Genomic DNA, 72,089 nt, shown 5'->3' with positions numbered 1-72,089 from the left:
ATCCGTATAGGTGTTCGAGTGTTCGAACTGTAATGCGCAAGAAATGGCATGTAAACCCCGTATTTACATATCTGCCACTGTGCAGGAGAATCCGTATAGGTGTTCGAGTGTTCGAACCGTAATGCGCAAGAAATGGTATGTAAACCCCGTATTTACATATCTGCCACTGTGCAGGAGAATCCGTATAGATGTTCGAGTGTTCGAACCGTAGTGCGCAAGAAATGGTATGTAAACCCCGTTTTACATATCTGCCACTGTGCAGGAGAATCCGTATAGGTGTTCGAGTGTTCGATCCGTAATGCGCAAGAAATGGTTTGTAAACCCCGTATTTACATATCTGCCACTGTGCAGGAGAATCCGTATAGGTGTTCGAGTGTTCGAACCGTAATGCGCAAGAAATGGCATGTAAACCCTGTATTTACATATCTGCCACTGTGCAGGAGAATCCGTATAGGTGTTCGAGTGTTCGATCCGTAATGCGCAAGAAATGGTATGTAAACCCCGTATTTACAAATCTGCCACTGTGCAGGAGAATCCGTATAGGTGTTCGAGTGTTCGAACCGTAATGCGCAAGAAATGGTATGTAAACCACGTATATACATATCTGCCACTGTGTAGGAAAATCCGTATAGCTGTTCGTGTGTTCAAACCGTAATGCGCAAGAAATGGTATGTAAACCCCGTATTTACATATCTGCCACTGTGCTGGAGAATCCGTATAGGTGTTCGAGTGTTCGAACCGTAATGAGCAAGAAATGGTATGTAAACCCCGTATATACATATCTGCCACTGTGTAGGAGAATCCGTGTAGGTGTTCAAGTGTTCGAACCGTAATGCGCAAGAAATGGTAAGTAAACCCCGTATTTACATATCTGCCACTGTGCGGGAGAATCCGTATAGGTTTTCGAGTGTTCGAACCGTAATGCGCAAGAAATGGTTTGTAAACCCCATATTTACATATCTGCCCCTGTGCGGGAGAATCCGTATAGGTGTTCGAGTGTTCGAACCGTAATGCGCAAGAAATGGTATGTAAACCCCGTATTTACATATCTGCCACTGTGCAGAAGAATCCGTATAGGTGTTCGAGTGTTCGAACCCTAATGCGTGAGAAATGGTAAGTAAATGCCGTATTTACATATCTGCCACTGAGCTGGAGAATCCGTATAGGTGTTCGAGTGTTCGAACCTTAATGCGCAAGAAATCGTATGTAAACCCCGTATTTACATATCTGCCACTGTGCAGGAGAATCCGTATAGGTGTTCGAGTGTTCGAACCGTAATGCGCAAGAAATGGTATATAAACCCCGTATTTAAATATCTGCCACTGTGCAGGAGAATCCGTATAGGTGTTCGTGTGTTCGAACCGTAATGCGCAAGAAATGGCATGTAAACCCCGTATTTACATATCTGCCACTGTGCAGGAGAATCCGTATAGGTGTTCGATTGTTCGAACCGTAATGCGCAAGAAATGGCATGTAAACCCCGTATTTACATATCTGCCACTGTGCAGGAGAATCCGTATAGGTGTTCGAGTGTTCGAACCGTAATGCGCAAGAAATGGTATGTAAACCCCGTATTTACATATCTGCCACTGTGCAGGAGAATCCGTATAGGTGTTCGAGTGTTCGATCCGTAATGCGCAAGAAATGGTTTGTAAACCCCGTATTTACATATCTGCCACTGTGCAGGAGAATCCGTATAGGTGTTCGTGTGTTCGTACCGTAATGCGCAAGAAATGGTATGTGAACCCCGTATTTACATATCTGCCACTGTGTAGGAGAATCCGTATAGGTGTTCGAGTGTTCGATCCGTAATGCGCAAGAAATGGTATGTAAACCCCGAATTTACATATCTGCCACTGTGCAGGAGAATCCGTATAGGTGTTCGAGTGTTCGAACCGTAATGCGCAAGAAATGGTATGTAAACCCCGTATTTACATATCTACCACTGAGCTGGAGAATGCGTATAGGTGTTCGAGTGTTCGAACCGTAATGCGCAAGAAATGGTACGTAAACCCCGTATTTACATATCTGCCACTGTGCAGGAGAATCCGTATAGGTGTTCGAGTGTTCGAACCGTAATGCGCAAGAAATGGTATGTAAACCCCGTATTTACATATCTGCCACTGTGCAGGAGAATCCGTATAGGTGTTCGAGTGTTCGAACCGTAATGCGCAAGAAATGGTATGTAAACCCCGTATTTACATATCTGCCACTGTGCAGGAGAATCCGTATAGGTGTTCGATTGTTCGAACCGTAATGCGCAAGAAATGGCATGTAAACCCCGTATTTACATATCTGCCACTGTGCAGGAGAATCCGTATAGGTGTTCGAGTGTTCGAACCGTAATGCGCAAGAAATGGTATGTAAACCCCGTATTTACATATCTGCCACTGTGCAGGAGAATCCGTATAGGTGTTCGAGTGTTCGATCCGTAATGCGCAAGAAATGGTTTGTAAACCCCGTATTTACATATCTGCCACTGTGCAGGAGAATCCGTATAGGTGTTCGTGTGTTCGTACCGTAATGCGCAAGAAATGGTATGTAAACCCCGTATTTACATATCTGCCACTGTGTAGGAGAATCCGTATAGGTGTTCGAGTGTTCGATCCGTAATGCGTAAGAAATGGTATGTAAACCCCGAATTTACATATCTGTCACTGTGCAGGAGAATCCGTATAGGTGTTCGAGTGTTCGAACCGTAATGCGCAAGAAATGGTATGTAAACCCCGTATTTACATATCTGCCACTGTGCAGGAGAATCCGTATAGGTGTTCGTGTGTTCAAACCGTAATGCGCAAGAAATGGTATGTAAACCCCGTATTTACATATCTGCCACTGTGCAGGAGAATCCGTATAGGTGTTCGAGTGTTCGAACCGTAATGCGCAAGAAATGGTATGTAAACCCCGTATTTACATAGCTGCCACTGTGCAGGAGAATCCTGGTAGGTGTTCAAGTGTTCGAACCGTAATGCGCAAGAAATGGTAAGTAAACCCCGTATTTACATATCTGCCACTGTGCGGGAGAATCCGTATAGGTGTTCGAGTGTTCGAACCGTAATGCGCAAGAAATGGTTTGTAAACCCCATATTTACATATCTGCCCCTGTGCGGGAGAATCCGTATAGGTGTTCGAGTGTTCGAACCGTAATGCGCAAGAAATGGTATGTAAACCCCGTATTTACATATCTGCCACTGTGCAGAAGAATCCGTATAGGTGTTCGAGTGTTCGAACCCTAATGCGTGAGAAATGGTAAGTAAACGCCGTATTTACATATCTGCCACTGAGCTGGAGAATCCGTATAGGTGTTCGAGTGTTCGAACCGTAATGCGCAAGAAATCGTATGTAAACCCCGTATTTACATATCTGCCACTGTGCAGGAGAATCCGTATAGGTGTTCGAGTGTTCGAACCGTAATGCGCAAGAAATGGTATGCAAACCCCGTATTAACATATCTGCCACTGTGCAGAAGAATCCGTATAGGTGTTCGAGTGTTCGAACCCTAATGCGTGCGAAATGGTAAGTAAACGCCGTATTTACATATCTGCCACTGAGCTGGAGAATCCGTATAGGTGTTCGAGTGTTCGAACTGTAATGCGCAAGAAATGGCATGTAAACCCCGTATTTACATATCTGCCACTGTGCAGGAGAATCCGTATAGGTGTTCGAGTGTTCGAATCGTAATGCGCAAGAAATGGTATGTAAACCCCGTATTTACATATCTGCCACTGTGCAGGAGAATCCGTATAGATGTTCGAGTGTTCGAACCGTAGTGCGCAAGAAATGGTATGTAAACCCCGTTTTACATATCTGCCACTGTGCAGGAGAATCCGTATAGGTGTTCGAGTGTTCGATCCGTAATGCGCAAGAAATGGTTTGTAAACCCCGTATTTACATATCTGCCACTGTGCAGGAGAATCCGTATAGGTGTTCGAGTGTTCGAACCGTAATGCGCAAGAAATGGCATGTAAACCCTGTATTTACATATCTGCCACTGTGCAGGAGAATCCGTATAGGTGTTCGAGTGTTCGATCCGTAATGCGCAAGAAATGGTATGTAAACCCCGTATTTACAAATCTGCCACTGTGCAGGAGAATCCGTATAGGTGTTCGAGTGTTCGAACCGTAATGCGCAAGAAATGGTATGTAAACCACGTATATACATATCTGCCACTGTGTAGGAAAATCCGTATAGCTGTTCGTGTGTTCAAACCGTAATGCGCAAGAAATGGTATGTAAACCCCGTATTTACATATCTGCCACTGTGCTGGAGAATCCGTATAGGTGTTCGAGTGTTCGAACCGTAATGAGCAAGAAATGGTATGTAAACCCCGTATATACATATCTGCCACTGTGTAGGAGAATCCGTGTAGGTGTTCAAGTGTTCGAACCGTAATGCGCAAGAAATGGTAAGTAAACCCCGTATTTACATATCTGCCACTGTGCGGGAGAATCCGTATAGGTTTTCGAGTGTTCGAACCGTAATGCGCAAGAAATGGTTTGTAAACCCCATATTTACATATCTGCCCCTGTGCGGGAGAATCCGTATAGGTGTTCGAGTGTTCGAACCGTAATGCGCAAGAAATGGTATGTAAACCCCGTATTTACATATCTGCCACTGTGCAGAAGAATCCGTATAGGTGTTCGAGTGTTCGAACCCTAATGCGTGAGAAATGGTAAGTAAATGCCGTATTTACATATCTGCCACTGAGCTGGAGAATCCGTATAGGTGTTCGAGTGTTCGAACCTTAATGCGCAAGAAATCGTATGTAAACCCCGTATTTACATATCTGCCACTGTGCAGGAGAATCCGTATAGGTGTTCGAGTGTTCGAACCGTAATGCGCAAGAAATGGTATATAAACCCCGTATTTAAATATCTGCCACTGTGCAGGAGAATCCGTATAGGTGTTCGTGTGTTCGAACCGTAATGCGCAAGAAATGGCATGTAAACCCCGTATTTACATATCTGCCACTGTGCAGGAGAATCCGTATAGGTGTTCGATTGTTCGAACCGTAATGCGCAAGAAATGGCATGTAAACCCCGTATTTACATATCTGCCACTGTGCAGGAGAATCCGTATAGGTGTTCGAGTGTTCGAACCGTAATGCGCAAGAAATGGTATGTAAACCCCGTATTTACATATCTGCCACTGTGCAGGAGAATCCGTATAGGTGTTCGAGTGTTCGATCCGTAATGCGCAAGAAATGGTTTGTAAACCCCGTATTTACATATCTGCCACTGTGCAGGAGAATCCGTATAGGTGTTCGTGTGTTCGTACCGTAATGCGCAAGAAATGGTATGTGAACCCCGTATTTACATATCTGCCACTGTGTAGGAGAATCCGTATAGGTGTTCGAGTGTTCGATCCGTAATGCGCAAGAAATGGTATGTAAACCCCGAATTTACATATCTGCCACTGTGCAGGAGAATCCGTATAGGTGTTCGAGTGTTCGAACCGTAATGCGCAAGAAATGGTATGTAAACCCCGTATTTACATATCTACCACTGAGCTGGAGAATGCGTATAGGTGTTCGAGTGTTCGAACCGTAATGCGCAAGAAATGGTACGTAAACCCCGTATTTACATATCTGCCACTGTGCAGGAGAATCCGTATAGGTGTTCGAGTGTTCGAACCGTAATGCGCAAGAAATGGTATGTAAACCCCGTATTTACATATCTGCCACTGTGCAGGAGAATCCGTATAGGTGTTCGAGTGTTCGAACCGTAATGCGCAAGAAATGGTATGTAAACCCCGTTTTACATATCTGCCACTGTGCAGGAGAATCCGTATAGGTGTTCGAGTGTTCGATCCGTAATGCGCAAGAAATGGTATGTAAACCCCGTATTTACATATCTGCCACTGTGCAGGAGAATCCGTATAGGTGTTCGAGTGTTCGAACCGTAATGCGCAAGAAATGGTATGTAAACCCCGTATTTACATATCTGCCACTGTGCAGGAGAATCCGTATAGCTGTTCGTGTGTTCAAACCGTAATGCGCAAGAAATGGTATGTAAACCCCGTATTTACATATCTGCCACTGTGCTGGAGAATCCGTATAGGTGTTCGAGTGTTCGAACCGTAATGAGCAAGAAATGGTATGTAAACCCCGTATTTACATATCTGCCACTGTGCAGGAGAATCCGTGTAGGTGTTCAAGTGTTCGAACCGTAATGCGCAAGAAATGGTAAGTAAACCCCGTATTTACATATCTGCCACTGTGCGGGAGAATCCGTATTGGTGTTCGAGTGTTCGAACCGTAATGCGCAAGAAATGGTTTGTAAACCCCATATTTACATATCTGCCCCTGTGCGGGAGAATCCGTATAGGTGTTCGAGTGTTCGAACCGTAATGCGCAAGAAATGGTACGTAAACCCCGTATTTACATATCAGCCACTGTGCAGAAGAATCCGTATAGGTGTTCGAGTGTTCGAACCCTAATGCGTGAGAAATGGTAAGTAAATGCCGTATTTACATATCTGCCACTGAGCTGGAGAATCCGTATAGGTGTTCGAGTGTTCGAACCGTATTGCGCAAGAAATCGTATGTAAACCCCGTATTTACATATCTGCCACTGTGCAGGAGAATCCGTATTGGTGTTCGAGTGTTCGAACCGTAATGCGCAAGAAATGGTATATAAACCCCGTATTTAAATATCTGCCACTGTGCAGGAGAATCCGTATAGGTGTTCGAGTGTTCGAACCGTAATGCGCAAGAAATGGCATGTAAACCCCGTATTTACATATCTGCCACTGTGCAGGAGAATCCGTATAGGTGTTCGATTGTTCGAACCGTAATGCGCAAGAAATGGCATGTAAACCCCGTATTTACATATCTGCCACTGTGCAGGAGAATCCGTATAGGTGTTCGAGTGTTCGAACCGTAATGCGCAAGAAATGGTATGTAAACCCCGTATTTACATATCTGCCACTGTGCAGGAGAATCCGTATAGGTGTTCGAGTGTTCGATCCGTAATGCGCAAGAAATGGTTTGTAAACCCCGTATTTACATATCTGCCACTGTGCAGGAGAATCCGTATAGGTGTTCGTGTGTTCGTACCGTAATGCGCAAGAAATGGTATGTAAACCCCGTATTTACATATCTGCCACTGTGTAGGAGAATCCGTATAGGTGTTCGAGTGTTCGATCCGTAATGCGTAAGAAATGGTATGTAAACCCCGAATTTACATATCTGCCACTGTGCAGGAGAATCCGTATAGGTGTTCGAGTGTTCGAACCGTAATGCGCAAGAAAGGGTATGTAAACCCCGTATTTACATATCTGCCACTGTGCAGGAGAATCCGTATAGGTGTTCGTGTGTTCAAACCGTAATGCGCAAGAAATGGTATGTAAACCCCGTATTTACATATCTGCCACTGTGCAGGAGAATCCGTATAGGTGTTCGAGTGTTCGAACCGTAATGCGCAAGAAATGGTATGTAAACCCCGTATTTACATAGCTGCCACTGTGCAGGAGAATCCTGGTAGGTGTTCAAGTGTTCGAACCGTAATGCGCAAGAAATGGTAAGTAAACCCCGTATTTACATATCTGCCACTGTGCGGGAGAATCCGTATAGGTGTTCGAGTGTTCGAACCGTAATGCGCAAGAAATGGTTTGTAAACCCCATATTTACATATCTGCCCCTGTGCGGGAGAATCCGTATAGGTGTTCGAGTGTTCGAACCGTAATGCGCAAGAAATGGTATGTAAACCCCGTATTTACATATCTGCCACTGTGCAGAAGAATCCGTATAGGTGTTCGAGTGTTCGAACCCTAATGCGTGAGAAATGGTAAGTAAACGCCGTATTTACATATCTGCCACTGAGCCGGAGAATCCGTATAGGTGTTCGAGTGTTCGAACCGTAATGTGCAAGAAATGGTATGTAAACCCCGTATTTACATATCTGCCACTGTGCAGGAGAATCCGTATAGGTGTTCGAGTGTTCGAACCGTAATGCGCAAGAAATGGTATGCAAACCCCGTATTTACATATCTGCCACTGTGCAGAAGAATCCGTATAGGTGTTCGAGTGTTCGAACCCTAATGCGTGCGAAATGGTAAGTAAACGCCGTATTTACATATCTGCCACTGAGCTGAAGAATCCGTATAGGTGTTCGAGTGTTCGAACCGTAATGCGCAAGAAATGGTATGTAAACCCCGTATTTACATATCTGCCACTGTGCAGGAGAATCCGTATAGGTGTTCGAGTGTTCGAACCGTAATGCGCAAGAAATGGTATGTAAACCCCGTATTTACATATCTGCCACTGTGCAGGAGAATCCGTATAGGTGTCCGAGTGTTCGAACCGTAATGCGCAAGAAATGGTATGTAAACCCCGTTTTACATATCTGCCACTGTGCAGGAGAATCCGTATAGGTGTTCGAGTGTTCGATCCGTAATGCGCAAGAAATGGTTTGTAAACCCCGTATTTACATATCTGCCACTGTGCAGGAGAATCCGTATAGGTGTTCGAGTGTTCGAACCGTAATGCGCAAGAAATGGTATGTAAACCCTGTATTTACATATCTGCCACTGTGCAGGAGAATCCGTATAGGTGTTCGAGTGTTCGATCCGTAATGCGCAAGAAATGGTATGTAAACCCCGTATTTACATATCTGCCACTGTGTAGGAGAATCCGTATAGGTGTTCGAGTGTTCGAACCGTAATGCGCAAGAAATGGTATGTAAACCCCGTATTTACATATCTGCCACTGTGCAGGAGAATCCGTATAGCTGTTCGTGTGTTCAAACCGTAATGCGCAAGAAATGGTATGTAAACCCCGTATTTACATATCTGCCACTGTGCTGGAGAATCCGTATAGGTGTTCGAGTGTTCGAACTGTAATGAGCAAGAAATGGTATGTAAACCCCGTATTTACATATCTGCCACTGTGCAGGAGAATCCGTGTAGGTGTTCAAGTGTTCGAACCGTAATGCGCAAGAAATGGTAAGTAAACCCCGTATTTACATATCTGCCACTGTGCGGGAGAATCCGTATAGGTGTTCGAGTGTTCGAACCGTAATGCGCAAGAAATGGTTTGTAAACCCCATATTTACATATCTGCCCGTGTGCGGGAGAATCCGTATAGGTGTTCGAGTGTTCGAACCGTAATGCGCAAGAAATGGTATGTAAACCCCGTATTTACATATCTGCCACTGTGCAGAAGAATCCGTATAGGTGTTCGAGTGTTCGAAACCTAATGCGTGAGAAATGGTAAGTAAATGCCGTATTTACATATCTGCCACTGAGCTGGAGAATCCGTATAGGTGTTCGAGTGTTCGAACCGTAATGCGCAAGAAATCGTATGTAAACCCCGTATTTACATATCTGCCACTGTGCAGGAGAATCCGTATAGGTGTTCGAGTGTTCGAACCGTAATGCGCAAGAAATGGTATATAAACCCCGTATTTAAATATCTGCCACTGTGCAGGAGAATCCGTATAGGTGTTCGAGTGTTCGAACCGTAATGCGCAAGAAATGGCATGTAAACCCCGTATTTACATATCTGCCACTGTGCAGGAGAATCCGTATAGGTGTTCGATTGTTCGAACCGTAATGCGCAAGAAATGGCATGTAAACCCCGTATTTACATATCTGCCACTGTGCCGGAGAATCCGTATAGGTGTTCGAGTGTTCGAACCGTAATGCGCAAGAAATGGTATGTAAACCCCGTATTTACATATCTGCCACTGTGCAGGAGAATCCGTATAGGTGTTCGATTGTTCGAACCGTAATGCGCAAGAAATGGCATGTAAACCCCGTATTTACATATCTGCCACTGTGCAGGAGAATCCGTATAGGTGTTCGAGTGTTCGAACCGTAATGCGCAAGAAATGGTATGTAAACCCCGTATTTACATATCTGCCACTGTGCAGGAGAATCCGTATAGGTGTTCGAGTGTTCGATCCGTAATGCGCAAGAAATGGTTTGTAAACCCCGTATTTACATATCTGCCACTGTGCAGGAGAATCCGTATAGGTGTTCGTGTGTTCGTACCGTAATGCGCAAGAAATGGTATGTAAACCCCGTATTTACATATCTGCCACTGTGTAGGAGAATCCGTATAGGTGTTCGAGTGTTCGATCCGTAATGCGTAAGAAATGGTATGTAAACCCCGAATTTACATATCTGTCACTGTGCAGGAGAATCCGTATAGGTGTTCGAGTGTTCGAACCGTAATGCGCAAGAAATGGTATGTAAACCCCGTATTTACATATCTGCCACTGTGCAGAAGAATCCGTATAGGTGTTCGAGTGTTCGAACCCTAATGCGTGAGAAATGGTAAGTAAACGCCGTATTTACATATCTGCCACTGAGCCGGAGAATCCGTATAGGTGTTCGAGTGTTCGAACCGTAATGTGCAAGAAATGGTATGTAAACCCCGTATTTACATATCTGCCACTGTGCAGGAGAATCCGTATAGGTGTTCGAGTGTTCGAACCGTAATGCGCAAGAAATGGTATGCAAACCCCGTATTTACATATCTGCCACTGTGCAGAAGAATCCGTATAGGTGTTCGAGTGTTCGAACCCTAATGCGTGCGAAATGGTAAGTAAACGCCGTATTTACATATCTGCCACTGAGCTGAAGAATCCGTATAGGTGTTCGAGTGTTCGAACCGTAATGCGCAAGAAATGGTATGTAAACCCCGTATTTACATATCTGCCACTGTGCAGGAGAATCCGTATAGGTGTTCGAGTGTTCGAACCGTAATGCGCAAGAAATGGTATGTAAACCCCGTATTTACATATCTGCCACTGTGCAGGAGAATCCGTATAGGTGTTCGAGTGTTCGAACCGTAATGCGCAAGAAATGGTATGTAAACCCCGTTTTACATATCTGCCACTGTGCAGGAGAATCCGTATAGGTGTTCGAGTGTTCGATCCGTAATGCGCAAGAAATGGTTTGTAAACCCCGTATTTACATATCTGCCACTGTGCAGGAGAATCCGTATAGGTGTTCGAGTGTTCGAACCGTAATGCGCAAGAAATGGTATGTAAACCCTGTATTTACATATCTGCCACTGTGCAGGAGAATCCGTATAGGTGTTCGAGTGTTCGATCCGTAATGCGCAAGAAATGGTATGTAAACCCCGTATTTACATATCTGCCACTGTGTAGGAGAATCCGTATAGGTGTTCGAGTGTTCGAACCGTAATGCGCAAGAAATGGTATGTAAACCCCGTATTTACATATCTGCCACTGTGCAGGAGAATCCGTATAGCTGTTCGTGTGTTCAAACCGTAATGCGCAAGAAATGGTATGTAAACCCCGTATTTACATATCTGCCACTGTGCTGGAGAATCCGTATAGGTGTTCGAGTGTTCGAACTGTAATGAGCAAGAAATGGTATGTAAACCCCGTATTTACATATCTGCCACTGTGCAGGAGAATCCGTGTAGGTGTTCAAGTGTTCGAACCGTAATGCGCAAGAAATGGTATGTAAACCCCGTATTTACATATCTGCCACTGTGCGGGAGAATCCGTATAGGTGTTCGAGTGTTCGAACCGTAATGCGCAAGAAATGGTTTGTAAACCCCATATTTACATATCTGCCCGTGTGCGGGAGAATCCGTATAGGTGTTCGAGTGTTCGAACCGTAATGCGCAAGAAATGGTATGTAAACCCCGTATTTACATATCTGCCACTGTGCAGAAGAATCCGTATAGGTGTTCGAGTGTTCGAACCCTAATGCGTGAGAAATGGTAAGTAAATGCCGTATTTACATATCTGCCACTGAGCTGGAGAATCCGTATAGGTGTTCGAGTGTTCGAACCGTAATGCGCAAGAAATCGTATGTAAACCCCGTATTTACATATCTGCCACTGTGCAGGAGAATCCGTATAGGTGTTCGAGTGTTCGAACCGTAATGCGCAAGAAATGGTATATAAACCCCGTATTTAAATATCTGCCACTGTGCAGGAGAATCCGTATAGGTGTTCGAGTGTTCGAACCGTAATGCGCAAGAAATGGCATGTAAACCCCGTATTTACATATCTGCCACTGTGCAGGAGAATCCGTATAGGTGTTCGATTGTTCGAACCGTAATGCGCAAGAAATGGCATGTAAACCCCGTATTTACATATCTGCCACTGTGCCGGAGAATCCGTATAGGTGTTCGAGTGTTCGAACCGTAATGCGCAAGAAATGGTATGTAAACCCCGTATTTACATATCTGCCACTGTGCAGGAGAATCCGTATAGGTGTTCGATTGTTCGAACCGTAATGCGCAAGAAATGGCATGTAAACCCCGTATTTACATATCTGCCACTGTGCAGGAGAATCCGTATAGGTGTTCGAGTGTTCGAACCGTAATGCGCAAGAAATGGTATGTAAACCCCGTATTTACATATCTGCCACTGTGCAGGAGAATCCGTATAGGTGTTCGAGTGTTCGATCCGTAATGCGCAAGAAATGGTATGTAAACCCCGTATTTACATATCTGCCACTGTGTAGGAGAATCCGTATAGGTGTTCGAGTGTTCGAACCGTAATGCGCAAGAAATGGTAAGTAAACCCCGTATTTACATATCTGCCACTGTGCGGGAGAATCCGTATAGGTGTTCGAGTGTTCGAACCGTAATGCGCAAGAAATGGTTTGTAAACCCCATATTTACATATCTGCCCCCGTGCGGGAGAATCCGTATAGGTGTTCGAGTGTTCGAACCGTAATGCTCAAGAAATGGTATGTAAACCCCGTATTTACATATCTGCCACTGTGCAGAAGAATCCGTATAGGTGTTCGAGTGTTCGAACCCTAATGCGTGAGAAATGGTAAGTAAAGGCCGTATTTACATATCTGCCACTGAGCTGGAGAATCCGTATAGGTATTCGAGTGTTCGAACCGTAATGCGCAAGAAATCGTATGTAAACCCCGTATTTACATATCTGCCACTGTGCAGGAGAATCCGTATAGGTGTTCGAGTGTTCGAACCGTAATGCGCAAGAAATGGTATATAAACCCCGTATTTAAATATCTGCCACTGTGCAGGAGAATCCGTATAGGTGTTCGAGTGTTCGAACCGTACTGCGCAAGAAATGGCATGTAAACCCCGTATTTACATATCTGCCACTGTGCAGGAGAATCCGTATAGGTGTTCGATTGTTCGAACCATAATGCGCAAGAAATGGCATGTAAACCCCGTATTTACATATCTGCCACTGTGCCGGAGAATCCGTATAGGTGTTCGAGTGTTCGAACCGTAATGCGCAAGAAATGGTATGTAAACCCCGTATTTACATATCTGCCACTGTGCAGGAGAATCCGTATAGGTGTTCGAGTGTTCGATCCGTAATGCGCAAGAAATGGTTTGTAAACCCCGTATTTACATATCTGCCACTGTGTAGGAGAATCCGTATAGGTGTTCGAGTGTTCGATCCGTAATGCGCAAGAAATGGTATGTAAACCCCGAATTTACATATCTGCCACTGTGCAGGAGAATCCGTATAGGTGTTCGAGTGTTCGAACCGTAATGCGCAAGAAATGGTATGCAAACCCCGTATTTACATATCTGCCACTGTGCAAAAGAATCCGTATAGGTGTTCGAGTGTTCGAACCCTAATGCGTGCGAAATGGTAAGTAAACGCCGTATTTACATATCTGCCACTGAGCTGGAGAATCCGTATAGGTGTTCGAGTGTTCGAACCGTAATGCGCAAGAAATGGTATGTAAACCCCGGATTTACATATCTGCCACTGTGCAAGAGAATCCGTATAGGTGTTCGAGTGTTCGAACCGTAATGCGCAAGAAATGGTATGTAAACCCCGTATTTACATATCTGCCACTGTGCAGGAGAATCCGTATAGGTGTTCGAGTGTTCGAACCGTAATGCGCAAGAAATGGTATGTAAAGCCCGTATTTACATATCTGCCACTGTGCAGGAGAATCCGTATAGGTGTTCGAGTGTTCGAACCGTAATGCGCAAGAAATGGTATGTAAACCCCGTATTTACATATCTGCCACTGTGCAGGAGAATCCGTATAGGTGTTCAAGTGTTCGAACCGTAATGCGTAAGAAATGGAAAGTAAACCCCGTATTTACATATCAGCCACTGTGCGGGAGAATCCGTATAGGTGTTCGAGTGTTCGAACCGTAATGCGTAAGAAATGGTATGTAAACCCCGTATTTACATATCTGCCACTGTGCAGAAGAATCCGTATAGGTGTTCGAGTGTTCAAACCCTAATGCGTGAGAAATGGTAAGTAAACCCCGTATTTACATATCTGCCACTGTGCGGGAGAATCCGTATAGGTGTTCGAGTGTTTGAACCGTAATGCGTAAGAAATGGTTTGTAAACCCCGTATTTACATATCTGCCACTGTGCGGGGGAATCCGTATAGGTGTTCGAGTGTTCGAACCGTAATGCGCAAGAAATGGTATGTAAACCCCGTATTTACATATCTGCCACTGTGCAGGAGAATCCGTATAGGTGTTCGAGTGTTCGAACCGTAATGCGCAAGAAATGGTATGTAAAGCCCGTATTTACATATCTGCCACTGTGCAGGAGAATCCGTATAGGTGTTCAAGTGTTCGAACCGTAATGCGCTAGAAATGGTAAGTAAATCCCGTATTTACATATCTGCCACTGTGCGGGAGAATCCGTATAGGTGTTCGAGTGGTCGAACCGTAATGCGCAAGAAATGGTTTGTAAACCCCGTATTTATATATCTGCCACTGTACTGGAGAATCCGTATAGGTGTTCGAGTGTTCGAACCGTAATGCGCAAGAAATGGTATGTAAACCCCGTATTTACATATCTGCAACTGTGCTGAAGAATCCGTATAGGTGTTCGAGTGTTCAAACCCTAATGCGTGAGAAATGGTAAGTAAACGCCGTATTTACATATCTGCCACTGAGTTGGAGAATCCGTATAGGTGTTCGAGTGTTCGAACCGTAATGCGCAAGAAATGGTATGTAAAGCCCGTATTTACATATCTGCCACTGTGCAGGAGAATCCGTATAGGTGTTCAAGTGTTCGAACCGTAATGCGCAAGAAATGGTAAGTAAACCCCGTATTTACATATCTGCCACTGTGCGGGAGAATCCGTATAGGTGTTCGAGAGTTCGAACCGTAATGCGCAAGAAATGGTTTGTAAACCCCGTATTTACATATCTGCCACTGTGCTGGAGAATCCGTATAGGTGTTCGAGTGTTCGAACCGTAATGCGCAAGAAATGGTATGTAAACCCCGTATTTACATATCTGCCACTGTGCAGAAGAATCCGTATAGGTGTTCGAGTGTTCAAACCCTAATGCGTGAGAAATGGTAAGTAAACGCCGTATTTACATATCTGCCACTGAGGTGGAGAATCCGTATAGGTGTTCGAGTGTTCGAACTGTAATGCGCAAGAAATGGTATGTAAACCCCGTATTTACATATCTGCCACTATGCAGGAGAATCCGTATAGGTGTTCGAGTGTTCGAACCGTAATGCGCAAGAAATGGTATGTAAACCCCGTATTTACATATCTGCCACTGTGCAGGAGAATCCGTATAGGTGTTCAAGTGTTCGAACCGTAATGCGTAAGAAATGGTAAGTAAACCCCGTATTAACATATCAGCCACTGTGCGGGAGAATCCGTATAGGTGTTCGAGTGTTCGAACAGTAATGCGTAAGAAATGGTATGTAAACCCCGTATTTACATATCTGCCACTGTGCAGAAGAATCCGTATAGGTGTTCGAGTGTTCAAACCCTAATGCGTGAGAAATGGTAAGTAAACCCCGTATTTACATATCTGCCACTGTGCGGGAGAATCCGTATAGGTGTTCGAGTGTTTGAACCGTAATGCGCAAGAAATGGTTTGTAAACCCCGTATTTACATATCTGCCACTGTGCGGGGGAATCCGTATAGGTGTTCGAGTGTTCGAACCGTAATGCGCAAGAAATGGTATGTAAACCCCGTATTTACATATCTGCCACTGTGCAGGAGAATCCGTAGAGGTGTTCGAGTGTTCGAACCGTAATGCGCAAGAAATGGTATGTAAAGCCCGTATTTACATATCTGCCACTGTGCAGGAGAATCCGTATAGGTGTTCGAGTGTTCGAACCGTAATGCGCAAGAAATGGTATGTAAACCCCGTATTTACATATCTGCCACTGTGCAGGAGAATCCGTATAGGTGTTCGAGTGCTCGATCCGTAATGCGCAAGAAATGGTTTGTAAACCCCGTATTTACATATCTGCCACTGTGTAGGAGAATCCGTATAGGTGTTCGAGTGTTCGATCCGTAATGCGCAAGAAAAGGTATGTAAACCCCGAATTTACATACCTGCCACTGTGCAGGAGAATCCGTATAGGTGTTCGAGTGTTCGAACCGTAATGCGCAAGAAATAGTATGCAAACCCCGTATTTACATATCTGCCACTGTGCAGAAGAATCCGTATAGGTGTTCGAGTGTTCGAACCCTAATGCGTGCGAAATGGTAAGTAAACGCCGTATTTACGTATCTGCCACTGAGCTGGAGAATCCGTATAGGTGTTCGAGTGTTCGAACCGTAATGCGCAAGAAATGGTATGTAAACCCCGTATTTACATATCTGCCACTGTGCAGGAGAATCCGTATAGGTGTTCGAGTGTTCGAACCGTAATGCGCAAGAAATGGTATGTAAACCCCGTATTTACATATCTGCCACTGTGCAGGAGAATCCGTATAGGTGTTCGAGTGTTCGAACCGTAATGCGCAAGAAATGGTATGTAAACCCCGTTTTACATATCTGCCACTGTGCAGGAGAATCCGTATAGGTGTTCGAGTGTTCGATCCGTAATGCGCAAGAAATGGTTTGTAAACCCCGTATTTACATATCTGCCACTGTAGAGGAGAATCCGTATAGGTGTTCGAGTGTTCGAACCGTAATGCGCAAGAAATGGTATGTAAACCCTGTATTTACATATCTGCCACTGTGCAGGAGAATCCGTATAGGTGTTCGAGTGTTCGATCCGTAATGCGCAAGAAATGGTATGTAAACCCCGTATTTACATATCTGCCACTGTGCAGGAGAATCCGTATAGGTGTTCGAGTGTTCGAACAGTAATGCGTAAGAAATGGTATGTAAACCCCGTATTTACATATCTGCCACTGTGCAGAAGAATCCGTATAGGTGTTCGAGTGTTCAAACCCTAATGCGTGAGAAATGGTAAGTAAACCCCGTATTTACATATCTGCCACTGTGCGGGAGAATCCGTATAGGTGTTCGAGTGTTTGAACCGTAATGCGCAAGAAATGGTTTGTAAACCCCGTATTTACATATCTGCCACTGTGCGGGGGAATCCGTATAGGTGTTCGAGTGTTCGAACCGTAATGCGCAAGAAATGGTATGTAAACCCCGTATTTACATATCTGCCACTGTGCAGGAGAATCCGTATAGGTGTTCGAGTGTTCGAACCGTAATGCGCAAGAAATGGTATGTAAAGCCCGTATTTACATATCTGCCACTGTGCAGGAGAATCCGTATAGGTGTTCGAGTGTTCGAACCGTAATGCGCAAGAAATGGTATGTAAACCCCGTATTTATATATCTGCCACTGTGCAGGAGAATCCGTATAGGTGTTCGAGTGTTCGATCCGTAATGCGCAAGAAATGGTTTGTAAACCCCGTATTTACATATCTGCCACTGTGTAGGAGAATCCGTATAGGTGTTCGAGTGTTCGATCCGTAATGCGCAAGAAAAGGTATGTAAACCCCGAATTTACATATCTGCCACTGTGCAGGAGAATCCGTATAGGTGTTCGAGTGTTCGAACCGTAATGCGCAAGAAATGGTATGCAAACCCCGTATTTACATATCTGCCACTGTGCAGAAGAATCCGTATAGGTGTTCGAGTGTTCGAACCCTAATGCGTGCGAAATGGTAAGTAAACGCCGTATTTACATATCTGCCACTGAGCTGGAGAATCCGTATAGGTGTTCGAGTGTTCGAACCGTAATGCGCAAGAAATGGTATGTAAACCCCGTATTTACATATCTGCCACTGTGCAGGAGAATCCGTATAGGTGTTCGAGTGTTCGAACCGTAATGCGCAAGAAATGGTATGTAAACCCCGTATTTACATATCTGCCACTGTGCAGGAGAATCCGTATAGGTGTTCGAGTGTTCGAACCGTAATGCGCAAGAAATGGTATGTAAACCCCGTTTTACATATCTGCCACTGTGCAGGAGAATCCGTATAGGTGTTCGAGTGTTCGATCCGTAATGCGCAAGAAATGGTTTGTAAACCCCGTATTTACATATCTGCCACTGTGCAGGAGAATCCGTATAGGTGTTCGAGTGTTCGAACCGTAATGCGCAAGAAATGGTATGTAAACCCTGTATTTACATATCTGCCACTGTGCAGGAGAATCCGTATAGGTGTTCGAGTGTTCGATCCGTAATGCGCAAGAAATGGTATGTAAACCCCGTATTTACATATCTGCCACTGTGCAGGAGAATCCGTATAGGTGTTCGAGTGTTCGAACCGTAATGCGCAAGAAATGGTATGTAAACCCCGTATTTACATATCTGCCACTGTGCAGGAGAATCCGTATAGCTGTTCGTGTGTTCAAACCGTAATGCGCAAGAAATGGTATGTAAACCCCGTATTTACATATCTGCCACTGTGCTGGAGAATCCGTATAGGTGTTCGAGTGTTCGAACCGTAATGAGCAAGAAATGGTATGTAAACCCCGTATTTACATATCTGCCACTGTGCAGGAGAATCCGTGTAGGTGTTCAAGTGTTCGAACCGTAATGCGCAAGAAATGGTAAGTAAACCCCGTATTTACATATCTGCCACTGTGCGGGAGAATCCGTATAGGTGTTCGAGTGTTCGAACCGTAATGCGCAAGAAATGGTTTGTAAACCCCATATTTACATATCTGCCCCTGTGCGGGAGAATCCGTATAGGTGTTCGAGTGTTCGAACCATAATGCGCAAGAAATGGTATGTAAACCCCGTATTTACATATCTGTCACTGTGCAGAAGAATCCGTATAGGTGTTCGAGTGTTCGAACCCTAATGCGTGAGAAATGGTAAGTAAATGCCGTATTTACATATCTGCCACTGAGCTGGAGAATCCGTATAGGTGTTCGAGTGTTCGAACCATAATGCGCAAGAAATCGTATGTAAACCCCGTATTTACATATCTGCCACTGTGCAGGAGAATCCGTATAGGTGTTCGAGTGTTCGAACCGTAATGCGCAAGAAATGGTATATAAACCCCGTATTTAAATATCTGCCACTGTGCAGGAGAATCCGTATAGGTGTTCGAGTGTTCGAACCGTAATGCGCAAGAAATGGCATGTAAACCCCGTATTTACATATCTGCCACTGTGCAGGAGAATCCGTATACGTGTTCGATTGTTCGAACCGTAATGCGCAAGAAATGGCATGTAAACCCCGTATTTACATATCTGCCACTGTGCCGGAGAATCCGTATAGGTGTTCGAGTGTTCGAACCGTAATGCGCAAGAAATGGTATGTAAACCCCGTATTTACATATCTACCACTGTGCAGGAGAATCCGTATAGGTGTTCGAGTGTTCGATCCGTAATGCGCAAGAAATGGTTTGTAAACCCCGTATTTACATATCTGCCACTGTGTAGGAGAATCCGTATAGGTGTTCGAGTGTTCGATCCGTAATGCGCAAGAAATGGTATGTAAACCCCGAATTTACATATCTGCCACTGTGCAGGAGAATCCGTATAGGTGTTCGAGTGTTCGAACCGTAATGCGCAAGAAATGGTATGTAAACCCCGTATTTACATATCTGCCACTGTGCAGGAGAATCCGTATAGGTGTTCGAGTGTTCGAACCGTAATGCGCAAGAAATGGTATGCAAACCCCGTATTTACATATCTGCCACTGTGCAGAAGAATCCGTATAGGTGTTCGAGTGTTCGAACCCTAATGCGTGCGAAATGGTAAGTAAGCGCCGTATTTACATATCTGCCACTGAGCTGGAGAATTCGTATAGGTGTTCGAGTGTTCGAACCGTAATGCGCAAGAAATGGTATGTAAACCCCGTATTTACATATCTTCCACTGTGCAGGAGAATCCGTATAGGTGTTCGTGTGTTCGTACCGTAATGCGCAAGAAATGGTATGTAAACCCCGTATTTACATATCTGCCACTGTGTAGGAGAATCCGTATAGGTGTTCGAGTGTTCGATCCGTAATGCGCAAGAAATGGTATGTAAACCCCGAATTTACATATCTGCCACTGTGCAGGAGAATCCGTATAGGTGTTCGAGTGTTCGAACCGTAATGCGCAAGAAATGGTATGTAAACCCCGTATTTAGATATCTGCCACTGTGCAGGAGAATCCGTATAGGTGTTCGTGTGTTCAAACCGTAATGCGCAAGAAATGGTATGTAAACCCCGTATTTACATATCTGCCACTGTGCAGGAGAATCCGTATAGGTGTTCGAGTGTTCGAACCGTAATGCGCAAGAAATGGTATGTAAACCCCGTATTTACATATCTGCCACTGTGCAGGAGAATCCGTGTAGGTGTTCAAGTGTTCGAACCGTAATGCGCATGAAATGGTAAGTAAACCCCGTATTTACATATCTGCCACTGTGCGGGAGAATCCGTATAGGTGTTCGAGTGTTCGAACCGTAATGCGCAAGAAATTGTTTGTAAATCCCATATTTACATATCTGCCCCTGTGCGGGAGAATCCGTATAGGTGTTCGAGTGTTCAAACCGTTATGCGCAAGAAATGGTATGTAAACCCCGTATTTACATATCTGCCACTGTGCAGAAGAATCCGTATAGGTGTTCGAGTGTTCGAACCCTAATGCGTGAGAAATGGTAAGTAAACGCCGTATTTACATATCTGCCACTGTGCGGGAGAATCCGTATAGGTGTTCGAGTGTTTGAACCGTAATGCGTAAGAAATGGTTTGTAAACCCCGTATTTACATATCTGCCACTGTGCGGGGGAATCCGTATAGGTGTTCAAGTGTTCGAACCGTAATGCGCAAGAAATGGTATGTAAAGCCCGTATTTACATATCTGCCACAGTGCAGGAGAATCCGTATAGGTGTTCAAGTGTTCGAACCGTAATGCGGTAGAAATGGTAAGTAAATCCCGTATTTACATATCTGCCACTGTGCGGGAGAATCCGTATAGGTGTTCGAGTGGTCGAACCGTAATGCGCAAGAAATGGTTTGTAAACCCCGTATTTATATATCTGCCACTGTGCTGGAGAATCCGTATAGGTGTTCGAGTGTTCGAACCGTAATGCGCAAGAAATGGTATGTAAACCCCGTATTTACATATCTGCAACTGTGCTGAAGAATCCGTATAGGTGTTCGAGTGTTCAAACCCTAATGCGTGAGAAATGGTAAGTAAACGCCGTATTTACATATCTGCCACTGAGTTGGAGAATCCGTATAGGTGTTCGAGTGTTCGAACCGTAATGCGCAAGAAATGGTATGTAAAGCCCGTATTTACATATCTGCCACTGTGCAGGAGAATCCGTATAGGTGTTCAAGTGTTCGAACCGTAATGCGCAAGAAATGGTAAGTAAACCCCGTATTTACATATCTGCCACTGTGCGGGAGAATCCGTATAGGTGTTCGAGTGTTCGAACCGTAATGCGCAAGAAATGGTATGTAAACCCCGTATTTACATATCTGCCACTGTGCAGAAGAATCCGTATAGGTGTTCGGGTGTTCAAACCCTAATGCGTGAGAAATGGTAAGTAAACGCCGTATTTACATATCTGCCACTGAGGTGGAGAATCCGTATAGGTGTTCGAGTGTTCGAACTGTAATGCGCAAGAAATGGTATGTAAACCCCGTATTTACATATCTGCCACTATGCAGGAGAATCCGTATAGGTGTTCGAGTGTTCGAACCGTAATGCGCAAGAAATGGTATGTAAACCCCGTATTTACATATCTGCCACTGTGCAGGAGAATCCGTATAGGTGTTCAAGTGTTCGAACCGTAATGCGTAACAAATGGTAAGTAAACCCCGTATTTACATATCAGCCACTGTGCGGGAGAATCCGTATAGGTGTTCGAGTGTTCGAACAGTAATGCGTAAGAAATGGTATGTAAACCCCGTATTTACATATCTGCCACTGTGCAGAAGAATCCGTATAGGTGTTCGAGTGTTCAAACCCTAATGCGTGAGAAATGGTAAGTAAACCCCGTATTTACATATCTGCCACTGTGCGGGAGAATCCGTATAGGTGTTCGAGTGTTTGAACCGTAATGCGCAAGAAATGGTTTGTAAACCCCGTATTTACATATCTGCCACTGTGCGGGGGAATCCGTATAGGTGTTCGAGTGTTCGAACCGTAATGCGCAAGAAATGGTATGTAAACCCCGTATTTACATATCTGCCACTGTGCAGGAGAATCCGTATAGGTGTTCGAGTGTTCGAACCGTAATGCGCATGAAATGGTATGTAAAGCCCGTATTTACATATCTGCCACTGTGCAGGAGAATCCGTATAGGTGTTCGAGTGTTCGAACCGTAATGCGCAAGAAATGGTATGTAAACCCCGTATTTACATATCTGCCACTGTGCAGGAGAATCCGTATAGGTGTTCGAGTGTTCGATCCGTAATGCGCAAGAAATGGTTTGTAAACCCCGTATTTACATATCTGCCACTGTGTAGGAGAATCCGTATAGGTGTTCGAGTGTTCGATCCGTAATGCGCAAGAAATGGTATGTAAACCCCGAATTTACATATCTGCCACTGTGCAGGAGAATCCGTATAGGTGTTCGAGTGTTCGAACCGTAATGCGCAAGAAATGGTATGCAAACCCCGTATTTACATATCTGCCACTGTGCAGAAGAATCCGTATAGGTGTTCGAGTGTTCGAACCCAAATGCGTGCGAAATGGTAAGTAAACGCCGTATTTACATATCTGCCACTGAGCTGGAGAATCCGTATAGGTGTTCGAGTGTTCGAACCGTAATGCGCAAGAAATGGTATGTAAACCCCGTATTTACATATCTGCCACTGTGCAGGAGAATCCGTATAGGTGTTCGAGTGTTCGAACCGTAATGCGCAAGAAATGGTATGTAAACCCCGTATTTACATATCTGCCACTGTGCAGGAGAATCCGTATAGGTGTTCGAGTGTTCGAACCGTAATGCGCAAGAAATGGTATGTAAACCCCGTTTTACATATCTGCCACTGTGCAGGAGAATCCGTATAGGTGTTCGAGTGTTCGATCCGTAATGCGCAAGAAATGGTTTGTAAACCCCGTATTTACATATCTGCCACTGTGCAGTAGAATCCGTATAGGTGTTCGAGTGTTCGAACCGTAATGCGCAAGAAATGGTATGTAAACCCTGTATTTACATATCTGCCACTGTGCAGGAGAATCCGTATAGGTGTTCGAGTGTTCGATCCGTAATGCGCAAGAAATGGTATGTAAACCCCGTATTTACATATCTGCCACTGTGCAGGAGAATCCGTATAGGTGTTCGAGTGTTCGAACCGTAATGCGCAAGAAATGGTATGTAAACCCCGTATTTACATATCTGCCACTGTGCAGGAGAATCTGTATAGCAGTTCGTGTGTTCAAACCGTAATGCGCAAGAAATGGTATGTAAACCCCGTATTTACATATCTGCCACTGTGTTGGAGAATCCGTATAGGTGTTCGAGTGTTCGAACCGTAATGAGCAAGAAATGGTATGTAAACCCCGTATTTACATATCTGCCACTGTGCAGGAGAATCCGTGTAGGTGTTCAAGTGTTCGAACCGTAATGCGCAAGAAATGGTAAGTAAACCCCGTATTTACATATCTGCCACTGTGCGGGAGAATCCGTATAGGTGTTCGAGTGTTCGAACCGTAATGCGCAAGAAATGGTTTGTAAACCCCATATTTACATATCTGCCCGTGTGCGGGAGAATCCGTATAGGTGTTCGTGTGTTCGAACCGTAATGCGCAAGAAATGGTATGTAAACCCCGTATTTACATATCTGCCACTGTGCAGAAGAATCCGTACAGGTGTTCGAGTGTTCGAACCCTAATGCGTGAGAAATGGTAAGTAAATGCCGTATTTACATATCTGCCACTGAGCTGGAGAATCCGTATAGGTGTTCGAGTGTTCGAACCATAATGCGCAAGAAATCGTATGTAAACCCCGTATTTACATATCTGCCACTGTGCAGGAGAATCCGTATAGGTGTTCGAGTGTTCGAACCGTAATGCGCAAGAAATGGTATATAAACCCCGTATTTAAATATCTGCCACTGTGCAGGAGAATCCGTATAGGTGTTCGAGTGTTCGAACCGTAATGCGCAAGAAATGGCATGTAAACCCCGTATTTACATATCTGCCACTGTGCAGGAGAATCCGTATAGGTGTTCGATTGTTCGAACCGTAATGCGCAAGAAATGGCATGCAAACCCCGTATTTACATATCTGCCACTGTGCTGGAGAATCCGTATAGGTGTTCGAGTGTTCGAACCGTAATGCGCAAGAAAAGGTATGTAAACCCCGTATTTACATATCTGCCACTGTGCAGGAGAATCCGTATAGGTGTTCGAGTGTTCGATCCGTAATGCGCAAGAAATGGTTTGTAAACCCCGTATTTACATATCTGCCACTGTGTAGGAGAATCCGAATAGGTGTTCGAGTGTTCGATCCGTAATGCGCAAGAAATGGTATGTAAACCCCGAATTTACATATCTGCCACTGTGCAGGAGAATCCGTATAGGTGTTCGAGTGTTCGAACCGTAATGCGCAAGAAATGGTATGTAAACCCCGTATTTACATATCTGCCACTGTGCAGGAGAATCCGTATAGGTGTTCGAGTGTTCGAACCGTAATGCGCAAGAAATGGTATGCAAACCCCGTATTTACATATCTGCCACTGTGCAGAAGAATCCGTATAGGTGTTCGAGTGTTCGAACCCTAATGCGTGCGAAATGGTAAGTAAACGCCGTATTTACATATCTGCCACCGAGCTGGAGAATCCGTATAGGTGTTCGAGTGTTCGAACCGTAATGCGCAAGAAATGGTATGTAAACCCCGTATTTACATATCTGCCACTGTGCAGGAGAATCCGTATAGGTGTTCGTGTGTTCGTACCGTAATGCGCAAGAAATGGTATGTAAACCCCGTATTTACATATCTGCCACTGTGTAGGAGAATCCGTATAGGTGTTCGAGTGTTCGATCCGTAATGCGCAAGAAATGGTATGTAAACCCCGAATTTACATATCTGCCACTGTGCAGGAGAATCCGTATAGGTGTTCGAGTGTTCGAACCGTAATGCGCAAGAAATGGTATGTAAACCCCGTATTTAGATATCTGCCACTGTGCAGGAGAATCCGTATAGGTGTTCGTGTGTTCAAACCGTAATGCGCAAGAAATGGTATGTAAACCCCGTATTTACATATCTGCCACTGTGCAGGAGAATCCGTATAGGTGTTCGAGTGTTCGAACCGTAATGCGCAAGAAATGGTATGTAAACCCCGTATTTACATATCTGCCACTGTGCAGGAGAATCCGTGTAGGTGTTCAAGTGTTCGAACCGTAATGCGCATGAAATGGTAAGTAAACCCCGTATTTACATATCTGCCACTGTGCGGGGGAATCCGTATAGGTGTTCGAGTGTTCGAACCGTAATGCGCAAGAAATTGTTTGTAAATCCCATATTTACATATCTGCCCCTGTGCGGGAGAATCCGTATAGGTGTTCGAGTGTTCAAACCGTAATGCGCAAGAAATGGTATGTAAACCCCGTATTTACATATCTGCCACTGTGCAGAAGAATCCGTATAGGTGTTCGAGTGTTCGAACCCTAATGCGTGAGAAATGGTAAGTAAACGCCGTATTTACATATCTGCCACTGAGCTGGAGAATCCGTATAGGTGTTCGAGTGTTCGAACCGTAATGCGCAAGAAATGGTATGTAAACCCCGTATTTACATATCTGCCACTGTGCGGGAGAATTCGTACAGGTGTTCGAGTGTTCGAACCGTAATGCGCAAGAAATGGTATGTAAACCCCGTATTTACATATCTGCCACTGTGCAGAAGAATCCGTATAGGTGTTCGAGTGTTCGAACCCTAATGCGTGAGAAATGGTAAGTAAACGCCGTATTTACATATCTGCCACTGAGCTGGAGAATCCGTATAGGTGTTCGAGTGTTCGAACCGTAATGCGCAAGAAATGGTATGTAAACCCCGTATTTACATATCTGCCACTGTGCAGGAGAATCCGTATAGGTGTTCGAGTGTTCGATCCGTAATGCGCAAGAAATGGTATGTAAACCCCGTATTTACATATCTGCCACTGTGCAGGAGAATCCGTATAGGTGTTCGAGTGTTCGAACCGTAATGCGCAAGAAATGGTATGTAAACCCCGTATTTACATATCTGCCACTATGCAGGTGAATCCGTATAGCTGTTCGTGTGTTCAAACCGTAATGCGCAAGAAATGGTATGTAAACCCCGTATTTACATATCTGCCACTGTGCTGGAGAATCCGTATAGGTGTTCGAGTGTTCGAACCGTAATGAGCAAGAAATGGTATGTAAACCCCGTATTTACATATCTGCCACTGTGCAGGAGAATCCGTGTAGGTGTTCAAGTGTTCGAACCGTAATGCGCAAGAAATGGTAAGTAAACCCCGTATTTACATATCTGCCACTGTGCGGGAGAATCCGTATAGGTGTTCGAGTGTTCGAACCGTAATGCGCAAGAAATGGTTTGTAAACCCCATATTTACATATCTGCCCGTGTGCGGGAGAATCCGTATAGGTGTTCGAGTGTTCGAACCGTAATGCGCAAGAAATGGTATGTAAACCCCGTATTTACATATCTGCCACTGTGCAGAAGAATCCGTATAGGTGTTCGAGTGTTCGAACCCTAATGCGTGAGAAATGGTAAGTAAATGCCGTATTTACATATCTGCCACTGAGCTGGAGAATCCGTATAGGTGTTCGAGTGTTCGAACCATAATGCGCAAGAAATCGTATGTAAACCCCGTATTTACATATCTGCCACTGTGCAGGAGAATCCGTATAGGTGTTCGAGTGTTCGAACCGTAATGCGCAAGAAATGGTATATAAACCCCGTATTTAAATATCTGCCACTGTGCAGGAGAATCCGTATAGGTGTTCGAGTGTTCGAACCGTAATGCGCAAGAAATGGCATGTAAACCCCGTATTTACATATCTGCCACTGTGCAGGAGAATCCGTATAGGTGTTCGATTGTTCGAACCGTAATGCGCAAGAAATGGCATGTAAACCCCGTATTTACATATCTGCCACTGTGCTGGAGAATCCGTATAGGTGTTCGAGTGTTCGAACCGTAATGCGCAAGAAATGGTATGTAAACCCCGTATTTACATATCTGCCACAGTGCAGGAGAATCCGTATAGGTGTTCGAGTGTTCGATCCGTAATGCGCAAGAAATGGTTTGTAAACCCCGTATTTACATATCTGCCACTGTGTAGGAGAATCCGAATAGGTGTTCGAGTGTTCGATCCGTAATGCGCAAGAAATGGTATGTAAACCCCGAATTTACATATCTGCCACTGTGCAGGAGAATCCGTATAGGTGTTCGAGTGTTCGAACCGTAATGCGCAAGAAATGGTATGTAAACCCCGTATTTACATATCTGCCACTGTGCAGGAGAATCCGTATAGGTGTTCGAGTGTTCGAACCGTAATGCGCAAGAAATGGTATGCAAACCCCGTATTTACATATCTGCCACTGTGCAGAAGAATCCGTATAGGTGTTCGAGTGTTCGAACCCTAATGCGTGCGAAATGGTAAGTAAACGCCGTATTTACATATCTGCCACTGAGCTGGAGAATCCGTATAGGTGTTCGAGTGTTCGAACCGTAATGCGCAAGAAATGGTATGTAAACCCCGTATTTACATATCTGCCACTGTGCAGGAGAATCCGTATAGATGTTCGTGTGTTCGTACCGTAATGCGCAAGAAATGGTATGTAAACCCCGTATTTACATATCTGCCACTGTGTAGGAGAATCCGTATAGGTGTTCGAGTGTTCGATCCGTAATGCGCAAGAAATGGTATGTAAACCCCGAATTTACATATCTGCCACTGTGCAGGAGAATCCGTATAGGTGTTCGAGTGTTCGAACCGTAATGCGCAAGAAATGGTATGTAAACCCCGTATTTAGATATCTGCCACTGTGCAGGAGAATCCGTATAGGTGTTCGTGTGTTCAAACCGTAATGCGCAAGAAATGGTATGTAAACCCCGTATTTACATATCTGCCACTGTGCAGGAGAATCTGTATAGGTGTTCGAGTGTTCGAACCGTAATGCGCAAGAAATGGTATGTAAACCCCGTATTTACATATCTGCCACTGTGCAGGAGAATCCGTGTAGGTGTTCAAGTGTTCGAACCGTAATGCGCATGAAATGGTAAGTAAACCCCGTATTTACATATCTGCCACTGTGCGGGGGAATCCGTATAGGTGTTCGAGTGTTCGAACCGTAATGCGCAAGAAATTGTTTGTAAATCCCATATTTACATATCTGCCCCTGTGCGGGAGAATCCGTATAGGTGTTCGAGTGTTCGAACCCTAATGCGTGAGAAATGGTAAGTAAACGCCGTATTTACATATCTGCCACTGAGCTGGAGAATCCGTATAGGTGTTCGAGTGTTCGAACCGTAATGCGCAAGAAATGGTATGTAAACCCCGTATTTACATATCTGCCACTGTGCGGGAGAATTCGTACAGGTGTTCGAGTGTTCGAACCGTAATGCGCAAGAAATGGTATGTAAACCCCGTATTTACATATCTGCCACTGTGCAGAAGAATCCGTATAGGTGTTCGAGTGTTCGAACCCTAATGCGTGAGAAATTGTAAGTAAACGCCGTATTTACATATCTGCCACTGAGCTGGAGAATCCGTATAGGTGTTCGAGTGTTCGAACCGTAATGCGCAAAAAATGGTATGTAAACCCCGTATTTACATATCTGCCACTGTGCAGGAGAATCCGTATAGGTGTTCGAGTGTTCGAACCGTAATGCGCAAGAAATGGTATGTAAACCCCGTATTTACATATCTGCCACTGTGCAGGAGAATCTGTATAGGTGTTCGAGTGTTCGAACCGTAATGCGCAAGAAATCGTATGTAAACCCCGTTTTACATATCTGCCACTGTGCAGGAGAATCCGTATAGGTGTTCGAGTGTTCGATCCGTAATGCGCAAGAAATGGTTTGTAAACCCCGTATTTACATATCTGCCACTGTGCAGGAGAATCCGTATAGGTGTTCGAGTGTTCAAACCGTAATGCGCAAGAAATGGTATGTAAACCCCGTATTTACATATCTGCCACTGTGCAGGAGAATCCGTATAGGTGTTCGAGTGTTCGAACCGTAATGCGCAAGAAATGGTATGTAAACCCCGTATTTACATATCTGCCACTGTGCAGGAGAATCCGTATAGGTGTTCGAGTGTTCGATCCGTAATGCGCAAGAAATGGTATGTAAACCCCGTATTTACATATCTGCCACTGTGCAGGAGAATCCGTATAGGTCTTCGTGTGTTCAAACCGTAATGCGCAAGAAATGGTATGTAAACCCCGTATTTACATATCTGCCACAGTGCTGGAGAATCCGTATAGGTGTTCGAGTGTTCAAACCGTAATGCGCAAGAAATGGTATGTAAACCCCGTATTTACATATCTGCCACTGTGCAGGAGAATCCGTGTAGGTGTTCAAGTGTTCGAACCGTAATGCGCAAGAAATGGTAAGTAAACCCCGTATTTACAAATCTGCCACTGTGCGGGAGAATCCGTATAGGTGTTCGAGTGTTCGAACCGTAATGCGCAAGAAATGGTTTGTAAACCCCATATTTACATATCTGCCCCTGTGCGGGAGAATCCGTATAGGTGTTCGAGTGTTCGAACCGTAATGCGCAAGAAATGGTATGTAAATCCCGTATTTACATATCTGCCACTGTGCAGAAGAATCCGTATAGGTGTTTGAGTGTTCGAACCCTAATGCGTGAGAAATGGTAAGTAAATGCTGTATTTACATATCTGCCACTGAGCTGGAGAATCCGTATAGGTGTTCGAGTGTTCGAACCGTAATGCGCAAGAAATGGTATGTAAACCCCGTATTTACATATCTGCCACTGTGCAGGAGAATCCGTATAGGTGTTCGAGTGTTCGAACCGTAATGCGCAAGAAATGGTATGTAAACCCCGTATTTACATATCTGCCACTGTGCAGGAGAATCCGTATAGGTGTTCGAGTGTTCGAACCGTAATGCGCAAGAAATGGCATGTAAACCCCGTATTTACATATCTGCCACTGTGCAGGAGAATCCGTATAGGTGTTCGAGTGTTCGAACCGTAATGCGCAAGAAATGGCATGTAAACCCCGTATTTACATATCTGCCACTGTGCTGGAGAATCCGTATAGGTGTTCGAGTGTTCGAACCGTAATGCGCAAGAAATGGTATGTAAACCCCGTATTTACATATCTGCCACTGTGCAGGAGAATCCGTATAGGTGTTCGAGTGTTCGAACCGTAATGCGCAAGAAATGGTATGTAAAGCCCGTATTTACATATCTGCCACTGTGCAGGAGAATCCGTATAGGTGTTCAAGTGTTCGAACCGTAATGCGCAAGAAATAGTAAGTAAACCCCGTATTTACATATCTGCCACTGTGCGGGAGAATCCGTATAGGTGTTCGAGAGTTCGAACCGTAATGCGCAAGAAATGGTTTGTAAACCCCGTATTTACATATCTGCCACTGTGCTGGAGAATCCGTATAGGTGTTCGAGTGTTCGAACCGTAATGCGCAAGAAATGGTATGTAAACCCCGTATTTACATATCTGCCACTGTGCAGAAGAATCCGTATAGGTGTTCGAGTGTTCAAACCCTAATGCGTGAGAAATGGTAAGTAAACGCCGTATTTACATATCTGCCACTGAGGTGGAGAATCCGTATAGGTGTTCGAGTGTTCGAACCGTAATGCGCAAGAAATGGTATGTAAACCCCGTATTTACATATCTGCCACTGTGCAGGAGAATCCGTATAGGTGTTCGAGTGTTCGAACCGTAATGCGCAAGAAATGGTATGTAAACCCCGTATTTACATATCTGCCACTGTGCAGGAGAATCCGTATAGGTGTTCAAGTGTTCGAACCGTAATGCGCCGAAAATGGTAAGTGAACCCCGTATTTACATATCTGCCACTGTGCGGGAGAATCCGTATAGGTGTTCGAGTGTTCGAACCGTAATGCGCAAGAAATGGTTTGTAAACCCCGTATTTACATATCTGCCACTGTGCGGGAGAATCCGTATAGGTGTTCGAGTGTTTGAACCGTAATGCGCAAGAAATGGTATGTAAACCCCGTATTTACATATCTGCCACTGTGCAGAAGAATCCGTATAGGTGTTCGAGTGTTCGAACCCTAATGCGTGAGAAATGGTAAGTAAACGCCGTATTTACATATCTGCCACTGTGCTAGAGAATCTGTATAGGTGTTCGATTGTTCGAACCATAATGCGCAAGAAATGGTATGTAAACCCCGTATTTACATATCTGCCACTGTGCAGGAGAATCCGCATTGGTGTTCGTGTGTTCGAACCATAATGCGCAAAAAATGGTATGTAAACCCCGTATTTACATATCTGCCACTGTGCTGGAGAATCCGTATAGGTGTTCGAGTGTTCGAACCGTAATGCGCAAGAAATGGTATGTAAACCCCGTATTTACATATCTGCCACTGTGCAGGAGAATCCGTATAGGTGTTCGAGTGTTCGATCCGTAATGCGCAAGAAATGGTATGTAAACCCCGTATTTACATATCTGCCACTGTGCAAGAGAATCCGTATAGGTGTTCTAGTGTTCGAACCGTAATGCGCAAGAAATGGTATGTAAACCCCGTATTTACATATCTGCCACTATGCAGGAGAATCCGTATAGGTGTTCGAGTGTTCGAACCGTAATGCGCAAGAAATGGTATGTAAACCCCGTATTTATATATCTGCCACTGTGCCGGAGAATCCGTATAGGTGTTCGAGTGTTCGATCCGTAATGCGCAAGAAATGGTATGTAAACCCCGTATTTACATATCTGCCACTGTGCAGGAGAATCCGTATAGGTGTTCGAGTGTTCGAACCGTAATGCGCAAGAAATGGTATGTAAACCCCGTATTTACATATCTGCCACTGTGCAGGAGAATCCGTATAGCTGTTCGTGTGTTCAAACCGTAATGCGCAAGAAATGGTATGTAAACCCCGTATTTACATATCTGCCACTGTGCTGGAGAATCCGTATAGGTGTTCGAGTGTTCGAACCGTAATGAGCAAGAAATGGTATGTAAACCCCGTATTTACATATCTGCCACTGTGCAGGAGAATCCGTGTAGGTGTTCAAGTGTTCGAACCGTAATGCGCAAGAAATGGTAAGTAAACCCCGTATTTACATATCTGCCACTGTGCGGGAGAATCCGTATAGGTGTTCGAGTGTTCGAACCGTAATGCGCAAGAAATGGTTTGTAAACCCCATATTTACATATCTGCCCGTGTGCGGGAGAATCCGTATAGGTGTTCGAGTGTTCGAACCGTAATGCGCAAGAAATGGTATGTAAACCCCGTATTTACATATCTGCCACTGTGCAGAAGAATCCGTATAGGTGTTCGAGTGTTCGAACCCTAATGCGTGAGAAATGGTAAGTAAATGCCGTATTTACATATCTGCCACTGAGCTGAAGAATCCGTATAGGTGTTCGAGTGTTCGAACCATAATGCGCAAGAAATCGTATGTAAACCCCGTATTTACATATCTGCCACTGTGCAGGAGAATCCGTATAGGTGTTCGAGTGTTCGAACCGTAATGCGCAAGAAATGGTATATAAACCCCGTATTTAAATATCTGCCACTGTGCAGGAGAATCCGTATAGGTGTTCGAGTGTTCGAACCGTAATGCGCAAGAAATGGCATGTAAACCCCGTATTTACATATCTGCCACTGTGCAGGAGAATCCGTATAGGTGTTCGATTGTTCGAACCGTAATGCGCAAGAAATGGCATGTAAACCCCGTATTTACATATCTGCCACTGTGCTGGAGAATCCGTATAGGTGTTCGAGTGTTCGAACCGTAATGCGCAAGAAATGGTATGTAAACCCCGTATTTACATATCTGCCACAGTGCAGGAGAATCCGTATAGGTGTTCGAGTGTTCGATCCGTAATGCGCAAGAAATGGTTTGTAAACCCCGTATTTACATATCTGCCACTGTGTAGGAGAATCCGAATAGGTGTTCGAGTGTTCGATCCGTAATGCGCAAGAAATGGTATGTAAACCCCGAATTTACATATCTGCCACTGTGCAGGAGAATCCGTATAGGTGTTCGAGTGTTCGAACCGTAATGCGCAAGAAATGGTATGTAAACCCCGTATTTACATATCTGCCACTGTGCAGGAGAATCCGTATAGGTGTTCGAGTGTTCGAACCGTAATGCGCAAGAAATGGTATGCAAACCCCGTATTTACATATCTGCCACTGTGCAGAAGAATCCGTATAGGTGTTCGAGTGTTCGAACCCTAATGCGTGCGAAATGGTAAGTAAACGCCGTATTTACATATCTGCCACTGAGCTGGAGAATCCGTATAGGTGTTCGAGTGTTCGAACCGTAATGCGCAAGAAATGGTATGTAAACCCCGTATTTACATATCTGCCACTGTGCAGGAGAATCCGTATAGGTGTTCGTGTGTTCGTACCGTAATGCGCAAGAAATGGTATGTAAACCCCGTATTTACATATCTGCCACTGTGTAGGAGAATCCGTATAGGTGTTCGAGTGTTCGATCCGTAATGCGCAAGAAATGGTATGTAAACCCCGAATTTACATATCTGCCACTGTGCAGGAGAATCCGTATAGGTGTTCGAGTGTTCGAACCGTAATGCGCAAGAAATGGTATGTAAACCCCGTATTTAGATATCTGCCACTGTGCAGGAGAATCCGTATAGGTGTTCGTGTGTTCAAACCGTAATGCGCAAGAAATGGTATGTAAACCCCGTATTTACATATCTGCCACTGTGCAGGAGAATCCGTATAGGTGTTCGAGTGTTCGAACCGTAATGCGCAAGAAATGGTATGTAAACCCCGTATTTACATATCTGCCACTGTGCAGGAGAATCCGTGTAGGTGTTCAAGTGTTCGAACCGTAATGCGCATGAAATGGTAAGTAAACCCCGTATTTACATATCTGCCACTGTGCGGGGGAATCCGTATAGGTGTTCGAGTGTTCGAACCGTAATGCGCAAGAAATTGTTTGTAAATCCCATATTTACATATCTGCCCCTGTGCGGGAGAATCCGTATAGGTGTTCGAGTGTTCAAACCGTAATGCGCAAGAAATGGTATGTAAACCCCGTATTTACATATCTGCCACTGTGCAGAAGAATCCGTATAGGTGTTCGAGTGTTCGAACCCTAATGCGTGAGAAATGGTAAGTAAACGCCGTATTTACATATCTGCCACTGAGCTGGAGAATCCGTATAGGTGTTCGAGTGTTCGAACCGTAATGCGCAAGAAATGGTATGTAAACCCCGTATTTACATATCTGCCACTGTGCGGGAGAATTCGTACAGGTGTTCGAGTGTTCGAACCGTAATGCGCAAGAAATGGTATGTAAACCCCGTATTTACATATCTGCCACTGTACAGAAGAATCCGTATAGGTGTTCGAGTGTTCGAACCCTAATGCGTGAGAAATGGTAAGTAAACGCCGTATTTACATATCTGCCACTGAGCTGGAGAATCCGTATAGGTGTTCGAGTGTTCGAACCGTAATGCGCAAGAAATGGTATGTAAACCCCGTATTTACATATCTGCCACTGTGCAGGAGAATCCGTATAGGTGTTCGAGTGTTCGAACCGTAATGCGCAAGAAATGGTATGTAAACCCCGTATTTACATATCTGCCACTGTGCAGGAGAATCTGTATAGGTGTTCGAGTGTTCGAACCGTAATGCGCAAGAAATCGTATGTAAACCCCGTTTTACATATCTGCCACTGTGCAGGAGAATCCGTATAGGTGTTCGAGTGTTCGATCCGTAATGCGCAAGAAATTGTTTGTAAACCCCGTATTTACATATCTGCCACTGTGCAGGAGAATCCGTATAGGTGTTCGAGTGTTCAAACCGTAATGCGCAAGAAATGGTATGTAAACCCCGTATTTACATATCTGCCACTGTGCAGGAGAATCCGTATAGGTGTTCGAGTGTTCGAACCGTAATGCGCAAGAAATGGTATGTAAACCCCGTATTTACATATCTGCCACTGTGCAGGAGAATCCGTATAGGTGTTCGAGTGTTCGATCCGTAATGCGCAAGAAATGGTATGTAAACCCCGTATTTACATATCTGCCACTGTGCAGGAGAATCCGTATAGGTCTTCGTGTGTTCAAACCGTAATGCGCAAGAAATGGTATGTAAACCCCGTATTTACATATCTGCCACAGTGCTGGAGAATCCGTATAGGTGTTCGAGTGTTCAAACCGTAATGCGCAAGAAATGGTATGTAAACCCCGTATTTACATATCTGCCACTGTGCAGGAGAATCCGTGTAGGTGTTCAAGTGTTCGAACCGTAATGCGCAAGAAATGGTAAGTAAACCCCGTATTTACAAATCTGCCACTGTGCGGGAGAATCCGTATAGGTGTTCGAGTGTTCGAACCGTAATGCGCAAGAAATGGTTTGTAAACCCCATATTTACATATCTGCCCCTGTGCGGGAGAATCCGTATAGGTGTTCGAGTGTTCGAACCGTAATGCGCAAGAAATGGTATGTAAATCCCGTATTTACATATCTGCCACTGTGCAGAAGAATCCGTATAGGTGTTCGAGTGTTGGAACCCTAATGCGGGAGAAATGGTAAGTAAATGCTGTATTTACATATCTGCCACTGAGCTGGAGAATCCGTATAGGTGTTCGAGTGTTCGAACCGTAATGCGCAAGAAATGGTATGTAAACCCCGTATTTACATATCTGCCACTGTGCAGGAGAATCCGTATAGGTGTTCGAGTGTTCGAACCGTAATGCGCAAGAAATGGTATGTAAACCCCGTATTTACATATCTGCCACTGTACAGGAGAATCCGTATAGGTGTTCGAGTGTTCGAACCGTAATGCGCAAGAAATGGCATGTAAACCCCGTATTTACATATCTGCCACTGTGCAGGAGAATCCGTATAGGTGTTCGAGTGTTCGAACCGTAATGCGCAAGAAATGGCATGTAAACCCCGTATTTACATATCTGCCACTGTGCTGGAGAATCCGTATAGGTGTTCGAGTGTTCGAACCGTAATGCGCAAGAAATGGTATGTAAACCCCGTATTTACATATCTGCCACTGTGCAGGAGAATCCGTATAGGTGTTCGAGTGTTCGAACCGTAATGCGCAAGAAATGGTATGTAAAGCCCGTATTTACATATCTGCCACTGTGCAGGAGAATCCGTATAGGTGTTCAAGTGTTCGAACCGTAATGCGCAAGAAATAGTAAGTAAACCCCGTATTTACATATCTGCCACTGTGCGGGAGAATCCGTATAGGTGTTCGAGAGTTCGAACCGTAATGCGCAAGAAATGGTTTGTAAACCCCGTATTTACATATCTGCCACTGTGCTGGAGAATCCGTATAGGTGTTCGAGTGTTCGAACCGTAATGCGCAAGAAATGGTATGTAAACCCCGTATTTACATATCTGCCACTGTGCAGAAGAATCTGTATAGGTGTTCGAGTGTTCAAACCCTAATGCGTGAGAAATGGTAAGTAAACGCCGTATTTACATATCTGCCACTGAGGTGGAGAATCCGTATAGGTGTTCGAGTGTTCGAACCGTAATGCGCAAGAAATGGTATGTAAACCCCGTATTTACATATCTGCCACTGTGCAGGAGAATCCGTATAGGTGTTCGAGTGTTCGAACCGTAATGCGCAAGAAATGGTATGTAAACCCCGTATTTACATATCTGCCACTGTGTAGGAGAATCCGTATAGGTGTTCAAGTGTTCGAACCGTAATGCGCCGAAAATGGTAAGTGAACCCCGTATTTACATATCTGCCACTGTGCGGGAGAATCCGTATAGGTGTTCGAGTGTTCGAACCGTAATGCGCAAGAAATGGTTTGTAAACCCCGTATTTACATATCTGCCACTGTGCGGGAGAATCCGTATAGGTGTTCGAGTGTTTGAACCGTAATGCGCAAGAAATGGTATGTAAACCCCGTATTTACATATCTGCCACTGTGCAGAAGAATCCGTATAGGTGTTCGAGTGTTCGAACCCTAATGCGTGAGAAATGGTAAGTAAACGCCGTATTTACATATCTGCCACTGTGCTGGAGAATCTGTATAGGTGTTCGATTGTTCGAACCATAATGCGCAAGAAATGGTATGTAAACCCCGTATTTACATATCTGCCACTGTGCAGGAGAATCCGCATTGGTGTTCGTGTGTTCGAACCATAATGCGCAAAAAATGGTATGTAAACCCCGTATTTACATATCTGCCACTGTGCTGGAGAATCCGTATAGGTGTTCGAGTGTTCGAACCGTAATGCGCAAGAAATGGTATGTAAACCCCGTATTTACATATCTGCCACTGTGCAGGAGAATCCGTATAGGTGTTCGAGTGTTCGATCCGTAATGCGCAAGAAATGGTATGTAAACCCCGTATTTACATATCTGCCACTGTGCAAGAGAATCCGTATAGGTGTTCTAGTGTTCGAACCGTAATGCGCAAGAAATGGTATGTAAACCCCGTATTTACATATCTGCCACTATGCAGGAGAATCCGTATAGGTGTTCGAGTGTTCGAACCGTAATGCGCAAGAAATGGTATGTAAACCCCGTATTTATATATCTGCCACTGTGCCGGAGAATCCGTATAGGTGTTCGAGTGTTCGATCCGTAATGCGCAAGAAATGGTATGTAAACCCCGTATTTACATATCTGCCACTGTGCAGGAGAATCCGTATAGGTGTTCGAGTGTTCGAACCGTAATGCGCAAGAAATGGTATGCAAACCCCGTATTTTCATATCTGCCACTGTGCAGGAGAATCCGTATAGGTGTTCGAGTGTTCAAACCGTAATGCGCAAGAAATGGTATGTAAACCCCGTATTTACATATCTGCCACTGTGCAGGAGAATCCGTATAGGTGTTCGAGTGTTCGAACCGTAATGCGCAAGAAATGGTATGTAAACCCCGTATTTACATATCTGCCACTGTGCAGGAGAATCCGTATAGGTGTTCAAGTGTTCGAACCGTAATGCGCAAGAAATGGTAAGTAAACCCCGTATTTACTTATCTGTCACTGTGCGGGAGAATCCGTATAGGTGTTCGAGTGTTCGAACCGTAATGCGCAAGAAATGGTTTGTAAACCCCATATTTACATATCTGCCCCCGTGCGGGAGAATCCGTATAGGTGTTCGAGTGTTCGAACCGTAATGCGCAAGAAATGGTATGTAAACCCCGTATTTACATATCTGCCACTGTGCAGAAGAATCCGTATAGGTGTTCGAGTGTTCGAACCCTAATGCGTGAGAAATGGTAAGTAAACGCCGTATTTACATATCTGCCACTGAGCTGGAGAATCCGTATAGGTGTTCGAGTGTTCGAACCGTAATGCGCAAGAAATGGTATGTAAACCCCGTATTTATATATCTGTCACTGTGCAGGAGAATCCGTATAGGTGTTCGAGTGTTCGAACCGTAATGCGCAAGAAATGGTATGTAAACCCCGTATTTACATATCTGCCACTGTGCAGGAGAATCCGTATAGGTGTTCGAGTGTTCGAACCGTAATGCGCAAGAAATGATATGTAAACCCCGTATTTACATATCTGCCACTGTGCAGGAGAATCCGTATAGGTGTTCGAGTGTTCGAACCGTAATGCGCAAGAAATGGTATGTAAACCCCGTATTTACATATCTGCCACTGTGCAGGAGAATCCGTATAGGTGTTCGAGTGTTCGAACCGTAATGCGCAAGAAATGGTATGTAAAGCCCGTATTTACATATCTGCCACTGTGCCGGAGAATCCGTATAGGTGTTCGAGTGTTCGAACCGTAATGCGCAAGAAATGGTATGTAAACCCCGTATTTACATATCTGCCACTGTGCAGGAGAATCCGTATAGGTGTTCAATTGTTCGAACCGTAATGCGTAAGAAATGGTAAGTAAACCCCGTATTTACATATCAGCCACTGTGCGGGAGAATCCGTATAGGTGTTCGAGTGTTCGAACCGTAATGCGTAAGAAATGGTATGTAAACCCCGTATTTACATATCTGCCACTGTGCAGAAGAATCCGTATAGGTGTTCGAGTGTTCGAACCGTAATGCGCAAGAAATGATATGTAAACCCCGTATTTACATATCTGCCACTGTGCAGGAGAATCCGTATAGGTGTTCGAGTGTTCGAACCGTAATGCGCAAGAAATGGTATGTAAACCCCGTATTTACATATCTGCCACTGTGCAGGAGAATCCGTATAGGTGTTCGAGTGTTCGAACCGTAATGCGCAAGAAATGGTATGTAAAGCCCGTATTTACATATCTGCCACTGTGCAGGAGAATCCGTATAGGTGTTCGAGTGTTCGAACCGTAATGCGCAAGAAATGGTATGTAAACCCCGTATTTACATATCTGCCACTGTGCAGGAGAATCCGTATAGATGTTCAATTGTTCGAACCGTAATGCGTAAGAAATGGTATGTAAACCCCGTATTTACATATCTGCCACTGTGCAGGAGAATCCGTATAGGTGTTCGAGTGTTCGAACCGTAATGCGCAAGAAATGATATGTAAACCCCGTATTTACATATCTGCCACTGTGCAGAAGAATCCGTATAGGTGTTCGAGTGTTCAAACCCTAATGCGTGAGAAATGGTAAGTAAACCCCGTATTTACATATCAGCCACTGTGCGGGAGAATCCGTATAGGTGTTCGAGTGTTCGAACCGTAATGCGTAAGAAATGGTATGTAAACCCCGTATTTACATATCTGCCACTGTGCGGGAGAATCCGTATAGGTGTTCGAGTGTTCGAACCGTAATGCGTAAGAAATGGTATGTAAACCCCGTATTTACATATCTGCCACTGTGCAGAAGAATCCGTATAGGTGTTCGAGTGTTCAAACCCTAATGCGTGAGAAATGGTAAGTAAACCCCGTATTTACATATCTGCCACTGTGCGGGAGAATCCGTATAGGTGTTCGAGTGTTTGAACCGTAATGCGCAAGAAATGGTTTGTAAACCCTGTATTTACATATCTGCCACTGTGCGGGGGAATCCGTATAGGTGTTCGAGTGTTCGAACCGTAATGCGCAAGAAATGGTATGTAAACCCCGTATTTACATATCTGCCACTGTGCGGGAGAATCCGTATAGGTGTTCGAGTGTTCGAACCGTAATGCGCAAGAAATGGTATGTAAAGCCCGTATTTACATATCTGCCACTGTGCAGGAGAATCCGTATAGGTGTTCGAGTGTTCGAACCGTAATGCGCAAGAAATGGTATGTAAACCCCGTATTTACATATCTGCCACTGTGCAGGAGAATCCGTATAGGTGTTCAAGTGTTCGAACCGTAATGCGTAAGAAATGGTAAGTAAACCCCGTATTTACATATCAGCCACTGTGCGGGAGAATCCGTATAGGTGTTCGAGTGTTCGAACCGTAATGCGTAAGAAATGGTATGTAAACCCCGTATTTACATATCTGCCACTGTGCAGAAGAATCCGTATAGGTGTTCGAGTGTTCAAACCCTAATGCGTGAGAAATGGTAAGTAAACCCCGTATTTACATATCTGCCACTGTGCGGGAGAATCCGTATAGGTGTTCGAGTGTTTGAACCGTAATGCGCAAGAAATGGTTTGTAAACCCTGTATTTACATATCTGCCACTGTGCGGGGGAATCCGTATAGGTGTTCGAGTGTTCGAACCGTAATGCGCAAGAAATGGTATGTAAACCCCGTATTTACATATCTGCCACTGTGCAGGAGAATCCGTATAGGTGTTCGAGTGTTCGAACCGTAATGCGCAAGAAATGGTATGTAAAGCCCGTATTTACATATCTGCCACTGTGCAGGAGAATCCGTATAGGTGTTCGAGTGTTCGAACCGTAATGCGCAAGAAATGGTATGTAAACCCCGTATTTACATATCTGCCACTGTGCAGGAGAATCCGTATAGGTGTTCTAGTGTTCGAACCGTAATGCGTAAGAAATGGTAAGTAAACCCCGTATTTACATATCAGCCACTGTGCGGGAGAATCCGTATAGGTGTTCGAGTGTTCGAACCGTAATGCGTAAGAAATGGTATGTAAACCCCGTATTTACATATCTGCCACTGTGCAGAAGAATCCGTATAGGTGTTCGAGTGTTCAAACCCTAATGCGTGAGAAATGGTAAGTAAACCCCGTATTTACATATCTGCCACTGTGCGGGAGAATCCGTATAGGTGTTCGAGTGTTTGAACCGTAATGCGTAAGAAATGGTTTGTAAACCCCGTATTTACATATCTGCCACTGTGCGGGGGAATCCGTATAGGTGTTCGAGTGTTCGAACCGTAACGCGCAAGAAATGGTATGTAAACCCCGTATTTACATATCTGCCACTGTGCAGGAGAATCCGTATAGGTGTTCGAGTGTTCGAACCGTAATGCGCAAGAAATGGTATGTAAAGCCCGTATTTACATATCTGCCACTGTGCAGGAGAATCCGTATAGGTGTTCAAGTGTTCGAACCGTAATGCGCTAGAAATGGTAAGTAAATCCCGTATTTACATATCTGCCACTGTGCGGGAGAATCCGTATAGGTGTTCGAGTGGTCGAACCGTAATGCGCAAGAAATGGTTTGTAAACCCCGTATTTATATATCTGCCACTGTGCTGGAGAATCCGTATAGGTGTTCGAGTGTTCGAACCGTAATGCGCAAGAAATGGTATGTAAACCCCGTATTTACATATCTGCAACTGTGCAGAAGAATCCGTATAGGTGTTCGAGTGTTCAAACCCTAATGCGTGAGAAATGGTAAGTAAACGCCGTATTTACATATCTGCCACTGAGTTGGAGAATCCGTATAGGTGTTCTAGTGTTCGAACCGTAATGCGCAAGAAATGGTATGTAAAGCCCGTATTTACATATCTGCCACTGTGCAGGAGAATCCGTATAGGTGTTCAAGTGTTCGAACCGTAATGCGCAAGAAATGGTAAGTAAACCCCGTATTTACATATCTGCCACTGTGCGGGAGAATCCGTATAGGTGTTCGAGTGTTCGAACCGTAATGCGTAAGAAATGGTATGTAAACCCCGTATTTACATATCTGCCACTGTGCAGAAGAATCCGTATAGGTGTTCGAGTGTTCAAACCCTAATGCGTGAGAAATGGTAAGTAAACCCCGTATTTACATATCTGCCACTGTGCGGGAGAATCCGTATAGGTGTTCGAGTGTTTGAACCGTAATGCGTAAGAAATGGTTTGTAAACCCCGTATTTACATATCTGCCACTGTGCGGGGGAATACGTATAGGTGTTCGAGTGTTCGAACCGTAATGCGCAAGAAATGGTATGTAAACCCCGTATTTACATATCTGCCACTGTGCAGGAGAATCCGTATAGGTGTTCGAGTGTTCGAACCGTAATGCGCAAGAAATGGTATGTAAAGCCCGTATTTACATATCTGCCACTGTGCAGGAGAATCCGTATAGGTGTTCAAGTGTTCGAACCGTAATGCGCTAGAAATGGTAAGTAAATCCCGTATTTACATATCTGCCACTGTGCGGGAGAATCCGTATAGGTGTTCGAGTGGTCGAACCGTAATGCGCAAGAAATGGTTTGTAAACCCCGTATTTATATATCTGCCACTGTGCTGGAGAATCCGTATAGGTGTTCGAGTGTTCGAACCGTAATGCGCAAGAAATGGTATGTAAACCCCGTATTTACATATCTGCAACTGTGCAGAAGAATCCGTATAGGTGTTCGAGTGTTCAAACCCTAATGCGTGAGAAATGGTAAGTAAACGCCGTATTTACATATCTGCCACTGAGTTGGAGAATCCGTATAGGTGTTCGAGTGTTCGAACCGTAATGCGCAAGAAATGGTATGTAAAGCCCGTATTTACATATCTGCCACTGTGCAGGAGAATCCGTATAGGTGTTCAAGTGTTCGAACCGTAATGCGCAAGAAATGGTAAGTAAACCCCGTATTTACATATCTGCCACTGTGCGGGAGAATCCGTATAGGTGTTCGAGGGTTCGAACCGTAATGCGCAAGAAATGGTTTGTAAACCCCGTATTTACATATCTGCCACTGTGCTGGAGAATCCGTATAGGTGTTCGAGTGTTCGAACCGTAATGCGCAAGAAATGGTATGTAAACCCCGTATTTACATATCTGCCACTGTGCAGAAGAATCCGTATAGGTGTTCGAGTGTTCAAACCCTAATGCGTGAGAAATGGTAAGTAAACGCCGTATTTACATATCTGCCACTGAGGTGGAGAATCCGTATAGGTGTTCGAGTGTTCGAACTGTAATGCGTAAGAAATGGTATGTAAACCCCGTATTTACATATCTGCCACTATGCAGGAGAATCCGTATAGGTGTTCGAGTGTTCGAACCGTAATGCGCAAGAAATGGTATGTAAACCCCGTATTTACATATCTGCCACTGTGCAGGAGAATCCGTATAGGTGTTCAAGTGTTCGAACCGTAATGCGTAAGAAATGGTAAGTAAACCCCGTATTTACATATCAGCCACTGTGCGGGAGAATCCGTATAGGTGTTCGAGTGTTCGAACAGTAATGCGTAAGAAATGGTATGTAAACCCCGTATTTACATATCTGCCACTGTGCAGAAGAATCCGTATAGGTGTTCGAGTGTTCAAACCCTAATGCGTGAGAAATGGTAAGTAAACCCCGTATTTACATATCTGCCACTGTGCGGGATAATCCGTATAGGTGTTCGAGTGTTTGAACCGTAATGCGCAAGAAATGGTTTGTAAACCCCGTATTTACATATCTGCCACTGTGGGGGGGAATCCGTATAGGTGTTCGAGTGTTCGAACCGTAATGCGCAAGAAATGGTATGTAAACCCCGTATTTACATATCTGCCACTGTGCAGGAGAATCCGTATAGGTGTTCGAGTGTTCGAACCGTAATGCGCAAGAAATGGTATGTAAAGCCCGTATTTACATATCTGCCACTGTGCGGGAGAATCCGTATAGGTGTTCGAGTGTTCGAACCGTAATGCGCAAGAAATGGTATGTAAACCCCGTATTTACATATCTGCCACTGTGCGGGAGAATCCGTATAGGTGTTCGAGTGTTCGAACCGTAATGCGTAAGAAATGGTATGTAAACCCCGTATTTACATATCTGCCACTGTGCAGAAGAATCCGTATAGGTGTTCGAGTGTTCAAACCCTAATGCGTGAGAAATGGTAAGTAAACCCCGTATTTACATATCTGCCACTGTGCGGGAGAATCCGTATAGGTGTTCGAGTGTTTGAACCGTAATGCACAAGAAATGGTTTGTAAACCCCGTATTTACATATCTGCCACTGTGCGGGGGAATCCGTATAGGTATTCGAGTGTTCGAACCGTAATGCGCAAGAAATGGTATGTAAACCCCGTATTTACATATCTGCCACTGTGCAGGAGAATCCGTATAGGTGTTCGAGTGTTCGAACCGTAATGCGCAAGAAATGGTATGTAAAGCCCGTATTTACAAATCTGCCACTGTGCAGGAGAATCCGTATAGGTGTTCAAGTGTTCGAACCGTAATGCGCTAGAAATGGTAAGTAAATCCCGTATTTACATATCTGCCACTGTGCGGGAGAATCCGTATAGGTGTTCGAGTGGTCGAACCGTAATGCGCAAGAAATGGTTTGTAAACCCCGTATTTATATATCTGCCACTGTGCTGTAGAATCCGTATAGGTGTTCGAGTGTTCGAACCGTAATGCGCAAGAAATGGTATGTAAACCCCGTATTTACATATCTGCAACTGTGCAGAAGAATCCGTATAGGTGTTCGAGTGTTCAAACCCTAATGCGTGAGAAATGGTAAGTAAACGCCGTATTTACATATCTGCCACTGAGTTGGAGAATCCGTATAGGTGTTCGAGTGTTCGAACCGTAATGCGCAAGAAATGGTATGTAAAGCCCGTATTTACATATCTGCCACTGTGCAGGAGAATCCGTATAGGTGTTCAAGTGTTCGAACCGTAATGCGCAAGAAATGGTAAGTAAACCCCGTATTTACATATCTGCCACTGTGCGGGAGAATCCGTATAGGTGTTCGAGAGTTCGAACCGTAATGCGCAAGAAATGGTTTGTAAACCCCGTATTTACATATCTGCCACTGTGCTGGAGAATCCGTATAGGTGTTCGAGTGTTCGAACCGTAATGCGCAAGAAATGGTATGTGAACCCCGTATTTACATATTTGCCACTGTGCAGAAGAATCCGTATAGGTGTTCGAGTGTTCAAACCCTAATGCGTGAGAAATGGTAAGTAAACGCCGTATTTACATATCTGCCACTGAGGTGGAGAATCCGTATAGGTGTTCGAGTGTTCGAACCGTAATGCGCAAGAAATGGTATGTAAACCCCGTATTTACATATATGCCACTATGCAGGAGAATCCGTATAGGTGTTCGAGTGTTCGAACCGTAATGCGCAAGAAATGGTATGTAAACCCCGTATTTACATATCTGCCACTGTGCAGGAGAATCTGTATAGGTGTTCAAGTGTTCGAACCGTAATGCGTAAGAAATGGTAAGTAAACCCCGTATTTACATATCAGCCACTGTGCGGGAGAATCCGTATAGGTGTTCGGGTGTTCGAACCGTAATGCGTAAGAAATGGTATGTAAACCCCGTATTTACATATCTGCCACTGTGCAGAAGAATCCGTATAGGTGTTCGAGTGTTCAAACCCTAATGCGTGAGAAATGGTAAGTAAACCCCGTATTTACATATCTGCCACTGTGCGGGAGAATCCGTATAGGTGTTCGAGTGTTTGAACCGTAATGCGCAAGAAATGGTTTGTAAACCCCGTATTTACATATCTGCCACTGTGCGGGGGAATCCGTATAGGTGTTCGAGTGTTCGAACCGTAATGCGCAAGAAATGGCATGTAAACCCCGTATTTACATATCTGCCACTGTGCGGGAGAATCCGTATAGGTGTTCGAGTGTTTGAACCGTAATGCGCAAGAAATGGTATGTAAAGCCCGTATTTACATATCTGCCACTGTGCAGGAGAATCCGTATAGGTGTTCGAGTGTTCGAACCGTAATGCGCAAGAAATGGTATGTAAACCCCGTATTTACATATCTGCCACTGTGCAGGAGAATCCGTATAGGTGTTCAAGTGTTCGAACCGTAATGCGTAAGAAATGGTAAGTAAACCCCGTATTTACATATCAGCCACTGTGCGGGAGAATCCGTATAGGTGTTCGAGTGTTCGAACCGTAATGCGTAAGAAATGGTATGTAAACCCCGTATTTACATATCTGCAACTGTGCAGAAGAATCCGTATAGGTGTTCGAGTGTTCAAACCCTAATGCGTGAGAAATTGTAAGTAAACCCCGTATTTACATATCTGCCACTGTGCGGGAGAATCCGTATAGGTGTTCGAGTGTTTGAACCGTAATGCGCAAGAAATGGTTTGTAAACCCCGTATTTACATATCTGCCACTGTGCGGGGGAATCCGTATAGGTGTTCGAGTGTTCGAACCGTAATGCGGAAGAAATGGTATGTAAACCCCGTATTTACATATCTGCCACTGTGCAGGAGAATCCGTATAGGTGTTCGAGTGTTCGAACCGTAATGCGCAAGAAACGGTATGTAAAGCCCGTATTTACATATCTGCCACTGTGCAGGAGAATCCGTATAGGTGTTCGAGTGTTCGAACCGTAATGCGCAAGAAATGGTATGTAAACCCCGTATTTACATATCTGCCACTGTGCAGGAGAATCCGTATAGGTGTTCAAGTGTTCGAACCGTAATGCGTAAGAAATGGTAAGTAAACCCCGTATTTACATATCAGCCACTGTGCGGGAGAATCCGTATAGGTGTTCGAGTGTTCGAACCGTAATGCGTAAGAAATGGTATGTAAACCCCGTATTTACATATCTGCCACTGTGCAGAAGAATCCGTATAGGTGTTCGAGTGTTCAAACCCTAATGCGTGAGAAATGGTAAGTAAACCCCGTATTTACATATCTGCCACTGTGCGGGAGAATCCGTATAGGTGTTCGAGTGTTTGAACCGTAATGCGCAAGAAATGGTTTGTAAACCCCGTATTTACATATCTGCCACTGTGCGGGGGAATCCGTATAGGTGTTCGAGTGTTCGAACCGTAATGCGCAAGAAATGGTATGTAAACCCCGTATTTACATATCTGCCACTGTGCAGGAGAATCCGTATAGGTGTTCGAGTGTTCGAACCGTAATGCGCAAGAAATGGTATGTAAAGCCCGTATTTACATATCTGCCACTGTGCAGGAGAATCCGCATAGGTGTTCAAGTGTTCGAACCGTAATGCGCCAGAAATGGTAAGTAAATCCCGTATTTACATATCTGCCACTGTGCGGGAGAATCCGTATAGGTGTTCGAGTGGTCGAACCGTAATGCGCAAGAAATGGTTTGTAAACCCCGTATTTATATATCTGCCACTGTGCTGTAGAATCCGTATAGGTGTTCGAGTGTTCGAACCGTAATGCGCAAGAAATGGTATGTAAACCCCGTATTTACATATCTGCAACTGTGCAGAAGAATCCGTATAGGTGTTCGAGTGTTCAAACCCTAATGCGTGAGAAATGGTAAGTAAACGCCGTATTTACATATCTGCCACTGAGTTGGAGAATCCGTATAGGTGTTCGAGTGTTCGAACCGTAATGCGCAAGAAATGGTATGTAAAGCCCGTATTTACATATCTACCACTGTGTAGGAGAATCCGTATAGGTGTTCAAGTGTTCGAACCGTAATGCGCAAGAAATGGTAAGCAAACCCCGTATTTACATATCTGCCACTGTGCGGGAGAATCCGTATAGGTGTTCGAGAGTTCGAACCGTAATGCGCAAGAAATGGTTTGTAAACCCCGTATTTACATATCTGCCACTGTGCTAGAGAATCCGTATAGGTGTTCGAGTGTTCGAACCGTAATGCGCAAGAAATGGTATGTGAACCCCGTATTTACATATTTGCCACTGTGCAGAAGAATCCGTATAGGTGTTCGAGTGTTCAAACCCTAATGCGTGAGAAATGGTAAGTAAACGCCGTATTTACATATCTGCCACTGAGGTGCAGAATCCGTATAGGTGTTCGAGTGTTCGAACCGTAATGCGCAAGAAATGGTATGTAAACCCCGTATTTACATATATGCCACTATGCAGGAGAATCCGTATAGGTGTTCGAGTGTTCGAACCGTAATGCGCAAGAAATGGTATGTAAACCACGTATTTACATATCTGCCACTGTGCAGGAGAATCTGTATAGGTGTTCAAGTGTTCGAACCGTAATGCGTAAGAAATGGTAAGTAAACCCCGTATTTACATATCAGCCACTGTGCGGGAGAATCGTATAGGTGTTCGGGTGTTCGAACCGTAATGCGTAAGAAATGGTATGTAAACCCCGTATTTACATATCTGCCACTGTGCAGAAGAATCCGTATAGGTGTTCGAGTGTTCAAACCCTAATGCGTGAGAAATGGTAAGTAAACCCCGTATTTACATATCTGCCACTGTGCGGGAGAATCCGTATAGGTGTTCGAGTGTTTGAACCGTAATGCGCAAGAAATGGTTTGTAAACCCCGTATTTATATATCTGCCACTGTGCGGGGGAATCCGTATAGGTGTTCGAGTGTTCGAACCGTAATGCGCAAGAAATGGCATGTAAACCCCGTATTTACATATCTGCCACTGTGCGGGAGAATCCGTATAGGTGTTCGAGTGTTCGAACCGTAATGCGCAAGAAATGGTATGTAAAGCCCGTATTTACATATCTGCCACTGTGCAGGAGAATCCGTATAGGTGTTCGAGTGTTCGAACCGTAATGCGCAAGAAATGGTATGTAAACCCCGTATTTACATATCTGCCACTGTGCAGGAGAATCCGTATAGGTGTTCAAGTGTTCGAACCGTAATGCGTAAGAAATGGTAAGTAAACCCCGTATTTACATATCAGCCACTGTGCGGGAGAATCCGTATAGGTGTTCGAGTGTTCGAACCGTAATGCGTAAGAAATGGTATGTAAACCCCGTATTTACATATCTGCAACTGTGCAGAAGAATCCGTATAGGTGTTCGAGTGTTCAAACCCTAATGCGTGAGAAATTGTAAGTAAACCCCGTATTTACATATCTGCCACTGTGCGGGAGAATCCGTATAGGTGTTCGAGTGTTTGAACCGTAATGCGCAAGAAATGGTTTGTAAATCCCGTATTTACATATCTGCCACTGTGCGGGGGAATCCGTATAGGTGTTCGAGTGTTCGAACCGTAATGCGCAAGAAATGGTATGTAAACCCCGTATTTACATATATGCCACTATGCAGGAGAATCCGTATAGGTGTTCGAGTGTTCGAACCGTAATGCGCAAGAAATGGTATGTAAACCACGTATTTACATATCTGCCACTGTGCAGGAGAATCTGTATAGGTGTTCAAGTGTTCGAACCGTAATGCGTAAGAAATGGTAAGTAAACCCCGTATTTACATATCAGCCACTGTGCGGGAGAATCCGTATAGGTGTTCGGGTGTTCGAACCGTAATGCGTAAGAAATGGTATGTAAACCCCGTATTTACATATCTGCCACTGTGCAGAAGAATCCGTATAGGTGTTCGAGTGTTCAAACCCTAATGCGTGAGAAATGGTAAGTAAACCCCGTATTTACATATCTGCCACTGTGCGGGAGAATCCGTATAGGTGTTCGAGTGTTTGAACCGTAATGCGCAAGAAATGGTTTGTAAACCCCGTATTTATATATCTGCCACTGTGCGGGGGAATCCGTATAGGTGTTCGAGTGTTCGAACCGTAATGCGCAAGAAATGGCATGTAAACCCCGTATTTACATATCTGCCACTGTGCGGGAGAATCCGTATAGGTGTTCGAGTGTTCGAACCGTAATGCGCAAGAAATGGTATGTAAAGCCCGTATTTACATATCTGCCACTGTGCAGGAGAATCCGTATAGGTGTTCGAGTGTTCGAACCGTAATGCGCAAGAAATGGTATGTAAACCCCGTATTTACATATCTGCCACTGTGCAGGAGAATCCGTATAGGTGTTCAAGTGTTCGAACCGTAATGCGTAAGAAATGGTAAGTAAACCCCGTATTTACATATCAGCCACTGTGCGGGAGAATCCGTATAGGTGTTCGAGTGTTCGAACCGTAATGCGTAAGAAATGGTATGTAAACCCCGTATTTACATATCTGCAACTGTGCAGAAGAATCCGTATAGGTGTTCGAGTGTTCAAACCCTAATGCGTGAGAAATTGTAAGTAAACCCCGTATTTACATATCTGCCACTGTGCGGGAGAATCCGTATAGGTGTTCGAGTGTTTGAACCGTAATGCGCAAGAAATGGTTTGTAAACCCCGTATTTACATATCTGCCACTGTGCGGGGGAATCCGTATAGGTGTTCGAGTGTTCGAACCGTAATGCGCAAGAAATGGTATGTAAAGCCCGTATTTACATATCTGCCACTGTGCAGGAGAATCCGTATAGGTGTTCAAGTGTTCGAACCGTAATGCGCTAGAAATGGTAAGTAAATCCCGTATTTACATATCTGCCACTGTGCGGGAGAATCCGTATAGGTGTTCGAGTGGTCGAACCGTAATGCGCAAGAAATGGTTTGTAAACCCCGTATTTATATATCTGCCACTGTGCTGCAGAATCCGTATAGGTGTTCGAGTGTTCGAACCGTAATGCGCAAGAAATGGTATGTAAACCCCGTATTTACATATCTGCAACTGTGCAGAAGAATCCGTATAGGTGTTCGAGTGTTCAAACCCTAATGCGTGAGAAATGGTAAGTAAACGCCGTATTTACATATCTGCCACTGAGTTGGAGAATCCGTATAGGTGTTCGAGTGTTCGAACCGTAATGCGCAAGAAATGGTATGTAAAGCCCGTATTTACATATCTGCCACTGTGTAGGAGAATCCGTATAGGTGTTCAAGTGTTCGAACCGTAATGCGCAAGAAATGGTAAGCAAACCCCGTATTTACATATCTGCCACTGTGCGGGAGAATCCGTATAGGTGTTCGAGAGTTCGAACCGTAATGCGCAAGAAATGGTTTGTAAACCCCGTATTTACATATCTGCCACTGTGCTAGAGAATCCGTATAGGTGTTCGAGTGTTCGAACCGTAATGCGCAAGAAATGGTATGTGAACCCCGTATTTACATATTTGCCACTGTGCAGAAGAATCCGTATAGGTGTTCGAGTGTTCAAACCCTAATGCGTGAGAAATGGTAAGTAAACGCCGTATTTACATATCTGCCACTGAGGTGGAGAATCCGTATAGGTGTTCGAGTGTTCGAACCGTAATGCGCAAGAAATGGTATGTAAACCCCGTATTTACATATATGCCACTATGCAGGAGAATCCGTATAGGTGTTCGAGTGTTCGAACCGTAATGCGCAAGAAATGGTATGTAAACCACGTATTTACATATCTGCCACTGTGCAGGAGAATCTGTATAGGTGTTCAAGTGTTCGAACCGTAATGCGTAAGAAATGGTAAGTAAACCCCGTATTTACATATCAGCCACTGTGCGGGAGAATCCGTATAGGTGTTCGGGTGTTCGAACCGTAATGCGTAAGAAATGGTATGTAAACCCCGTATTTACATATCTGCCACTGTGCAGAAGAATCCGTATAGGTGTTCGAGTGTTCAAACCCTAATGCGTGAGAAATGGTAAGTAAACCCCGTATTTACATATCTGCCACTGTGCGGGAGAATCCGTATAGGTGTTCGAGTGTTTGAACCGTAATGCGCAAGAAATGGTTTGTAAACCCCGTATTTATATATCTGCCACTGTGCGGGGGAATCCGTATAGGTGTTCGAGTGTTCGAACCGTAATGCGCAAGAAATGGCATGTAAACCCCGTATTTACATATCTGCCACTGTGCGGGAGAATCCGTATAGGTGTTCGAGTGTTCGAACCGTAATGCGCAAGAAATGGTATGTAAAGCCCGTATTTACATATCTGCCACTGTGCAGGAGAATCCGTATAGGTGTTCGAGTGTTCGAACCGTAATGCGCAAGAAATGGTATGTAAACCCCGTATTTACATATCTGCCACTGTGCAGGAGAATCCGTATAGGTGTTCAAGTGTTCGAACCGTAATGCGTAAGAAATGGTAAGTAAACCCCGTATTTACATATCAGCCACTGTGCGGTAGAATCCGTATAGGTGTTCGAGTGTTCGAACCGTAATGCGTAAGAAATGGTATGTAAACCCCGTATTTACATATCTGCAACTGTGCAGAAGAATCCGTATAGGTGTTCGAGTGTTCAAACCCTAATGCGTGAGAAATTGTAAGTAAACCCCGTATTTACATATCTGCCACTGTGCGGGAGAATCCGTATAGGTGTTCGAGTGTTTGAACCGTAATGCGCAAGAAATGGTTTGTAAACCCCGTATTTACATATCTGCCACTGTGCGGGGGAATCCGTATCGGTGTTCGAGTGTTCGAACCGTAATGCGCAAGAAATGGTATGTAAACCCCGTATTTACATATCTGCCACTGTGCAGAAGAATCCGTATAGGTGTTCGAGTGTTCGAACCGTAATGCGCAAGAAATGGTATGTAAAGCCCGCATTTACATATCTGTCACTGTGCAGGAGAATCCGTATAGGTGTTCAAGTGTTCGAACCGTAATGCGCTAGAAATGGTAAGTAAATCCCGTATTTACATATCTGCCACTGTGCGGGAGAATCCGTATAGGTGTTCGAGTGTTTGAACCGTAATGCGCAAGAAATGGTTTGTAAACCCCGTATTTATATATCTGCCACTGTGCTGGAGAATCCGTATAGGTGTTCGAGTGTTCGAACCGTAATGCGCAAGAAATGGTATGTAAACCCCGTATTTACATATCTGCAACTGTGCAGAAGAATCCGTATAGGTGTTCAAGTGTTCGAACCGTAATGCGCAAGAAATGGTAAGTAAACCCCGTATTTACATATCTGCCACTGTGCGGGAGAATCCGTATAGGTGTTCGAGAGTTCGAACCGTAATGCGCAAGAAATGGTTTGTAAACCCCGTATTTACATATCTGCCACTGTGCTGGAGAATCCGTATAGGTGTTCGAGTGTTCGAACCGTAATGCGCAAGAAATGGTATCAAAACCCCGTATTTACATATCTGCCACTGTGCAGAAGAATCCGTATAGGTGTTCGAGTGTTCAAACCCTAATGCGTGAGAAATGGTAAGTAAACGCCGTATTTACATATCTGCCACTGAGGTGGAGAATCCGTATAGGTGTTCGAGTGTTCGAACAGTAATGCGCAAGAAATGGTATGTAAACCCCGTATTTACATATCTGCCACTATGCAGGAGAATCCGTATAGGTGTTCGAGTGTTCGAACCGTAATGCGCAAGAAATGGTATGTAAACCCCGTATTTACATATCTGCCACTGTGCAGTAGAATCCGTATAGGTGTTCAAGTGTTCGAACCGTAATGCGCAAGAAATGGTATGTAAACCCCGTATTTACATATCTGCCACTGTGCAGGAGAATCCGTATAGGTGTTCGAGTGTTCGAACCGTAATGCGCAAGAAATGGTATGTAAAGCCCGTATTTACATATGTGCCACTATGCAGGAGAATCCGTATAGGTGTTCAAGTGTTCGAACCGTAATGCGCAAGAAATGGTAAGTAAACCCCGTATTTACATATCTGCCACTGTGCGGGAGAATCCGTATAGGTGTTCGAGAGTTCGAACCGTAATGCGCAAGAAATGGTTTGTAAACCCCGTATTTACATATCTGCCACTGTGCTGGAGAATCTGTATAGGTGTTCGAGTGTTCGAACCGTAATGCGCAAGAAATGGTATGTAAACCCCGTATTTACATATCCGCCACTGTGCAGAAGAATCCGTATAGGTGTTCGAGTGTTCAAACCCTAATGCGTGAGAAATGGTAAGTAAACGCCGTATTTACATATCTGCCACTGAGGTGGAGAATCCGTATAGGTGTTCGAGTGTTCGAACCGTAATGCGCAAGAAATGGTATGTAAACCCCGTATTTACATATCTGCCACTGTGCAGGAGAATCCGTATAGGTGTTCGAGTGTTCGAACCGTAATGCGCAAGAAATGGTATGTAAACCCCGTATTTACATATCTGCCACTGTGCAGGAGAATCCGTATAGGTGTTCAAGTGTTCGAACCGTAATGCGCCAGAAATGGTAAGTGAACCCCGTATTTACATATCTGTCACTGTGCGGGAGAATCCGTATAGGTGTTCGAGTGTTCGAACCGTAATGCGCAAGAAATGGTTTGTAAACCCCGTATTTACATATCTGCCACTGTGCGGGAGAATCCGTATAGGTGTTCGAGTGTTTGAACCGTAATGCGCAAGAAATGGTATGTAAACCCCGTATTTACATATCTGCCACTGTGCAGAAGAATCCGTATAGGTGTTCGAGTGTTCGAACCCTAATGCGTGAGAAATGGTAAGTAAACGCCGTATTTACATATCTGCCACTGTGCTGGAGAATCTGTATAGGTGTTCGATTGTTCGAACCGTAATGCGCAAGAAATGGTATGTAAGCCCCGTATTTACATATCCGCCACTGTGCAGGAGAATCTGCATTGGTGTTCGTGTGTTCGAACCATAATGCGCAAAAAATGGTATGTAAACCCCGTATTTACATATCTGCCACTGTGCTGGAGAATCCGTATAGGTGTTCGAGTGTTCGAACCGTAATGCGCAAGAAATGGTATGTAAACCCCGTATTTACATATCTGCCACTGTGCAGGAGAATCCGTATTGGTGTTCGAGTGTTCGATCCGTAATGTGCAAGAAATGGTATGTAAACCCCGTATTTACATATCTGCCACTGTGCAAGAGAATCCGTATAGGTGTTCGAGTGTTCGAACCGTAATGCGCAAGAAATGGTATGTAAACCCCGTATTTACATATCTGCCACTATGCTGGAGAATCCGTATAGGTGTTCGAGTGTTCGAACCGTAATGCGCAAGAAATGGTATGTAAACCCCGTATTTCCATATCTGCCACTGTGCAGGAGAATCCGTATAGGTGTTCGAGTGTTCGATCCGTAATGCGCAAGAAATGGTATGTAAACCCCGTATTTACATATCTGCCGCTGTGCAGGAGAATCCGTATAGGTGTTCGAGTGTTCAAACCGTAACGCGCAAGAAATGGTATGCAAACCCCGTATTTACATATCTGCCACTATGCAGGAGAATCCGTATAGGTGTTCGAGTGTTCAAACCGTAATGCGCAAGAAATGGTATGTAAACCCCGTATTTACATATCTGCCACTGTGCAGGAGAATCCGTATAGGTGTTCGAGTGTTCGAACCGTAATGCGCAAGAAATGGTATGTAAACCCCGTATTTACATATCTGCCACTGTGCAGGAGAATCCGTATAGGTGTTCAAGTGTTCGAACCGTAATGCGCAAGAAATGGTAAGTAAACCCCGTATTAACCTATCTGTCACTGTGCGGGAGAATCCGTATAGGTGTTCGAGTGTTCGAACCGTAATGCGCAAGAAATGGTTTGTAAACCCCATATTTACATATCTGCCCCCGCGCGGGAGAATCCGTATAGGTGTTCGGGTGTTCGAACCGTAATGCGCAAGAAATGGTATGTAAACCCCGTATTTACATATCTGCCACTGGGCAGAAGAATCCGTATAGGTGTTCGAGTGTTCGAACCCTAATGCGCGAGAAATGGTAAGTAAACGCCGTATTTACATATCTGCCACAGAGCTGGAGAATCCGTATAGGTGTTCGAGTGTTCGAACCGTAATGCGCAAGAAATGGTATGTAAACCCCGTATTTACATATCTGTCACTGTGCAGGAGAAGCCGTATAGGTGTTCGAGTGTTCGAACCGTAATGCGCAAGAAATGGTATGTAAACCCCGTATTTACATATCTGCCACTGTGCAGGAGAATCCGTATAGGTGTTCGAGTGTTCGAACCGTAATGCGCAAGAAATGGTATGTAAACCCCGTATTTACATATCTGCCACTGTGCAGGAGAATCCGTATAGGTGTTCGAGTGTTCGAACCGTAATGCGCAAGAAATGGTATGTAAAGCCCGTATTTACATATCTGCCACTGTGCAGGAGAATCCGTATAGGTGTTCAAGTGTTCGAACCGTAATGCGCAAGAAATGGTAAGTAAACCCCGTATTTACATATCTGCCACTGTGCGGGAGAATCCGTATAGGTGTTCGAGAGTTCGAACCGTAATGCGCAAGAAATGGTTTGTAAACCCCGTATTTACATATCTGCCACTGTGCTGGAGAATCTGTATAGGTGTTCGAGTGTTCGAACCGTAATGCGCAAGAAATGGTATGTAAACCCCGTATTTACATATCCGCCACTGTGCAGAAGAATCCGTATAGGTGTTCGAGTGTTCAAACCCTAATGCGTGAGAAATGGTAAGTAAACGCCGTATTTACATATCTGCCACTGAGGTGGAGAATCCGTATAGGTGTTCGAGTGTTCGAACCGTAATGCGCAAGAAATGGTATGTAAACCCCGTATTTACATATCTGCCACTGTGCAGGACAATCCGTATAGGTGTTCGAGTGTTCGAACCGTAATGCGCAAGAAATGGTATGTAAACCCCGTATTTACATATCTGCCACTGTGCAGGAGAATCCGTATAGGTGTTCAAGTGTTCGAACCGTAATGCGCCAGAAATGGTAAGTGAACCCCGTATTTACATATCTGCCACTGTGCGGGAGAATCCGTATAGGTGTTCGAGTGTTCGAACCGTAATGCGCAAGAAATGGTTTGTAAACCCCGTATTTACATATCTGCCACTGTGCGGGAGAATCCGTATAGGTGTTCGAGTGTTTGAACCGTAATGCGCAAGAAATGGTATGTAAACCCCGTATTTACATATCTGCCACTGTGCAGAAGAATCCGTATAGGTGTTCGTGTGTTCGAACCCTAATGCGTGAGAAATGGTAAGTAAACGCCGTATTTACATATCTGCCACTGTGCTGGAGAATCTGTATAGGTGTTCGATTGTTCGAACCGTAATGCGCAAGAAATGGTATGTAAACCCCGTATTTACATATCTGCCACTGTGCAGGAGAATCCGCATTGGTGTTCGTGTGTTCGAACCATAATGCGCAAAAAATGGTATGTAAACCCCGTATTTACATATCTGCCACTGTGCTGGAGAATCCGTATAGGTGTTCGAGTGTTCGAACCGTAATGCGCAAGAAATGGTTTGTAAACCCCGTATTTACATATCTGCCACTGTGCTGGAGAATCCGTATAGGTGTTCGAGTGTTCGAACCGTAATGCGCAAGAAATGGTATGTGAACCCCGTATTTACATATTTGCCACTGTGCAGAAGAATCCGTATAGGTGTTCGAGTGTTCAAACCCTAATGCGTGAGAAATGGTAAGTAAACGCCGTATTTACATATCTGCCACTGAGGTGGAGAATCCGTATAGGTGTTCGAGTGTTCGAACCGTAATGCGCAAGAAATGGTATGTAAACCCCGTATTTACATATATGCCACTATGCAGGAGAATCCGTATAGGTGTTCGAGTGTTCGAACCGTAATGCGCAAGAAATGGTATGTAAACCCCGTATTTACATATCTGCCACTGTGCAGGAGAATCTGTATAGGTGTTCAAGTGTTCGAACCGTAATGCGTAAGAAATGGTAAGTAAACCCCGTATTTACATATCAGCCACTGTGCGGGAGAATCCGTATAGGTGTTCGGGTGTTCGAACCGTAATGCGTAAGAAATGGTATGTAAACCCCGTATTTACATATCTGCCACTGTGCAGAAGAATCCGTATAGGTGTTCGAGTGTTCAAACCCTAATGCGTGAGAAATGGTAAGTAAACCCCGTATTTACATATCTGCCACTGTGCGGGAGAATCCGTATAGGTGTTCGAGTGTGGAACCGTAATGCGCAAGAAATGGTTTGTAAACCCCGTATTTACATATCTGCCACTGTGCGGGGGAATCCGTATAGGTGTTCGAGTGTTCGAACCGTAATGCGCAAGAAATGGCATGTAAACCCCGTATTTACATATCTGCCACTGTGCGGGAGAATCCGTATAGGTGTTCGAGTGTTCGAACCGTAATGCGCAAGAAATGGTATGTAAAGCCCGTATTTACATATCTGCCACTGTGCAGGAGAATCCGTATAGGTGTTCGAGTGTTCGAACCGTAATGCGCAAGAAATGGTATGTAAACCCCGTATTTACATATCTGCCACTGTGCAGGAGAATCCGTATAGGTGTTCAAGTGTTCGAACCGTAATGCGTAAGAAATGGTAAGTAAATCCCGTATTTACATATCAGCCACTGTGCGGGAGAATCCGTATAGGTGTTCGAGTGTTCGAACCGTAATGCGTAAGAAATGGTATGTAAACCCCGTATTTACATATCTGCAACTGTGCAGAAGAATCCGTATAGGTGTTCGAGTGTTCAAACCCTAATGCGTGAGAAATTGTAAGTAAACCCCGTATTTACATATCTGCCACTGTGCGGGAGAATCCGTATAGGTGTTCGAGTGTTTGAACCGTAATGCGCAAGAAATGGTTTGTAAACCCCGTATTTACATATCTGCCACTGTGCGGGTGAATCCGTATAGGTGTTCGAGTGTTCGAACCGTAATGCGCAAGAAATGGTATGTAAACCCCGTATTTACATATCTGCCACTGTGCAGAAGAATCCGTATAGGTGTTCGAGTGTTCGAACCGTAATGCGCAAGAAATGGTATGTAAAGCCCGCATTTACATATCTGCCACTGTGCAGGAGAATCCGTATAGGTGTTCAAGTGTTCGAACCGTAATGCGCTAGAAATGGTAAGTAAATCCCGTATTTACATATCTGCCACTGTGCGGGAGAATCCGTATAGGTGTTCGAGTGTTTGAACCGTAATGCGCAAGAAATGGTTTGTAAACCCCGTATTTATATATCTGCCACTGTGCTGGAGAATCCGTATAGGTGTTCGAGTGTTCGAACCGTAATGCGCAAGAAATGGTATGTAAACCCCGTATTTACATATCTGCAACTGTGCAGAAGAATCCGTATCGGTGTTCAAGTGTTTGAACCGTAATGCGCAAGAAATGGTAAGTAAACCCCGTATTTACATATCTGCCACTGTGCGGGAGAATCCGTATAGGTGTTCGAGGGTTCGAACCGTAATGCGCAAGAAATGGTTTGTAAACCCCGTATTTACATATCTGCCACTGTGCTGGAGAATCCGTATAGGTGTTCGAGTGTTCGAACCGTAATGCGCAAGAAATGGTATGTAAACCCCGTATTTACATATCTGCCACTGTGCAGAAGAATCCGTATAGGTGTTCGAGTGTTCAAACCCTAATGCGTGAGAAATGGTAAGTAAACGCCGTATTTACATATCTGCCACTGATGTGGAGAATCCGTATAGGTGTTCGAGTGTTCGAACCGTAATGCGCAAGAAATGGTATGTAAACCCCGTATTTACATATCTGCCACTATGCAGGAGAATCCGTATAGGTGTTCGAGTGTTCGAACCGTAATGCGCAAGAAATGGTATGTAAACCCCGTATTTACATATCTGCCACTGTGCAGTAGAATCCGTATAGGTGTTCAAGTGTTCGAACCGTAATGCGCAAGAAATGGTATGTAAACCCCGTATTTACATATCTGCCACTGTGCAGGAGAATCCGTATAGGTGTTCGAGTGTTCGAACCGTAATGCGCAAGAAATGGTATGTAAAGCCCGTATTTACATATCTGCCACTGTGCCGGAGAATCCGTATAGGTGTTCAAGTGTTCGAACCGTAATGCGCAAGAAATGGTAAGTAAACCCCGTATTTACATATCTGCCACTGTGCGGGAGAATCCGTATAGGTGTTCGAGAGTTCGAACCGTAATGCGCAAGAAATGGTTTGTAAACCCCGTATTTACATATCTGCCACTGTGCTGGAGAATCTGTATAGGTGTTCGAGTGTTCGAACCGTAATGCGCAAGAAATGGTATGTAAACCCCGTATTTACATATCCGCCACTGTGCAGAAGAATCCGTATAGGTGTTCGAGTGTTCAAACCCTAATGCGTGAGAAATGGTAAGTAAACGCCGTATTTACATATCTGCCACTGAGGTGGAGAATCCGTATAGGTGTTCGAGTGTTCGAACCGTAATGCGCAAGAAATGGTATGTAAGCCCCGTATTTACATATCTGCCACTGTGCAGGAGAATCCGTATAGGTGTTCGAGTGTTCGAACCGTAATGCGCAAGAAATGGTATGTAAACCCCGTATTTACATATCTGCCACTGTGCAGGAGAATCCGTATAGGTGTTCAAGTGTTCGAACCGTAATGCGCCAGAAATGGTAAGTGAACCCCGTATTTACATATCTGTCACTGTGCGGGAGAATCCGTATAGGTGTTCGAGTGTTCGAACCGTAATGCGCAAGAAATGGTTTGTAAACCCCGTATTTACATATCTGCCACTGTGCGGGAGAATCCGTATAGGTGTTCGAGTGTTTGAACCGTAATGCGCAAGAAATGGTATGTAAACCCCGTATTTACATATCTGCCACTGTGCAGAAGAATCCGTATAGGTGTTCGAGTGTTCGAACCCTAATGCGTGAGAAATGGTAAGTAAACGCCGTATTTACATATCTGCCACTGTGCTGGAGAATCTGTATAGGTGTTCGATTGTTCGAACCGTAATGCGCAAGAAATAGTATGTAAGCCCCGTATTTACATATCTGCCACTGTGCAGGAGAATCTGCATTGGTGTTCGTGTGTTCGAACCATAATGCGCAAAAAATGGTATGTAAACCCCGTATTTACATATCTGCCACTGTGCTGGAGAATCCGTATAGGTGTTCGAGTGTTCGAACCGTAATGCGCAAGAAATGGTATGTAAACCCCGTATTTACATATCTGCCACTGTGCAGGAGAATCCGTATTGGTGTTCGAGTGTTCGATCCGTAATGTGCAAGAAATGGTATGTAAACCCCGTATTTACATATCTGCCACTGTGCAGAAGAATCCGTATAGGTGTTCGAGTGTTCGAACCGTAATGCGCAAGAAATGGTATGTAAACCCCGTATTTACATATCTGCCACTGTGCTGGAGAATCCGTATAGGTGTTCGAGTGTTCGAACCGTAATGCGCAAGAAATGGTATGTAAACCCCGTATTTCCATATCTGCCACTGTGCAGGAGAATCCGTATTGGTGTTCGAGTGTTCGATCCGTAATGCGCAAGAAATGGTATGTAAACCCCGTATTTACATATCTGCCACTGTGCAGGAGAATCCGTATAGGTGTTCGAGTGTTCGAACCGTAACGCGCAAGAAATGGTATGCAAACCCCGTATTTACATATCTGGCACTATGCAGGAGAATCCGTATAGGTGTTCGAGTGTTCAAACCGTAATGCGCAAGAAATGGTATGTAAACCCCGTATTTACATATCTGCCACTGTGCAGGAGAATCCGTATAGGTGTTCGAGTGTTCGAACCGTAATGCGCAAGAAATGGTATGTAAACCCCGTATTTACATATCTGCCACTGTGCAGGAGAATCCGTATAGGTGTTCAAGTGTTCGAACCGTAATGCGCAAGAAATGGTAAGTAAACCCCGTATTTACTTATCTGTCACTGTGCGGGAGAATCCGTATAGGTGTTCGAGTGTTCGAACCGTAATGCGCAAGAAATGGTTTGTAAACCCCATATTTACATATCTGCCCCCGTGCGGGAGAATCCGTATAGGTGTTCGAGTGTTCGAACCGTAATGCGCAAGAAATGGTATGTAAACCCCGTATTTACATATCTGCCACTGGGCAGAAGAATCCGTATAGGTGTTCGAGTGTTCGAACCCTAATGCGCGAAAAATGGTAAGTAAACGCCGTATTTACATATCTGCCACTGAGCTGGAGAATCCGTATAGGTGTTCGAGTGTTCGAACCGTAATGCGCAAGAAATGGTATGTAAACCCCGTATTTACATATCTGTCACTGTGCAGGAGAATCCGTATAGGTGTTCGAGTGTTCGAACCGTAATGCGCAAGAAATGGTATGTAAACCCCGTATTTACATATCTGCCACTGTGCAGGAGAATCCGTATAGGTGTTCGAGTGTTCGAACCGTAATGCGCAAGAAATGGTATGTAAACCCCGTATTTACATATCTGCCACTGTGCAGGAGAATCCGTATAGGTGTTCGAGTGTTCGAACCGTAATGCGCAAGAAATGGTATGTAAAGCCCGTATTTACATATCTGCCACTGTGCAGGAGAATCCGTATAAGTGTTCAAGTGTTCGAACCGTAATGCGCAAGAAATGATAAGTAAACCCCGTATTTACATATCTGCCACTGTGCGGGAGAATCCGTATAGGTGTTCGAGAGTTCGAACCGTAATGCGCAAGAAATGGTTTGTAAACCCCGTATTTACATATCTGCCACTGTGCTGGAGAATCTGTATAGGTGTTCGAGTGTTCGAACCGTAATGCGCAAGAAATGGTATGTAAACCCCGTATTTACATATCCGCCACTGTGCAGAAGAATCCGTATAGGTGTTCGAGTGTTCAAACCCTAATGCGTGAGAAATGGTAAGTAAACGCCGTATTTACATATCTGCCACTGAGGTGGAGAATCCGTATAGGTGTTCGAGTGTTCGAACCGTAATGCGCAAGAAATGGTATGTAAACCCCGTATTTACATATCTGCCACTGTGCAGGAGAATCCGTATAGGTGTTCGAGTGTTCGAACCGTAATGCGCAAGAAATGGTATGTAAACCCCGTATTTACATATCTGCCACTGTGCTGGAGAATCCGTATAGGTGTTCAAGTGTTCGAACCGTAATGCGCCAGAAATGGTAAGTGAACCCCGTATTTACATATCTGCCACTGTGCGGGAGAATCCGTATAGGTGTTCGAGTGTTCGAACCGTAATGCGCAAGAAATGGTTTGTAAACCACGTATTTACATATCTGCCACTGTGCGGGAGAATCCGTATAGGTGTTCGAGTGTTTGAACCGTAATGCGCAAGAAATGGTATGTAAACCCCGTATTTACATATCTGCCACTGTGCAGAAGAATCCGTATAGGTGTTCGAGTGTTCGAACCCTAATGCGTGAGAAATGGTAAGTAAACGCCGTATTTACATATCTGCCACTGTGCTGGAGAATCTGTATAGGTGTTCGATTGTTCGAACCGTAATGCGCAAGAAATGGTATGTAAACCCCGTATTTACATATCTGCCACTGTGCAGGAGAATCCGCATTGGTGTTCGTGTGTTCGAACCATAATGCACAAAAAATGGTATGTAAACCCCGTATTTACATATCTGCCACTGTGCTGGAGAATCCGTATAGGTGTTCGAGTGTTCGAACCGTAATGCGCAAGAAATGGTATGTAAACCCCGTATTTACATATCTGCCACTGTGCAGGAGAATCCGTATTGGTGTTCGAGTGTTCGATCCGTAATGCGCAAGAAATGGTATGTAAACCCCGTATTTACATATCTGCCACTGTGCAAGAGAATCCGTATGGGTGTTCGAGTGTTCGAACCGTAATGCGCAAGAAATGGTATGTAAACCCCGTATTTACATATCTGCCACTATGCTGGAGAATCCGTATAGGTGTTCGAGTGTTCGAACCGTAATGCGCAAGAAATGGTATGTAAACCCCGTATTTACATATCTGCCACTGTGCAGGAGAATCCGTATAGGTGTTCGAGTGTTCGAACCGTAATGCGCAAGAAATGGTATGTAAACCCCGTATTTACATATCTGCCACTGTGCAGGAGAATCCGTATAGGTGTTCAAGTGTTCGAACCGTAATGCGCAAGAAATGGTAAGTAAACCCCGTATTTACTTATCTGTCACTGTGCGGGAGAATCCGTATAGGTGTTCGAGTGTTCGAACCGTAATGCGCAAGAAATGGTTTGTAAACCCCATATTTACATATCTGCCCCCGTGCGGGAGAATCCGTACAGGTGTTCGAGTGTTCGAACCGTAATGCGCAAGAAATGGTATGTAAACCCCGTATTTACATATCTGCCACTGGGCAGAAGAATCCGTATAGGTGTTCGAGTGTTCGAACCCTAATGCGCGAGAAATGGTAAGTAAACGCCGTATTTACATATCTGCCACTGAGCTGGAGAATCCGTATAGGTGTTCGAGTGTTCGAACCGTAATGCGCAAGAAATGGTATGTAAACCCCGTATTTACATATCTGTCACTGTGCAGGAGAATCCGTATAGGTGTTCGACTGTTCGAACCATAATGCGCAAGAAATGGTATGTAAACCCCGTATTTACATATCTGCCACTGTGCAGGATAAATCCGTATAGGTGTTCGAGTGTTCGAACCGTAATGCGCAAGAAATGGTATGTAAACCCCGTATTTACATATCTGCCACTGTGCAGGAGAATCCGTATAGGTGTTCGAGTGTTCGAACCGTAATGCGCAAGAAATGGTATGTAAAGCCCGTATTTACATATCTGCCACTGTGCAGGAGAATCCGTATAGGTGTTCAAGTGTTCGAACCGTAATGCGCAAGAAATGGTAAGTAAACCCCGCATTTACATATCTGCCACTGTGCGGGAGAATCCGTATAGGTGTTCGAGAGTTCGAACCGTAATGCGCAAGAAATGGTTTGTAAACCCCGTATTTACATATCTGCCACTGTGCTGGAGAATCTGTATAGGTGTTCGAGTGTTCGAACCGTAATGCGCAAGAAATGGTATGTAAACCCCGTATTTACATATCCGCCACTGTGCAGAAGAATCCGTATAGGTGTTCGAGTGTTCAAACCCTAATGCGTGAGAAATGGTAAGTAAACGCCGTATTTACATATCTGCCACTGAGGTGGAGAATCCGTATAGGTGTTCGAGTGTTCGAACCGTAATGCGCAAGAAATGGTATGTAAACCCCGTATTTACATATCTGCCACTGTGCAGGACAATCCGTATAGGTGTTCGAGTGTTCGAACCGTAATGCGCAAGAAATGGTATGTAAACCCCGTATTTACATATCTGCCACTGTGCAGGAGAATCCGTATAGGTGTTCAAGTGTTCGAACCGTAATGCGCCAGAAATGGTAAGTGAACCCCGTATTTACATATCTGCCACTGTGCGGGAGAATCCGTATAGGTGTTCGAGTGTTCGAACCGTAATGCGCAAGAAATGGTTTGTAAACCCCGTATTTACATATCTGCCACTGTGCGGGAGAATCCGTATAGGTGTTCGAGTGTTTGAACCGTAATGCGCAAGAAATGGTATGTAAACCCCGTATTTACATATCTGCCACTGTGCAGAAGAATCCGTATAGGTGTTCGAGTGTTCGAACCCTAATGCGTGAGAAATGGTAAGTAAACGCCGTATTTACATATCTGCCACTGTGCTGGAGAATCTGTATAGGTGTTCGATTGTTCGAACCGTAATGCGCAAGAAATGGTATGTAAACCCCGTATTTACATATCTGCCACTGTGCAGGAGAATCCGCATTGGTGTTCGTGTGTTCGAACCATAATGCGCAAAAAATGGTATGTAAACCCCGTATTTACATATCTGCCACTGTGCTGGAGAATCCGTATAGGTGTTCGAGTGTTCGAACCGTAATGCGCAAGAAATGGTATGTAAACCCCGTATTTACATATCTGCCACTGTGCAGGAGAATCCGTATTGGTGTTCGAGTGTTCGATCCGTAATGCGCAAGAAATGGTATGTAAACCCCGTATTTACTTATCTGTCACTGTGCGGGAGAATCCGTATAGGTGTTCGAGTGTTCGAACCGTAATGCGCAAGAAATGGTTTGTAAACCCCATCTTTACATATCTGCCCCCGTGCGGGAGAATCCGTATAGGTGTTCGAGTGTTCGAACCGTAATGCGCAAGAAATGGTATGTAAACCCCGTATTTACATATCTGCCACTGGGCAGAAGAATCCGTATAGGTGTTCGAGTGTTCGAACCCTAATGCGTGAGAAATGGTGAGTAAACGCCGTATTTACATATCTACCACTGAGCTGGAGAATCCGTATAGGTGTTCGAGTGTTCGAACCGTAATGCGCAAGAAATGGTATGTAAACCCCGTATTTACATATCTGTCACTGTGCAGGAGAATCCGTATAGGTGTTCGAGTGTTCGAACCGTAATGCGCAAGAAATGGTATGTAAACCCCGTATTTACATATCTGCCACTGTGCAGGAGAATCCGTATAGGTGTTCGAGTGTTCGAACCGTAATACGCAAGAAATGGTATGTAAACCCCGTATTTACATATCTGCCACTGTGCAGGAGAATCCGTATAGGTGTTCGAGTTTTCGAACCGTAATGCGCAAGAAATGGTATGTAAACCCCGTATTTACATATCTGCCACTGTGCAGGAGAATCCGTATAGGTGTTCAAGTGTTCGAACCGTAATGCGTAAGAAATGGTAAGTAAACCCCGTATTTACATATCTGCCACTGTGCGGGAGAATCCGTATAGGTGTTCGAGTGTTCGAACCGTAATGCGTAAGAAATGGTATGTAAACCCCGTATTTACATATCTGCCACAGTGCAGAAGAATCCGTATAGGTGTTCGAGTGTTCAAACCCTAATGCGTGAGAAATGGTAAGTAAACCCCGTATTTACATATCTGCCACTGTGCGGGAGAATCCGTATAGGTGTTCGAGTGTTTGAACCGTAACGCGCAAGAAATGGTTTGTAAACCCCGTATTTACATATCTGCCACTGTGCGGGAGAATCCGTATAGGTGTTCGAGTGTTCGAACCGTAATGCGCAAGAAATGGTATGTAAACCCCGTATTTACATATCTGCCACTGTGCAGGAGAATCCGTATAGGTGTTCGAGTGTTCGAACCGTAATGCGCAAGAAATGGTATGTAAAGCCCGTATTTACATATCTGCCACTGTGCAGGAGAATCCGTATAGGTGTTCAAGTGTTCGAACCGTAATGCGCTAGAAATGGTAAGTAAATCCCGTATTTACATATCTGCCACTGTGCGGGAGAATCAGTATAGGTGTTCGAGTGTTCGAACCGTAATGCGCAAGAAATGGTTTGTAAACCCCGTATTTATATATCTGCCACTGTGCTGGAGAATCCGTATAGGTGTTCGAGTGTTCGAACCGTAATGCGCAAGAAATGGTATGTAAACCCCGAATTTACATATCTGCCACTGTGCAGAAGAATCCGTATAGGTGTTCGAGTGTTCAAACCCTAATGCGTGAGAAATGGTAAGTAAACGCCGTATTTACATATCCGCCACTGAGTTGGAGAATCCGTATAGGTGTTCGAGTGTTCGAACCGTAATGCGCAAGAAATGGTATGTAAACCCCGTATTTACATATCTGCCACTGTGCAGGAGAATCCGTATAGGTGTTCGAGTGTTCGAACCGTAATGCGCAAGAAATGGTATGTAAACCCCATATTTACATATCTGCCACTGTGCTGGAGAATCCGTATAGGTGTTCGAGTGTTCAAACCGTAATGCGCAAGAAATGGTATGTAAACCCCGCATTTACATATCTGCCACTGTGCAGGAGAATCCGTATAGGTGTTCGAGTGTTCGATCCGTAATGCGCAAGAAATGGTATGTAAACCCCGTATTTACATATCTGGCACTGTGCAGGAGAATTCGGATAGGTGTTCGAGGGTTCGATCAGTAATGCGCAGGAAATGGTATGTAAACCCCGTATTTACATATCTGCCACTGTGCAGGAGAATCCGTATAGGTGTTCGAGTGTTCGAACCGTAATCCGCAAGAAATGGTATGCAAACCCCGTATTTACATATCTGCCACTGTGCGGGAGAATCCGTATAGGTGTTCGAGTGTTCGAACCGTAATGCGTAAGAAATGGTATGTAAACCCCGTATTTACATATCTGCCACTGTGCAGAAGAATCCGTATAGGTGTTCGAGTGTTCAAACCCTAATTCGCGAGAAATGGTAAGTAAACCCCGTATTTACATATCTGCCACTGTGCAGGAGAATCCGTATAGGTGTTCGAGTGTTCGAACCGTAATGCGCAAGAAATGGTTTGTAAACCCTGTATTTACATATCTGCCACTGTGCGGGAGAATCCGTATAGGTGTTCGAGTGTTCGAACCGTAATGCGCAAGAAATGGTTTGTAAACCCCGTATTTATATATCTGCCACTGTGCTGGAGAATCCGTATAGGTGTTTGAGTGTTCGAACCGTAATACGCAAGAAATGGTATGTAAACCCCGTATTTACATATCTGCCATTGTGCAGAAGAATCCGTATAGGTGTTCGAGTGTTCAAACCCTAATGCGTGAGAAATTGTAAGTGAACGCCGTATTTACATATCTGCCACTAAGGTGGAGAATCCGTATAGGTGTTCGAGTGTTCGAACCGTAATGCGCAAGAAATGGTATGTAAACCCCGTATTTACATATCTGCCACTGTGCAGGAGAATCCGTATAGGTGTTCGAGTGTTCGAACCGTAATGCGCAAGAAATGGTATGTAAACCCCGTATTTACAAATCTGCCACTGTGCAGGAGAATCCGTATAGGTGTTCAAGTGCTCGAACCGTAATGCGCAAGAAATGGTAAGTAAACCCCGTATTTACATATCTGCCACTGTGCGGGAGAATCCGTATAGGTGTTCGAGTGTTCGAACCGTAATGCGCAAGAAATGGTATGTAAACCCCGTATTTACATATCTGCCACTGTGCAGAAGAATCCGTATAGGTGTTCGAGTGTTCGAACCCTAATGCGTGAGAAAAGGTAAGTAAACGCCGTATTTACATATCTGCCACTGTGCTGGAGAATCTGTATAGGTGTTCGATTGTTCGAACCGTAATGCGCAAGAAATGGTATGTAAACCCCGTATTTACACATCTGCCACTATGCAGGAGAATCAGCATAGGTGTTCGTGTGTTCGAACCATAATGCGCAAAAAATAGTATGTAAACCCCGTATTTACATATCTGCCACTGTGCTGGAGAATCCGTATAGGTGTTCGAGTGTTCGAACCGTAATGCGCAAGAAATGGTATGCAAACCCCGTATTTACATATCTGCCACTGTGTAGAAGAATCCGTATAGGTGTTTGCGTGTTCAAACCGTAATGCGCAAGAAATGGTATGTAAACCCCGTATTTACATATCTGCCACTGTGCAGGAGAATCCGTATAGGTGTTCGAGTGTTCGATCCGTAATGCGCAAGAAATGGTATGTAAACACCGTATTTACATATCTGCCACTGTGCAGGAGAATCCGTATAGGTGTTCGAGTGTTCGATCCGTAATGCGCAAGAAATGGTATGTAAATCCCGTATTTACATATCTGCCACTGTGCAGGAGAATCCGTATAGGTGTTCGAGTGTTCGAACCGTAATGCGCAAGAAATGGTATGCAAACCCCGTATTTACATATCTGCCACTGTGCAGGAGAATCCGTATAGGTGTTCGACTGTTCGAACCGTAATGCGCAAGAAATGGTATGTAAACCCCGTATTTACATATCTGCCACTGTGCAGCAGAATCCGTATAGGTGTTCGAGTGTTCAAACCCTAATGCGTGAGAAATGGTAAGTAAAAACCGTATTTACATATCTGCCACTATGCTGGAGAATCCGTATAGGTGTTCGAGTGTTCGAACCGTAATGCGCAAGAAATGGTAAGTAAACCCCGTATTTACATATCTGTCACTGTGCGGGAGAATCCGTATAGGTGTTCGAGTGTTCGAACCGTAATGCGCAAGAAATGGTTTGTAAACCCCATATTTACATATCTGCTCCCGTGCGGGAGAATCCGTATAGGTGTTCGAGTGTTCGAACCGTAATGCGCAAGAAATGGTATGTAAACCCCGTATTTACATATCTTCCACTGTGCAGGAGAATCCGTAGAGGTGTTCGAGTGTTCGAACCGTAATGCGCAAGAAATGGTATGTAAACCCCGTATTTACATATCTGCCACTGTGCAGGAGAATCCGTATAGGTGTTCGAGTGTTCGATCCGTAATGCGCAAGAAATGGTATGGAAACCCCGTATTTACATATCTGCCACTGTGCAGGAGAATCCGTATAGGTGTTCGAGTGTTCGAACCGTAATGCGCATGAAATGGTATGCAAACCCCGTATTTACATATCTGCCACTGTGCAGGAGAATCCGTATAGGTGTTCGAGTGTTCGATCCGTAATGCGCAAGAAATGGTATGTAAACCCCGTATTTACATATCTGCCACTGTGCAGGAGAATCCGTATAGGTGTTCGAGTGTTCGAACCGTAATGCGCAAGAAATGGTATGCAAACCCCGTATTTACATATCTGCCATTGTGCAGGAGAATCCGTATAGGTGTTCGAGTGTTCGAACCGTAATGCGCAAGAAATGGTATGTAAACCCCGTATTTACATATCTGCCACTGTGCAGGAGAATCCGTATAGGTGTTCGAGTGTTCGAACCGTAATGCGCAAGAAATGGTATGTAAACCCCGTATTTACATATCTGCCACAGTGCAGGAGAATCTGTATAGGTGTTCGAGTGTGCGAACCGTAATGCGCAGGAAATGGTATGTAAACCCCGTATTTACATATCTGCCACTGTGCAGGAGAATCCGTATAGGTGTTCAAGTGTTCGAACCGTAATGCGCAAGAAATGGTAAGTAAACCCCGTATTTACATATCTGTCACGGTGCGGGAGAATCCGTATAGGTGTTCGAGTGTTCGAACCGTAATGCGCAAGAAATGGTTTGTAAACCCCATATTTACATATCTGCCCCCGTGCGGGAGAATCCGTATAGGTGTTCGAGTGTTCGAACCGTAATGCGCAAGAAATGGTATGTAAACCCCGTATTTACATATCTGCCACTGTGCAGGAGAATCCGTATAGGTGTTCGAGTGTTCGAACCGTAATGCGCAAGAAATGGTATGTAAACCCCGTATTTACATATCTGCCACTGTGCAGGAGAATCCGTATAGGTATTCAAGTGTTCGAACCGTAATGCGCAAGAAATGGTAAGTAAACCCCGTATTTACATATCTGTCACTGTGCGGGAGAATCCGTATAGGTGTTCGAGTGTTCGAACCGTAATGCGCAAGAAATGGTATGTAAACCCCATATTTACATATCTGCCACTGTGCTGGAGAATCCGTATAGGTGTTCGAGTGTTCAAACCCTAATGCGTGAGAAATTGTAAGTGAACGCCGTATTTACATATCTGTCACTGTGCGGGAGAATCCGTATAGGTGTTCGAGTGTTCGAACCGTAATGCGCAAGAAATGGTATGTAAACCCCGTATTTACATATCTGCCACTGTGCAGGAGAATCCGTATAGGTGTTCGAGTGTTCGAACCGTAATGCGCAAGAAATGGTATGTAAACCCCGTATTTACATATCTGCCACTGTCCAGGAGAATCCGTATAGGTGTTCGAGTGTTCGAACCGTAATGCGCAGGAAATGGTATGTAAACCCCGTATTTACATATCTGCCACTGTGCAGGAGAATCCGTATAGGTGTTCGAGTGTTCGATCCGTAATGCGCAAGAAATGGTATGTAAACCCCGTATTTACATATCTGCCACTGTGCTGGAGAATCCGTATAGGTGTTCGAGTGTTCGAACCGTAATGCGCAAGAAATGGTTTGTAAACCCCGTATTTATATATCTGCCACTGTGCTGGAGAATCCGTATAGGTGTTTGAGTGTTCGAACCGTAATACGCAAGAAATGGTATGTAAACCCCGTATTTACATATCTGCCATTGTGCAGAAGAATCCGTATAGGTGTTCGAGTGTTCAAACCCTAATGCGTGAGAAATTGTAAGTGAACGCCGTATTTACATATCTGCCACTAAGGTGGAGAATCCGTATAGGTGTTCGAGTGTTCGAACCGTAATGCGCAAGAAATGGTATGTAAACCCCGTATTTACATATCTGCCACTGTGCAGGAGAATCCGTATAGGTGTTCGAGTGTTCGAACCGTAATGCGCAAGAAATGGTATGTAAACCCCGTATTTACAAATCTGCCACTGTGCAGGAGAATCCGTATAG

Source organism: Camellia sinensis, chromosome 14 (assembly GCF_055761805.1).
Source record: "Camellia sinensis isolate YWXY chromosome 14, ASM5576180v1, whole genome shotgun sequence".
Lineage (NCBI taxonomy): Eukaryota > Viridiplantae > Streptophyta > Magnoliopsida > Ericales > Theaceae > Camellia > Camellia sinensis.
This window is presented reverse-complemented; position numbering follows the sequence as displayed.